Below are 60,369 nucleotides of genomic sequence, written 5' to 3'. Positions count from 1 at the left end.
TTTGCCTAGTGCACCACACATCTATATTTCCCTTTCTTGTGTTCTGGTCAGTTTCAGTATCTAACATTCCACCTCATGCAAAAGTCCTTTAAGCTTGAAGCATGTTCACATTGCACATGTCTGCCCAACCTTGTACTGAAATGTATCTTTAATTTAGAAAAATAAAGGCAACAAGGATTGAACTCTTGACCATGTGATTGTAGAGGCTTTGATACCATGCCATGAACCAACACAAAGCAAGTTACATTTTCCAAGCGTAAAAGGGGTTATTCAAAAAAGCATTGACGTTGTTGTGGCCAAATTTCTTCAAGCTTTTTTTCCCCTGGACACAAGCTTTTTTTCTTTTGGCCACCCAAGTATTGACGTTGTTGTGGCCAAATTTCTTCAACGAGCCTAAATCAAATGTTGCCAAACCAAATAATAGCCAAGGAAGTAGCTCATATAATGAAATTGGTGACATTGATGGACTAAATAAACAATTATCTAATAGACGGATAGCCCATCAATGTCACCAATTTCATTAGATGAGCTACTTCCTAGGACATTATTTTGGTTTCACAACATTTGATTTAGGCTCTTGTTGAAGAAATTTGGCTGCAACAACATCAATACTTGGGTGGCCAAAAGAAAAAAGCTTGTGTCCAGGGGAGAACACGGCAATAGCAATTTATACTCCTCATAAAATTGATAATTCATTTGCTTTTTTGAATAAACCCCTTTTACGCTTGGAAAATGTAACTTTCTTCGTGTTGGTTCATTGATCAAGTACCCATCATGATATTTGAAGTCTTTATAGATTACTACTTTGTATTTATTTTTAAGCTTACTTTTGTTCCAGGTTCTGGAGGCAAAAGTTCACCAAATAAACTTTGCTCTTGAGCGCATATTTTTATCATTGAAGGAGGTCATGGTAACTTATCTATGTTATTTACTTTTCCTTTCATTAGGGGAGAATTGTGATTATTTTGACCAAGTTCACTTAGATTAAGCGGTGTTTATACGCTTTGTGATTTAACAACTCATTATCTTCTTATGACAGCCTGATCCATTAATGAATCCCTTAGAGGCTATAGTTGGGGATCATGACCCCTTAGATGGAAGATTGGAAGCAGCTCAAACAGATGTAGAGGTAATCTTTATATGAGAAAGTAGAAGTCACTCTAAGTACCTACAAAAATTATAAAACATATACCCATTATGTTGATTGAATAATTGCATTGTTGTTAGACTTTATTTCTCAATATAGTTTAGAAGCCGACTTTACCCATACAATGAAGCATCAATAAATATTTATGTTTATTTTATTGTCCAGTTGGATTATTGGTTTGACATGACTAATCATCAAATTATGCTCATTTTTGGACAGTGGCCTGAAGTGGATTCCCTTGTCGAAGAATTGCAAAAGATTGAGGGAGTCCAGTCTGTTTCAAAAGGCCGTTTTTTTAGAAGCCCTGGTTTAGCTCCAACTTTTCAGGTACGGACACAGTGACGCATATTCAACCTCTGCATAATGTTCTTTATTGTTTGCTTGAATGAGTATTAGTTCAGTATTTGTTCTGTCAGAACTCATCATAAGTTACAATTTGCATTATGGATTTCGCATATTGTTTGTGAAAGGCCAATCAAGGTTCAAATTAATCAACTGACATAGAATTTTCTTATGGTTGCCTTATAACTTTTTTAGTTGAAAATATAATGATGTGGACTACTATTCAGCTAGAAGATTGTTCTGCCAAAAATAAACCCCACTCGGTTTCCTTTTTCATTTTCCTATGATAATGTGATTGCTTGTTCTTGTTTTGAGCAGCCACTGCCAGTTTACTAGACATTCCTGTATACACAGACAAACTCTAGTTCTCCTAAACCTCTTCTTTATCAACGTATTGTTTTTGTTTATCACTTGTTTCCAGGCACAATTTAATAATTGTTAGCAAACTCAAGTTCTTGATTTATCAGTATGGAAACCAAATTTTTTCCAGGTTTATATGGCATCCATCTTTGAGGATCAGTATAAGTTACTTGCTCGATCTGGAAACAAAATACAAGAGGTAATGTTATAGATTCTGTTTTAATTTCTAGCTAAACAGGTAATGTTGTATCATTCAAAAATGTCTTCCCTTCCACTAGTATTTTTTTTTTCTTCAGTTATTCAAGATGATTTTTCTTTTAGTTATGCATGTATACTTGATAAAATTGCTTTGGGACATGTCATTTTCCTCAGCGTCTACAAAAGCTTGCAAACAGTTGCTTTTGATTGTTCCATAGAATACACTATTGTATTCTAGTTTGCAAACCATGGTTTGACCCAATGGAAAACCAACCTAACCTTTCTTTTTCACTTCCATTCAAACCATGGTTTAAGAACCAAAATCTTGTTCAAATACAACTTATGGTTTTGTTGAATATGTTCAAATGCAACCTAACTATGGTCTCACACACTAATTTGCATATTTGTATTATTTATTTTTTTTGGTGGTCTATTTTTTTTCTTTCTTTTATCCATATTCTAGATGTAGGTGGAGTACTTATTGAAATCACTTATTGTCATACTCATTCATACTATAATCTATAACCCTAATAATAAATCATTTTGGGCAGGTGATAGTTCAGACTTCTTTAGATAAAGAAAGGATGAAGTCAGCTGTTATGACATGTGCCAACAGAGTAGAATAATTGTGGATGGTGACAGTAGTAAAGCCTATTGTTGCTTTCTTTTTTTGGTGATTGTGCATTCTTTCGGAGAGTGCAAGCTGCAATATAAGGAGCATTTCAAGCTAATTTATGCATGAGGATTGGTGGGAGGATCAATTTTTTCTTTCTTGTAAAAAAGTAGTAATAAAGGCATATTTTTCTAACTTTTGGGGAGACGTGTTGGGGGTGAGAGGAGGGGTTACATATAAAGGACAAGTAGAAAAAAGCTCGAATCCTTTCTCTTGGGTCAAGTGATGCCATTTCTTGTTTGCCTTGTGCACCGCGACCGCTTTGAGAAATTAGACAGATTGATACTGTTCCTGGACAACCATTGCATATAGTAAATCACTTTTGGTAATTTACAATTACATGTGTTAAAACTAAGGCTAGCTTGGTTCAAGCTTGAACTCAACAAAGAAATGTTCATTTTGTGGGCTTGAGTTCAGTTCACTATAAGTTCAACAAGCTACTAAATATAAGATAATGAATTGAACTTAAAAAAGTTGATGAGTTTCCAAAAGAGTTGTTTATCAAAATGGTCTCAATGTTAAATAACTTGACTCGATTTGACCCTATTTAAATGATGGATGCTGAGTATTGTAGTTTTGATTGCAATGGAGCCCCATTAAGGGTTATTTCTTGTAAATGGAGAGCAATGAGCAGCAAAATGGATCGAGGTGAGTTTAACTCTAGAAAAATGCTTATATATAATTCCTTATTATTAGCAAAATTATAATTATATTATATTTTGCTAAATTGTCTTTTACGTCAGAATTAAAATATGATTTTTTTTGTATAAAAAGGTGTTTGTTTCAAGCTATATTGTATTTTCAGAAATCACATTCTTAAATTTTTTATTAACATGAATGTTATTCTTGATTACATTTAAAAATATGTTTAATTAAAGTTTAATGCTTTTAGAAATACTTTTTAATATTCAAAATTATTTAGACTAAAAATAACAGTAGAGATTGAAGTTATAATTGAATTCATAAATTAACTTTAATTTAACCTAACCAATTCAACAACTTTGACAAACTACAAGAATCAAGTTATAATTTTTTTTTTCCTAATATAGAGACTAAAATATCTTTTTTCTTACAAAAATAAAAGTAAAAATTATCAAACATTTGAACAAATTAAGTTTTATCTTCCTTCCACTCAATTGATATCAAATCAAATTATCAATATGTGAAGCTTAACCCTTTAAACAAAATTTTGGGACCACAAAAAAGGATAAAAAGGTAATCTCTGACTTTAGAAACGATATTTTTTTTGGGTACAAATTTCTTATAACTAAGCATATTAAACAATTGTAAAAGTTATGTTATTGACGTAATTAAAATGTCAACATAATTTTTATTGTTATAAAAATATATATGAATCATATTAAATCATGTAAGTTTAATTTGATATACTTCACTTTTATTCCACGAATCTCAGCTAAATTTTATTAAATGATAAAATAGGTATAATCTTGATTATCATTTTCCGAGAGATAATAGATAAGAATAAAAATATATATCATTCGATATTATTAACATTTTTACTATAAGTTTCAAGAAAAATAAAAATATAGTTATATTTATTAAAGATGTGACCATGTTACATCATTTTAAAATAATTATTAATGTGACAATTAAATGTATGTTACATCATAATTAGAGTAATAATAGATATTTTTTAAAATCTTAATTAAATAACAAATTTAATGATGTGTTTGGTTGATGGAAAAATGAGAGAAATAAAAAAAAATTATGTAATCTCACATATTTCATTCTATTTTAATTCAAAAATTTATCTTTTATATTTATTTTTTCTATTTTTATTATCTAAATCATACATATCCTAAAAGACTAAAATTAAACTTAAAAAAAATGTGAATTTTCTTTTTTCGTTTTACAATAATTAAGGCAAGGACACCTAAGTTTAAGAAAAAGAAAGTCTATGGACATGAATTTTTTTATACAAAATTGTTATATTCATTTTAAGAAAACAAGTAGAAATTTAAATTTGTAACATGATTTATAATGTGATAGAATGTGTTTGTAAGATACTATAATACTAATTTATAAGTTACTTACTCGGACTTATAAGTTGGTTTAATCTCTTATGTTACTTAATCAACCCTTGAGATTTAAAAAATATTTTTTTAACAATTGTCCAATTTACAAAATTATCCTCGTTAGTCATAGAACAATGATTTTGTTACTAGTTAACAAAATTGGATTATGTCATAAAAAGAATAGATCAGATATGCACTTTGTTGATGTTCTGGGTTAAACAACAAATATTTCGAACAGCCTGGGCTTACGTTGTACTGGGAATGTGTGACCACAAGTTTGAATTCTCCATAATTAAAGACAGCTTTCATTTCTTTTCATTTTTATGTTTATTTTTTCATAAAAAAGAGACAGCTTTCTTTGTTTTGTGATACTGTTACGCTCGAGTGTGCGTAGCATCGGGTATCGTGTCGTAAGATGTTGGATTTCTTGGCGTACACCGTGCGGCGCATCTTCATCAAACATAATGCACCCGCTTCATGATCATGATGTGAAACTGAAACTGCTCCTTCCCTTCCTTAACCCCTGTATGAATCTTCTCTTCATTTTCTTTTGTTTCCAGAGCTGGTAGAAAACAAAACGAAATTCTTTTGAATAAAGTAAACCCAGAATATTCATTCATTCAGACACTTCAAGTTTTCCCTCCGCGGAACAAAATGGGAATGGGAACTAGCACCTTTGTTACTAGATGGATCAACTTTCTCACCATGGTAATGCTGCTGTTCCTGAGTTTCTGCTCTCTTTTTTCTTTCAATTTTTGAGTTTGCCAGTTCAAATCTTTCTTTTTTTTATATTTCAATTTTTGGGTTTGTTTGTTCCATTTTCCTCTGCCTTTCACTTTTATCTACTGTCTTGTGTTCATGTGCTTTTTTTGCATACCCCACTTCGGTTTTCACTTGAACATGTTCCAAAGTTACGATTTTTAGTAGCCAACCTTACTTGCTGTTATCAGTTACCACTTCCTTTCCCTAGCTGTTTATTTTGTGTGCTGAAGGTGAAAACAGAAAATAAGAACTGGGACTTAAGGGTGTTTGATTTCTATTTTACTGTATTTAGTTTTTAAAATGTAACTAAATGAGGTTGCTCAGACAACTGGTGGAGGGCGATGCAAGGTACAGACTAGAGTGTGGAATTGAGGGATAGGTTGAATAAGATGAAAACAGAAGAAAAGACGATGAGAAAACATTTCCAGCTGTTTCTGATTTTTGGTTTTTTAAAAATACTTGTTTTTTTAATTAATTTTAAAAAGTTAATGGATTTTATATGAGAATCTGATTGCTGAGTAGTATGGAAATGTTGTAGAAAACAGTTTTTAAAACCAGGAAGTGAGAAGGGAATCAAGCAGGCTGCAAATTTTTTTTATTTTATTTTTAGTTCTGTGACTGTTGATGCTGTTTTCATGTTCTCCTTGTGCAGCTTTTGGCCATTGCTGTGATAATATTTGGAGTGTGGATGAGCACTCATCATGATGGCTGCCGAAAGTCTCTCACCGTGCCTGTGATAGGCCTCGGAGCAGTTATTTTCTTAATGTCAGCCTTGCGTTGTTTATGATTTTGATGCATTTTTTCTTTCCTTTTGAATATTTTCTTCCAGTGTATTGTGTTCTATCACATTTCTGTGTTGTGCAGATCTGTAGTTGGCTTTTTGGGTGCCCTGAAAAACATCTCCATACTATTATGGATTGTATCCTTATTCCTTGTTAGATACATAATATATTATTTTTAAGATGGCTACATCAGATAAAGAAAGAAAGAAAATTTGGATTCTGGGTATCATCCTTGACATTGTACTTGCAGTATCTGATCACCCTGTTCTTTGTCTTGGTGGGAATTCTGGTCTTCACAGTATTGGTGTAAGTATGTGAGAGTCTGACCTCAGCATTTGCATTAACAAGCCTTAGCATATTCATATTTCAGTTTTCTTTGCTTTGTTGGTCGGGTCATTAAGCCAATTAGGAGTTTATGTGGCTGCTCTGATTATTGAAATTGCTACCTTTGTGTTCCATTGTACAAAATGAGTCCTCATATTATCTTTTTGCAGCAGGTAGTTACTATTTACTAGTAGTATCATTTGCAATTACTAATTTGGAATAAGAAATTGGTGAAAACATGTAAAGCTATGACAATAGCTTATCTGCTTATGATATTTTGATATTGAATAAGGTATGTTGAATGAATTTTTATAACTAAAACACATCAGAACATGCACTAAGAACATGGCAAGTTAAAAAGCTGATGCTCTAGCAGCTATGTTTCTGGATGATTTGATATTTTAAGATGGATATCCTTCTTGTTCTGTTCATCTTTAATATGCTTCACTGCCTCTTGTGGTGGATTGTGGAGGAACAGTAATGTCAATTGTCAAAACAGCTGAATTAATTAAACATTTTTTGGTACAGGAACTAATTAAACATTTAAACATACTTTTCTCTTAATCTTTTTTTTAATATCTATGTTATCATGTTAGTAAAAGAGGTGAATTTATGTTTTATCAGATTCATTCCTATTTTTTTATCATCCAACTAATAATCGGCTTATTTGATTTTGGATATTCATTTCAATCTTATGTAATCTTCTGCCATTGTTTCAGGTTCATCGTGACTAACAACGGATCAGGTCATAGTGTTACTGGTTTAAGGTTAGTAGTCTAGTATTTCATTTACGTAGACATTACTATGGTCCTTGATATTTGAAATCGTGACAATTCCATGATATATACACTGTGTATGACTGCTTGGCTATAAGAGGAATGAATGTCTGGTTAATGCTTTTTTCTTATTCTAGTTCTTGACAACATGGTGTGATCTGATGAATGACAGCTTTTTTGGCTGCTTAGGTATAAGGAATACCAACTTCAAGATTTTAGTTCTTGGTTTCTCAAAGAGGTAACACTTTTGTCAACATGGAGAACTGTTGGTGCACAAAAACATTTAACATTCAAAAGCTTGAAATTTTTCTTTGTTTTAGTTAAACAATTCTCGTAACTGGGAGAGGTTGAAGGTTTGTCTTGTCAAATCTGATGACTGCAATAACCTATCCAAAAAATATAAGGTATTCCATTGACTTTAATTATCTGTTATACACAAAAAATAAAAAACAACAACAACAACTGTGATTTATCCCTTTCAAATCTTCTTATGCAGACTCCTAAACAATATAAATCAGCTAAATTGTCACCAATTGAAGCTGGCTGCTGCCGACCGCCTTCCCAGTAGGTTCTATTCTCTGTTTTCTCGTTTATAACAGCTACCCAAATGCATTTCAATAGAGTATATTTTATGTTTTCAGATAAGAAAACCAGTGCACATGTCTGATATTGTTTGAGTTGGGGTTTTATGTAACTTAGATGTGGATATCCTGCTGTAAATGCATCCTACTATGACTTGACCTTTCATCCAGTTAGCCCAAACAATGACTGCAAGCGGTACAAGAATTATCGGGCCGTCAAATGCTATGATTGTGACTCTTGCAAGTAAGCATGCATGCCCATGCTCCATTTCTGTTTTTTCTAGATGAGTAAATTATTTCACTGCCATTGTTTGTTTTGTCCTCGATCTTGGTTCCAGGGCTGGTGTGGCACAATACATGAAAACCGAGTGGAGAGTTGTTGCAATATTTAATGTTGTTTTATTTGTTGTCTTGGTAAGACAAACAAACATTCTTGCCCTTTTTCAAGATTACAACAATCAGAGAACATTAATTCTTAAGGTCATTGGTGCCTTAATTCTATCTACCTTTGTTTTGTGCATTGCCAGTGTATTATATACTTCGTGGGATGCTGCGCGAGACGAAATGCTGCAAGGAGCCATTCTAAAGCTTGAAGGGAACCTCCTCTATCTATGAACCCATCATCAAATCAAATGCTTTTGAAATTCTTAAAGAAGAAATCAGTGTACTGGGCTAGAGATAAAAACTCCTCAAATTCAAGTTATTTATAGGAACCCTAGTGGTGGATTGTGTAATCTTTGTGAACACCATGACTTGATTTGTTTTATTATTTGATTTGATGTGAATAGAAAATCCAAAATCAGAAATCTCTACAAGCCAAAGATTAACGTCTGGTTTGTTCGCTAAGATAATATTTGAAGTTAAAAACCTTTTATCAGTGTAGCGTTTGTTAATGCAGCATAAAGTTAGTGTTAAGGAAATTATAAGTCAGTTTCATTTAATCCCACATCAAACTTGTTACTTTATACAAAATGTCGAATAAAGGTCCTGAGTAAGACTGGATTAAGATTTCATAGTGTTCGGCTTGGGGTATCATATGTTTTTAAACTCCATTCACTATGATGTCGATGACTGGATTAATAATTCTTTTACAAAACACGACTTGATCAATTTTAGTCACTACCACAATATATTTTGTTTTGTTACGGAATAAAAAAAATACTATATTCTGTTTGAAACAAATTGGAAATAAAAAAACATCACCCATAAAAATCGTAGACTTGCTCCTGCGCATTCTTCTTGTTTTTGACTTGGAAATGAATACTAGCGTGGATAAAAATTGCTGAATCAAACACGCATATTTATTTATTATATTATTTTGACTATTTATGAAAAATCCAGCTTGTTACAAAAGGATATATCGAATTACCTTATTACAGTAATAACATAATTACTCAATATATATATATATATATATATATATATATATATATATATATATATATAAATGTAAGAGTAGGAAAATTGTATAAATTTTTAAACTTGATTTAGGGTAAATAAATAAATAAATCTCTATCTCTAATAATTGACATTTTATGTTTAATCAGGTCACCCTGGGCAAAATTTTCTTGTAAGTCTCTGAATCGGTGGATTCGGAGGACACAGTGATTAGTTTATCCTAGTACAAAAGAAATAAGAACAGTTTGGTTTGGTTTTGGTTGGTGAAAAAACAAAAACCCTTTCCCTTTGTTGTTTCTTGTGGTTTTGGAGTCTGCAGCAATGTGGGGTTGGATGGTCGGGGAAGCGCGTAGGGCAGCGTGCAACTGGAACTGGGTTTCGCTCCGAAGCATGGGTGGCGGTCCCAGAACCTTTCCCGGCGGTGTGAACAAGTGGAAGTGGAAGCGCATGCACGAGAAGCTCGCCAGAGACAAACAGAACAGACTCATCCAACAAGAGAAGCAGCTCTACCCAGCTCGCATTCGCTCCCACATCCGCTCCTCCCTCTCCCCCGACCACCGCTCCGCCGCTGCCGCCACTCACCGCCCTCTCTCCCCCAACGACCACTTCAAAGCCCTCGCCGACCGCTTCGTCAAAGACGGCGCCGAAGACCTCTGGAACAACCACGACGGTCCTCTAACTCCAAACCCGACAACACCGAACCTTGATTTTTGCCCCAAGCACACCAGGGGTTACCGTGCTGTTCCCGAGGTTGGGAACAGTCGTGTTGGGGCCCACAAATATAGGTTTTGGAGAAAGGGTAGTGATGATTCTTCTTCTGGTGAGAGCGAGAGTGAGATTGAAGTTGAATTGAGTATGAAGAAGAGGGGTAGTAGTGCTTCTTTAGGGGAGTATGATGTCAAGAGAGAGCGGAGGGTTGTGCCCAAGACTTCTCCAGAGTTTGAGTTTATTAGTTATGAGCTTAATAAGAGGAAGTTGAGCCAAATTGAGGACCAACAGAGTGAGCAACAACAAAGCAATGAAAGCATTCTAAGCAACACAAGGTATTCCTTTGCTTGCTATCTTGGATTTTTTATATGATTGTAATAGAAAATGGTTTTTCTTTTTGAGTGTTTATGATTGATTAGCATTCACTTATAGGATGTGGGAGGGATGGTGATGAAAATCGAAAAGGGTATAATAGATAGATGGATACAAAGTTTTAAATCGCAATTTTGTTGTGATCCTTGATATTGTGGGAAATTACAGACTAAAGTGGTTGATGCAGCCTCAATTATGCTTGCAGAGCCTTGACGAGTGTGGCATATCGCCGCTGACGGTCAAGGCACTTTCTTCAGCTGGCTATGTTCATATGACCCGCATACGAGAGGCTAGCCTACCTATTTGCCTTGAGGGTATTGTTGAAAATAATCGAAGTCCCATATCGGCTAAAAGTAATCTCACATTAGAATATATAAGTGAGGGGCAACCCTCACCCCTTGAGCTAGCTTTTGGGGTTGAGTTAGACCTCTCACATTACACACTCTAAGATGGTATTAGAGTCAGTTCTGATCCTGGGACCACGCTTCTGTTAGCCCTCGCTTTGTGGTGACAAACATCAACCATTTGAGGGGCAACCCTCACCCCTTGAGCTAGCTTTTGGGGGTGAGTTAGGCTTCTCACATTATCCATTCTAAGAGGTATGTTGCCTTTTCTCTTTCAGATTGGATTTTCGCAACCCTGCCTGCCAATCCAATTTTTGTTTGTCATTTATTGTTGTTGTTGTTGTGATTATCTCTTGCTAATCTTACAAAAGATTTGTATTGTAAATGTTGCTGCATTATAGTACTTTATCTCAACCTGCATTTTTTAGGATCCAGTTTCAGTCTTTTGCTTGTTAGTATGTTTCTGCCATTTGTCTAAGATGACTATTGGATTTGATTTTGATGATTATATTGCACTGCAGGGATGGATGCTGTAGTCAAAGCTAAAACTGGCACTGGAAAAAATGTAGCTTTTTTGGTACACCCTACTTCTTTTATTTTTAACACACTGCATTCTGTTTTTTTTTTCCTTATCTATGATGTTGAGCGCAAACAGCTTCCTGCTATTGAAACAGTTCTGAAAGCTATGAGTAGCAATACGTCTCAACGGGTGCCCCCAATATATGTTCTAATTCTCTGCCCTACCAGAGAACTTGCTAATCAAGTTGCTGCTGTAGCAAAGGTTTTGCTGAAATATCATGATGCCATCAGGGTGCAGACTCTTGTTGGAGGCATACGATTTAAAGTTGACCAAAAACGCCTTGAATCAGATCCATGCCAGGTTCCTTGTTATATATAAAATAATTTATGTTTCCCACTATGTGGCTCCAGGCCAAGTGTAAGGCGTTTTTTTGGTGGGCAAGGGGAGGGGGGAAGAGAAAAGAAAAAGAGATGTTGCTGATTTTGTGTAATAAAATCATTACTCAAAGTAGAAACATAATGTTTTTTGTATTTCCTGGATCAATTTTTGCAGATACTTGTTGCTACACCTGGTAGGTTACTGGATCACATTGAGAATAAGTCTGGAATATCTCTGCGGTTAATGGGCTTGCGGACGCTTGTACTTGATGAAGCTGATCATTTACTGGACCTAGGATTCAGAAAGGATGTAGAAAAAATTGTTGATTGTTTGCCCCGTCAGCAGCAATCTTTGCTGTTTTCTGCAACCATACCAAAGGAGGTTAGGTTATTATTTTTATTTTATAATTAATTTTGAACCTCAGGTTCTTTATTCCATCAACAGTGTTACTGATTCTTAAAAAATATTCAGGTCCGTTGTGTATCTCAGCTTGTTTTGAAAAGGGAACACAAATATGTTGATACAGTTGGAATGGGTTGTGTAGAAACTCCTGTTAAGGCAAGTTATAGCAACTATTGTCATTGCCATACTCTAAAAATTGCAAAAGTAAAAGAAAATACATATTAGGTAGACTTCTAGGGCCTTAGGCTATACATTTTTTCTTGTATATATATTTTTTAAACTGTTTGTGTTTTAATGTTTGTATAAAAAAATTCCAGTGATATGTATTAATGGTTATTCTGTTTTGTTATCACAGGTGAAGCAATCTTATCTTATTGCTCCTCATGAGTCACATTTTCAGTTAGTGCACCATATTCTGAAGGAGCATATCTTGCAAACACCTGATTATAAGGTTAAACACAGATGCTGTTTCAGATTTCAAATTGCTTTGTTATATATTTTATGGTTTTGACCAGTAGATTGCTTGCAGGTTATTGTATTCTGTATAACTGGGATGGTGAAATGAAATTGCATGTCTGCTGGTACAGATGATTTTATTTGATTTGCTTGACTTCACTTTAAAAGTTAATGGCACCTAAACTCTTTAAACTAATTGGAAGAGTGACAAATAACTATAGGCTAGACCTAGTCTAGTAGTCTTAACAAAATTAAGGATTTCTTTGAATCGGATTCCGTTTGGTAAAGTGCATTGGGTCAAGCACGCAAATCACAGAGCATATTATCTTTAGCCTTTGGTGCACTCCACAATTGTGGACTATAAAGATTTGTCTTGTACATTAAAATTGCTTGTGACATTTAATGGCATTCAATAAATTTTGGGGGAACCTCTTGCTTAAAACATTATCGTATTTGAGTACTAACTATCTTAGTCATGTCTCTAATGGTGATCACTCATCATGAGTTCATGACGCCTGGCTTATGTGCTACCTTGTTTACGATGATGATAAACTGACAGAGGCATGAATAACAAGTGGCTAGTTAGCGATAAGATGAGAAGAGCTCTCTTGCGCATAAAACTGAAAATAGTGATAATATTATGAGTTTAATAGCATTATAGCAATGTCCTATGTACACCAGGGTAAAAAATTGTCTATTAATTAGAAATTATTTTTAGTATAGTTTTAAAGATTATTATAAAAGTAAACAAACTTATTTTATAAAAATTTGTGATTGAATGACTAAATAATTATACTATTGTTACATATATTATTTATTCTAATAAAATTCCAAGCATTTAATCCAAACTAATTAAGACTTTTTTCATACTTTTAATTTTATTTAAATGATAAATTGTCTTATATCTCTTTGAGTAATAATAAACTAATTATCATTACTTTTTCGTGGTATAAACTAATTAATAAATCTCTTAATTAATATAAGTGAATAAAGGTTATTTAACTTTATTCACACACAAAAAAAGTCACCGAAAAAAGGGCTAATTTTAAATTTTTTATTGAACATTCCTAATTTATATCAATGGAAAAACATCATACAAAAGAAATGAGATAGACACTGTTAACATCATGTGTAAGCTTTGACAAACTTATATTTTTAATAACATTTTATAAATGACTGGTTTCACCAATGCCAAATAATTTGTACAATAAACATAACATGCAAATTTTAAAATGAAACATTATTAATGCTCCCACATTAGTTTAAAGTCTAAAGAATTTATTTATTACTCTATTTATCATTATTAATTTAACAAAATCATAAATTTACACATAACAAGTGAGATCCATATCCAGCCACAGGTTTTCTCCAAGTGAGTAAATCACTTCAACTAGTGCCTTGTGGTTCCCTAGAAATTATAATTAAAAATTTGCCGCTGAGAATAAGTTAAATCTGTTTATATGCGCCCTTGTTATGATATAAACTTGAATCTCCGTAATTGACACGTCTTTTAAAGATTTTTTTGCATCAAATCAATATTTTCCTCAATTAATTATTCAAAGGAAACTTATTTTTCTTAATTTCTTTACTCTAAGGCTAAATATAATGAATCAAATAAGATACATAAATTATTATAAATTTTCTTATATTTATTTTTAATCCTAAATATAATGAAATGCTTGTAAGTCACTAGTAAACAATCATTTATCAATTATATCAAAATTTAAGATTATACAAAATTTAAATTTTTAACACATTTTTATAAATAAAAAAATGTAATACCACTTAAATTAAAATTTGAAGTATTTTTAAATTATATTTTATTTACATTTAAAAACATCGTGCAATTCATAAGATATTTGCTAGTTTCATTTCATACATTGCCAGGGTGTGAAGTAGTTTTCTTCTAAATAGAGATTGTCAACATCAACGACAGAAAAAGAATGTTAAATAATCTGTTTTGACGTGAGTACTGCATCCCCCACATACTGTTATGGGGCCATTATATTGTTCCACACGAAAACACTTTGACCTATATAACCGTGGCCATATTAAACCGATGTTGGGTCCACCTTGTTAATCAGAGTCAAATTGGTATCCCACTGGGATGCAACAAGAGACATGTAACAGCATAATATTAATCACAATCAAACTCAACCTGCAAGAATTAAAAAGCCTAAGATGTGATCATGGTGATTGAAGAAACATACGATGGCCTTTTGTGTATATTGAGTATTAAAGTCGTTCAAATCACGTAAATTAAGCAAGATATTGAAGCTGACTATTTAACACGAATTTAACGTAAGTGCCTACTTGCTTATCAAATAACCAAGAAAATGAGTTCAACTAGGCTCTGTTGAAATTTGAACCAATTGGACGAATATCTTCTTCTGTCCCTTTTTTTCAGGTTTTTTTATGCAATCGGTCTGTCCCATAAACGCGCATTATTAAACTAGAGCACTAAATATACTTGTTTTTTTTTAAAAAAAAAAACATAAGACTGAAATATTACATATTCAATGGTACAAAAATAGGAGAGAAACAACTACTAATTTGCATTGTTTGGATTTTCTTGACAATTTCGAAACTGCAATCAATTGATTTTAAATACATGCTTAAACTTGGTAATACTTTCAGCGCTTGACAAGAGATAAAAAGATGCTCTGAAAAAAAAAAAGATGCTTGATTAAACATACGATATATATCACCATGACCTTTATTTGAACATATTTTATACAAGAGTAACGTGTAACCACTGGTAGGCTTGATACTAACTAGTAACTTCTAAGTAATCGGTGCAGGTTTATACACCCATCAAAGAAAAGATGGTTGAGAATGACCTTAGTTTTATTTATTTATTTATTGAATGCAAATTGAAATTCCAGCACCAATAAGTCCAGTCAATTAGAACAGGCGCCAAACCGGGCCCTCATTCATGTAGTTAAAACCACAACCTTCGGTGCAAAACAGTTATCACGCTTGTAAGCATTAACATATGACACGAGGAAAATAATCCATGGACACCCATCACTAGATGACACCTATAGAGAGAAAAAGAGAAGTATAGATATAATAGATGATATAATATTGATGAGGATAAAAAAAATGAGATAATGAATTCAAATTTTTTTATTCCTTATCAGGGACCCCATTCTTCAACAGTTGTTCATAATTGAGGCTGTGAAGTGACTTTGAAGAGCAAGAGCAACCATACAGCTACTTTGGCTTCATTACTATACGATGATTTTGGCGTTGACTGAATGAGGTAACTAAGGAAACCTATCGAGGGTGTCACAAATTGAGAAATAGTTCAATATCGCATCTGAGTATCTAATTAATAACAGATTAGAGGCCAGAGCACATGAGGAAAGACAAAATTTGAATCGGAAAATAGGCACCAGCACTAGCTGTCATTCTAATCCAGGGACAGTGTATATGAAAGCCCTCACAAGTCTTCACAATTATTATCACACAATTAAATTATCAAAACTCTAAATGAGCGGCATAAGAGACCCAATTGATAGAGAAGTCAACGGTCTCATCCTTTTTTTAAGCAGTATTTTTAGTTGGCACTCCACCAGAGTAAAAGGACCAAAGAGGACTCTTGCTTTCTTGGACAACATAATTTAAAAGCTCAGTTTTTATCCATCTGAAGCTCAAGTTTAATACAGCAGTACCTAAATTGTATCGTCTCGGCAATTCTCAAAGCTATCTGATTCATCAGAATGAAATAATTCCAACAAGATGACCTGAATCAAAACATGTGAACACTAATGACTGCCAAAACAAGCACAATTGCATAATCCATATTCTGTTTTGTCAACTAGTTAGAACAATGGTTCACAGCAAATCCATTTATATCAATGGACAGTTTGGCCATTTCATTAAAATTAATTTAGTTTTGGCTCTATCTTCTCTACAGCTTCCCTGATCTCGTATAAAGGGACAATAAACCGTCCTGCATAAGGGAATAAACTAAATTCAGCCCCTTCTCTTTACTACTGTGTTAGTTAGTATTTTAAGTCTCTCACAACTCACAAGACTGCAGTGATGGCAGTTCGATATTCAAGGCTCTCATTTCTGATCTTAATGATTATATTGATGATTAGCCAGCTCTCAAGTTGCTGTGAAGCTGGCAGATGGATGAGTAAAGAAATCAAGCAAAAAGAAAAAAACACCCCTTCTCAGCAGTTCTCAATCTCATGGCATTTCTATACAAAGACACAACAGGTACCCAGCACAGAGGAGGTCCACCCAATTTATGGAGTTTCTCTACGAGATGTTCCAGGGGGTCCAAACCCGCTTCATAACTGATAAACTATCTAGCAATCTGCTGCCTATAGTGTTATACAAGTTTTTGCAGGCTTCTAGTGTAAAATATTTTAGTTTCCCGTTAAAGATGTAGAATAGATACGGATTGGGAGAATTGTCATCTAGTCTAGTCTTCTAAAGATAGAAATTGTACTTCGTTTCAATGAAAAAATAATGAAATATGCAGACATTTACCCAAAAAATGAAGTTTGTTCTTGACAATTGCCAACGTAAATTATTTTTAAAAGTCTATGACCTGTGTAATTCTCTGGTTGGGTATCTGAATATTTTCTAGGGAAAAGTATGCAAAACAGGAACTTCTGATTAAAATATGAAGGGAAGAAAGGAACATGAACATAATAAGGTGACTGTTAAAAAAATGGTGACTAAATGTGACTATTTTTCTTTCATTCAATTGCCTATTGAATAATATTAAAAACAATCTAGGTAATAAGCTTGCAAGTCTTTGATAACAAAGGTTAAAACATATGTGAGTGGTATATGTAAAAAAGCAACAAGAGTATTTTAATTATTTAGTCAACAGATAAAAGATAGTGCTTGTAAAAGAACTAATGGTCCTCAAAACAAGTCAAATTAAAGTATGTTTACAGATTACTGATGAAAGTTGGCTTAATTATGCCATTAGTGACAGGAAAAATGGTGCAGAATTTATGCTCTTATAAAGTTTACTAAAAACATATTTTAGTCAGTATGTTTGTTTGTTGATACTCAATTCAGATGGTCAGACTGTTTTTAAACAGCTACAAGATAGATGATACTCTGGTGGGAAATGCTAACAATGAAGGTAAACAGTAGACATATATGAATACTGACTCAATCTTTGTCAACAACAACAAATGATAGTGAGACAGGCTACATGGATTGCACGACGTCGTTGGACTCATAGTGGTTGATCTGATAACTATTAGTTTAGCATATGTCCACAAAATCAGTATTACAATTATGCAACAATTTTTACGGAAAAAGTATAGAACCTTGTAGGCCTAATTTTGACATAAACATAGCAATATTTAACCATAGCAATATACAGATAGCAGGTCCAGGCAAACACATACAATTTTACATGTATACAATTACAATAAACAAAAAAAAAATCCTGAGGCAATCAAGTTTCCGAATGTCACAAAAACAAGTGGACACTTATACTGTATAATAATTTATGGCAAAAGAACAGGTAAGTGAAAATAAAAAGCAGGAAATAACCTTCATTCTTGTTTCTAAAAAGTGGAAACCAAGCCGCATCTATTCTTGAAAACCTGCAAACATTTTGGCATAAAATATGGAAATATGTATGTCACTTCAACATATGCCTAGTAAGTAAATAGTAAAAACTTACCACAAACCATCCTCACTACATAATTTCAGTTCCCACTGGATCAACAGAGAAGTGAAGAGAAAAAGATTTGTGGACAATAGGCTGGAACTTATAATGCCATGCCTGTTTTTCAAATTCAAAGATAACTTAGAATCTTGCTGTGCATGTTCCCAAGATATGGTTACAGTGTTAATATTTCAGTTTTGTAAAGATAATATCTATGAAATCATATTTAAATTTTGCTCATTAAAAGTTCATCTTAATAAGTTGATATGATCAAAAAGGAAAATCTCAAATGGGCATGTTAGGGAGCGGGGTTTTGGAAGGAAGAGGAGAAGGCAAATTTTTTCATTTTTGAATTAAGAAAATTATATAATCTTTATTAAATAAACAAAAGATTAGGACATTACATTTATACTAATCTATCATTTTACGTCTTTTATTTTTTTTAAAAATATTAAATTGAAGAATATTTATTAGAAATGAAAAGTATACCCTCTCAAACATACCTAAAAATGACCTTGTCAAACAACAAATTAGAATTGTCATTTACCAAGAGAAAATGACAGCATGAACCCAAACAAAATTTAGAATGATATTGTTTATTGTTTACTAAAAAGGGGTACATTCAGAAACATTTTCCATTTAAAATGTGGAATGAAGATGAAATTATAATCGGTTGCTAAAGTACAATTCACACTAGTTTAGATCAAAAGCTAGATGACAAATAACAGCCTGAGTGCAGAAATCTAAATGTGTAAGAAACAATAGAAGGTTTCTTACATTTTTGTACTCTTTGCTGTTTATAAATATCTCAAATGCCTCAACTGCAAAAGAAATGCCATCAGGAACCAGTATCAGTCAACAAGACCTTGGTGAAAGAAAATCAGATGCTACAGATCATGAGACTGAGATCACCTGATCGAAATCGAATCACAACTCCATGAGTATATTCCTTAGAGCTTGGACTAAAATTCAAACCTGGCAATATAGTAATAACCCAGTTAGGCAGTTACAAAATCAAAATTCAGTGAAAAGGATATTCTTCATACTATTCTAAAGGGCAACCCAGTGCATGAGACTCCCATTTAGTGGGGTCCAGCACAGAGGCTGTTTTCAAGATTTGAACTCGTGACCTCCTAGTTATAGGCAGCAACCTTTCCATTGTGTCAAAGCTCAGACTCATTTTTATACTATTCTCGTGAAAATTTTGAACTTTTGAAGAGCCAACGAACTAAGTTAAGTAACAAGGGAACAATTGTATAAGTGATGGTGGAACTGTAAGCATACCATGTGTAAATTGGACTATCAAGGAAGGAGATTCCAACATCATTGATGCCAGAGAGGCTAATGCATGCTCTGCCTGGTTACCCAGTGCATCCTCATTAAATGATATCAGAAGCACAAACTCCACTCCATGGTTGAACTCCTGGTATATTGGTAGAATCAGAAACAGGACATACCAGATATATGAACAAAAAAGAGGCACATGAACCTAAAATACATAAGTACAGATATCCAGAACATAAATACATTTATATCTACTTCCATTCACAATTTGTAATGAGCATAGAATTTGTAGCCCCAGGTTACAGTCAAATATGGATAGGAACATCAATATTTAATGAACAACCCTTTAATTTATAGATCCAGAAGAGGAAAGTAATTTAGCCCAACCTCTCCTTTGCGAAATATGGAAAGCATTTCGTCTGCCACTTCCGATTCATAATCCACATTAGTCAATCCCTGAAATAGAAATCAAATGGGGGGCCAAGTTAAACTGTTCACACAGGAAGGTTCACTCAGCAGTAAGCGAAAAATAAAGAAACAGAGAATCGGTGTTTACATGTTGGTGCATACATGGCAGTAAGTCATTACATGGTCCTTGAGAACCTTCAAGTAAAAGGGATTATCATAAAACTTTTCAAGGTTTTCCTTCTTCTGAAACCGCATAAAGAGAGCATGCGTGTAGCGCTCAGGATTTGGAGCAGAAATGCGCCCTACAGTATCAATAAGGTCATTCATTTGCCACAAAAACCTAACACTAGATTACATATTTACAAGTATGGAGATGGAATTAAGGGAATGTATAACATGGTGTATGCGGATCCACCTAATGAAATTGCAACAACACCACCCATTTGGTACTGCGTTGTGTACAAGTAATCAAGCATGTCGTTCTCTTCGTCTTCAGATAAATCCTGCTTTGCTTTGAGGAGACAAACGTGTTCCACAATTTTTCTACATGAAATTAAAACAGTCATGGAAAGGGGGAATTCGGAAGATGAAAGATGAAAAATTGAAAGTGCAACAGCAATGAGCGACAGAAACCTTTTCCTCTGGGAACCTAGGTTGTTGCTCCGGTCGTCCACGCTACAAAGAACCATCATCCTCTGATTCTTTCGCGCACTCTTGAATCGGTTCCAGTGATAAGCTGGAACTGGAAAAGAAATTCGAATTAAGGGTAATGTTCCGTTAATTGAATTGAAAGAGTTGAGAATTGAAGGAGCAAAGTGACTCACCGTGAAAAGATAGAGGGGTTTGGGGGAATCGATGAGGGACACAAATAGAAATACAAGTGCCATAGCTTGAGCATTGCATCGCGAAACCCATTTTCTGCTGCTTCTTCGATAAGAGCGAGAGACAGAGAAAGGTTTATCACAAAAGCAACATATTCGCACGACAAAAATGGGTGGACTGGGAAAAACCAACGCCTTTCATTTAAATACCACGCAAAATTTGGCGCCTTACATTTTAAGTGTACTACGCAACGCTTTCTCTTGCTGACCTTCACTTCCATCTCTCATTCTTACAACTAGTTTACATTACACAACATTCAAATTTACATATTTTTTTTCTTTCTATGATATGCAATAGTTATAGTTTTCTTTTTCACTAAGTTTTACTTATGATTAATCTCCGAAAAAAAAATCTGATTAATCATCTTTAATAAAGTCTTCCTCTTAAATCTAAATCACAAGACTCGCATATAAGACATTATTTGACTGATATAATACCAGTTGAAATGATTCTACCACCGGTTCATCCTTTTTATTTTTTTACCTTGAACCAACGGCTGATTTCATTTTTGCGCTCCACATACACGAGCATCCACTGTCTATTTTTTCCTTTCATTTTTTCTCTAACCAACTTTCTTTTCAAAAAGAAAAAAGAAAATTCAAAATCAACTAATTGGAATTTGGATGATTTACTTGTTCGTTCGGCTGACAAAAAAAAATGTATTAGCAGTATTTCAATTCAAAAATAATAGAGTAGGCACTTTTTTGTTTGTTTGTTTTTATATCGGTAGTTTGTAAGTTTTCTTATTAGTGCTTCAGCTTTGTTACTAATCTATTTACCAAATTATATTGCAGCTGTGCATGGCCATAGTTAAGAACTTAAGATCCACAACTACGTACATAAACAAAGCTTAATAGGACTATTACCGAGTTACGTTGAATTCGGGGTATTTTTAACCAAGTCCACTTTTGAAACATTGGGTAGGTTACTATCCCATGTTAAACATACAGCTGCTTAAGCTCATTAGATAAGTTGAAGAAAAAAATTGAACTTCCAATCTAATAATTTATGTATAAAAAGTTACAAGACTAGAAAACTAAATGCAACATGATTTTAATATACAGGGATTCACAAGACGAGTTGTTATAGACCACAATAGTCCATTAGCTGCAGCCTTGATGTATAGAAATTAAAAGTAGGGCACAGCAGCAAGAACCTCCTGAATATTTCACTCTGCTAATCTAGTTTATAGACTGGCTGATAAAGTATCTATTTGAACTACACCAACACTTGCTGAGAGTTAATCAGGAACTGTTTAAAGTCTGAAAGAGCTCTGGAAGATGGGCATTGGTAAGCTTCGTTCTCTTGCTGATTTCACTCTTCTTCTTCTTAGGCTTGGGCTTGGAAGAAATGCCTTGAATTTGAGCTGCACTCCTCCTCTGTGCAGTGTTGGTAGCAGGCTTCATTCCATTCTTTTGAAGATCCTTTTCTATATCAATCATATCACGAGGCAATTCAATACTGCGGAAAAGCTGTTTCAGGTCATCATCCACCTTAATGTGCACTTTGGGGTCGTTAGGGTAGGCAATGTCTTCCTGTGAATCGAAGTTGGATAGCAGCCAAATCTGCCCTGCAGCTTTCAAAGCCTAGAAACCAAAAGCTTTATAAGGTCCTATTCCGTGACAAACCAATTTTTTGCAAGATTTTAACTCTTTGCCACTTCTACAAAAACATTGACTAGCACTACAACTACAAATCATCTGATTAAAGTCATTTTAGATCAACTTCATCAAATAGTTATATTCTTATTTACGTATCTTGATAAAAACAAACTAAATATTCCTGCTTCCATTTATATCTCAGCATCATGTAAGCTCTCAACAAACAAGAAAAGAAGCAAAATGAGAAGTTTTTTTAAAAAAATAGAAAAGAAAAGATACAACAAATGCAGAGAAGTGAATGGAGGACAATTTCAATGGCTTTTCCCTACTACTAGGTGGAATGTCCCTTCAGACTGAACTCCAGCACAACTAACAACATTTGAAATTCTGCAAATGTTAACACAGCCCCAAAGTCCAAACCCAATATGTGAGAAAATAGCAAGAAAGATTGAACTGCATTAAAGCTAGCAGCACCTTTAACAGCAAGATTTTGTAATGACTAATTAAAAAAAATGATTTTATTTCCTCAGTACTTACCCTAATGCTATAATTACAAATGTTAGGAGAAAGTGGCAAAATACATTTATAAAACCCACTAATGTGCATTCATGTTTGTCCAAAATACATAATGTAGACGGGAGTCCAATCTGTAAGAAATAAGAATAGACATAATCTATGGACGAAACAACCAATGTTGCTGAAAATCAATGCCAAGAAATGTTCCATTGATCGGGGGGCCTAATAAAAGTGATTTTACCTGCAAATCTTCCATCACGGTGGGGTAAGCATCCTTTAGGTCAATAACAGCGAGGCCCTCAGGATACTTTCGTATCAGTTGAAGAAGCTCTGTTTTGTCCTTAAGACCATACTTTGACTATAGACCAAAAGCAAACAACAAATGAAGAAGAATAAGTTATTTTCAAAAGGAAGATCTGAATAAATGTTCAGATATATGCATGAATAGAAGTAACCTTGTAAGAGAATCGTTGCCCATCATAGTTCACTTTTGGGTTTTTCCTCAGATTCTCAAAGACATCTTTGTTAGCCTTCATGTCGACATAGCATGCCCCATTTATCTGCTCTGGTGTAAAAGCTTGTCGTGTCTGTCAGCAAACATGTGCACCAAATCAATATGATTTCAATGAATCAACTACTAATGGTGGATTTTCTCATCAGTAAATGCTACAGTCGGTGGCGGAGATATGTTTGTTTGAGGTAGGCAAATGCAACCCCTCGTTTTAATAAAGCTGCATGTATTTTTCTTAAAATTTAATATTTTGCACCCCCTAATTTTATGTTTTCATGTGCTAGATTTATTTTTCAAAATAGTTTGCCCCCATTGACCTTGGGTCTTAGATCGACCACTGGCTACAGCTACAGCTCCTTGATGCTTATGCCATGCCCTAAACCTCAGAATGAGGCAGTCCCCTAAACTAGTACGCGGCTGGGTGTTTTATTTCAAACAGAAGATAAGAATAAGATAAAACATATCCATCAACCTTAAGAGAAGGCAAAAAAGGTGTATCAATCACCATTTCAGATTCATTAGCCACAAATTAACTTCAAGCAGGCTGAAACAAAAAGCATAATTATCCAAATCGGTGGGAATATATTATTAGTGAAAAAGGAATAGGTACAACCTCTAGAAGGAGATCAATAACACGCTTCATCTGAGCACCCACAGGGGCCTTGCGAATGCTATTAATATGCTGAAGCCTCTCTGTGTCGTTCGAAAACTTAACCGCAGGGGCCGCGTTTCTTCCATTGGCCGAGCCATGAGCGGCGGATTTTTGGGTTGCCGCGGCCTTACTAGCTGCAATGCTCGAAAGTGTCGTTTGGCACTTCTCTTGCTGCTTCTTGAACTTGTCTAGCTTCTCCTGCAACGCCATCTGAAAAAAAAACACGCGCACGGCTCAGTTTGAAATTCAAGTTGTGCGTGCAAATCAATCAACGATAGAGAAAGCGCGGGAATTGGGAATAGAACAAAACCCTAATCACGTAGCTAGCAAAGAAGCGTAGTGAGATTTAGGAGGATGAGTGAGTATTGAGTAATGAATGCCCTAGTCTTGCAAGGGAAGGGAAGGCATGGCATAGTGTAACCAAGTCCCAAAGAGAAAGAGGAGCTAACCGTGAATGGAAGCAAGGACAAGGACTTTGCCGTTACTGTCTTGTCTTGTGTTCTGGATAGACTTTAAGCTTTTACTTTCCAATGGGATAAGAAAATTAAAATAAATTGAGTTTTTTTTTAGAAACTAAAATCATTTTATATATTTCTTTTTTTTAAAATAAAATATTTAAATTTTCTAAAAATTAATTTCATTTAATAAGAAAATTATTTATTTAAAATTTTAATTTACTTGATTTATAATAAAAAAATATATTCAAACAATTCTTTATACTCTTTTGCTGACTACTTGGTGTTTAAGGAAAAACTTTTCCATCTACCTCCTTCTTTCCTTTTTAAAATAACACAGTTGTTATATAGATGATGATTTTCTCTTTATTTTTTTAAATAAAATAAGAAGAAATAAATATGGTTAGATCATTCAGTGAGTCCATTATTTACAATTTTTTAAATAAATCTCTAAACTATTATTTGAAAAAAATGGTTATGCATTGATAATGTAAATTTATTTACACAACCTATTATGTAGGATAAGTTTATTAACTTTTAAAATAATTATTTTAAAGTAAGTCAAATGATAATTTGTGTTTAGGCATTAAATTCTTTCTCTAATTATATTTATGGACTAAAAAGATAAATTCTTAAGATTAGGTTTTTTGCAGCTTAAAGTTGCCAAAAAAATGATCATGTGTGATAATTTCAAAAGTGTTACAAACTCATTTAAAAAAATACATGCTCAAAAGAACTAACTAAACAATATAGTTTAGGCACATATTTGAAAAATCACAAATAGTTTAAGGACTCAGTGAGCAATTTAGTTAATAAATACAATAAAAATATCAAAAAATCCCTAATTAAAAGTATTAAATATAATTTATAAATTACTTTTAAATTTTTTAAAAATATATTAAATATTTTTTTATTTTATATAATCAATACTTTTTTAATATTTTTTACTTTGAATGCTCTTGAGAGTCATGACCATATATTTTTTTTTTATTTGGAGTAAAAAAAAAGACTATTTGTTTTTTATAACAATACATACATCAAAAGGATCGAATTGGGCTGAATTGTTAATTAAATGGACCGCATTTTGTATAATTTACGTCTAACTTGTCTAGCTCACGGGCTAATAGACAGGTTTGCGAGTCCAATAATAATTAAAAATTAAAAATTTAAGATTTGTAGGAAAAAAAACTTAAAATAGAATCCTCATTTTCGTCTCCCATTTGTCTCATTGCGATTAATCCGGAGCATAATTGTTATGAATCAAACTATTTGGCAATAGGAGTTCTTCACTTTTTACTTGCCCGTGTCAATAAGAACTAGCCATATCGTTTCTTATTTGGTGCCTGCTTTTTCTTTCCCTTTCTTATTGCTGTTCATTAACTCAGCTGATTCAAAATTATCTTAGATATAATTTTTAAACAAAAAAGTTTACAATTGAGAGTATAAAATACTTTGACTTTCATTCAATCATAATTCTTATATAATATACCTTTTAAAATAATTATCATAAAAACCAATAACTTATTATACATGATCAATTATGATTTAATGAAGATATAAATTTTTTTATACTCTTAATATATAATTTTTTTCTTAAACTAATTATATTTTTTAACAATCTTACTATATTATAATTTATATAGATAACTGTATAAAAATCATTATACTATTCTGTGATTAAATTGAATTCTAAAAAATATATTGAATATTGTAAAAAAAAAAGTGTATTACAAACTTGGGATGCTTAACATAGCTAAATTATTGTAGGATTCGTTTGATTCTCAAAATTCCAACCATTTGCGTGAATGCTTATAATCAAGAGATTCTCAATCATCCTAGCCATATACGTACCTAAATTTTTTTTATCAATCATTATTTTACCCCAATCGGGTCGTAATCGTAATATAAAATAACTTTAATTTAGTTGATTTTTTTATGACGAATTTATTTGATTGAAGTAGTGATCATCAGAGTGTACTTTGATATTCAACGGTGACGGTTTTGCAGTGTATGCCTGCAGCATACACTATACTTTTCTAAAAATAAATATACTAGATTAGATTAAAGAAGTAATCATTACGTAGTGTGGTTTTTCGTTGTAGGAATTCCAATGTGTTTGAGCCTGGCTCTTGAAGAAATATTTATATAATTTTCAAGAAAATAATGAAATGATATTAAGACAATTTTTTTATAAACTTCAACTTGTGTGGGTGTGTGCAGTACAAAAAAAAGTGTGCGGGTGTGCGTATAAATAAATAATGTGTGTGCGCCTAATCAAAAGTTGATAAATTGTCGGGTGATGATAATAAAAAGTTTTTTTTATTCTTGGCGGATAATTTTCTTTTACCTATTTTAAGGAAATAATTATGCCTCAACTGGTTTGATGAATTAGAGGAACTATCCTATTGACTGGAGGGAGACAAAAAAACACACTATTTGATCTCAATCATCATAAAATAAAATCAGTATACTAATGTGAAAAAAAATCAATCACAATGTACATCATTTAATTTTAATTTTCATACTCTTCAACACTTGAAAAAAAACAATAGATTTATTTTGACAACATTTTTTTATGAATCTTTTTTATTATTAAATAAAATTAAATACAGTTACTTTTTTCATTTAACACTTACTTTATAAGACAGTATCGTTGCATTAATAAGATTAACAAGAAAACATAATAAGGGGATTTCATTTAATTTGTTATTACTTAAAAAGTTAATTTGCGTGAACTAGAAAGAAAAAAAGGACAAATGGCCGATTTAATCGGAACAAGAATAACTTATTACAAATTATCCAAATGCTTTATTAACTCGATCTTCTATCAGTTCTATGTTACAGTCCTATTAAATTTATATAAATGTCTCCCCTTTCTCTTCTCTCCATTTTTTTTCAAATGACACGTACTATTACAGTAGTACAGTACCTACCTGTTACAAAAACTATTTGATTTATATTTAACACTTTTACAAACTTAAAAGCAAATAAAAGAAAAACAAACAGAAAAGCACGATAAAATGAACAGTAAAATAATAAGAAGTCACATTTAACTTTAATTAAAAAAAATATTTTAATTTATTTTCTAACAAACAGATCCTACAAATGTTAAATTTCTTTTGACTGTATCGATTATCGAATGGATGCTAACAGAGTGCAAGTCTAATAATGTAGTTTGAAAGTAAGCAAGTGCTGGTTGGTGTGTGTTTGTGAGCGTGAGAGAGAGAGAGAGAGAAGCGATATGCGTGAGGGAGCGAGTAACTGACCTACACACAGACACAGTGTCTCTCTCTGGTCTTCGACTTAGTATTTTTATTTAATTTTGGGGAGAAACAAAAAGTGTGTTGCATTTCAATCTTTCATTGAATAGAGCACGTGGGCTGGGAGGCCGATTCGTGGACTCAGATTAAATATTCGTATACTCATAAAATCATCGAAACAAAACCAATCCTCAAAAACTCTCTCTTATCAGACCATACCCTCACAAACCCGCAATTTCACTTCCCATCTTCCAAGAACCACCGGATCCTGCAATTCCTCTCTCTATTAGGGTAACTACTAACTAATCTACCAATTAATTTTATTATTATTACCTTTTTTTATAGTTTTTCTTTGTTTTGTATTTTCATCATTTTTACTTAGCCTGTGTGTGTGTAAATAATTGTAATCTTTAGTTATTATTACTATTATTTATTATTGCTATTTTTAGTTTCTTCGTGTATGCTAATGATTTGTTTGGGGAATGGGGTGAGGAGGTGGAGGCGGATGAGTTTTTAGTCAAAATCAATGCATTTGTTGTGTCTAGATTCATTTCTATTATTTTTTGTGTCCTTTCCCTTTGTGTTTCCCAACCTGGGTTCAAAGATTATGCTTTGCTCAATTATGTTTCTTCTTTCGTTTTTCTGTTTATAAGAACGAATTTGATCTTCAATTTGGTCGGGGAATACTTCCTGATCAGGTCACCCACCCTAATTGTTCCCGGTTGTTGAGGTGTTTGTGCCTCTTGATTGTATTATATCCAATGAAGCTGTTTCTTTTTTATGATTTATGAGAGTTTTGTGTTTCAGGTGGTCCAGCAGTGATGGGGAAATTCCAGCTTAGTGTATATTGGAGGGCAAGTTGTGGTTCCTAATATGTGTCTTGCATGTTATTTCTGCCTGTTGGTGTAATGAACCGAGTCAGAATGCAAGTTTTTTGGCAGAGGGAGTAGATTATTGGAATAAGGGAGACACATGCTGCTTTGATAGCTTTTTGCAAATTTGTTTTTATCTTTGACTGCGTTCTGAAAATGGAAAATCCTGAAGTTGAAAAGTCTGAAGAAACCAATAGACAAATTGACAACACAAAATCTAATTCTAAACAGCAGGTGGGTATGAATTTTGAAGATGTTTTTTTCTTTGGATATTTCCTTCCCCTACTTTGCTAAAATCCTTTATCACTTGTCACTTGGTTCATTTGTGACAATTTCAGAGCGTAGATAAAGCTAATGAACACCCTGATTGGTTACCTGATGGCTGGAACGTGGAAGTCAGAACCCGTAAAAGTGGTGTACACATGGGATCTGGATATAAGGTGGTAGATAGATTCTCTTAATTTGGTTGTTATTGTTGTAGACCATTAGCGACTTTAGTTAGATTGTCGTCTTTGGTTTAGTTTCCGTTATTCCTGTAGTAAGTTATTATTATTCCTTAAACACCGCCTTGTGGTTTGTCAGCTAGTAACTGCTGCTACTAATGTATGGTAGACATTATTAGTCTATAACTTGCACTGTTTTCAATTTTCTTGCCTTGAATCATGAATGATTTGTTTGGAGAATTGTCTGTAGCTGAAGTTTACTTTGAAAATCTTAAATCTGATTCTTAATAGCATTCATGACTTAAATGTATGATAGATACAACATTATATTGTTTTCCCCATTTTTCTGGCCTGTGACAGTTGTCCTAAATTGATGAGCTGGATTTTGAGTTGCATCTTTCGAGACCATGTTCAAATTATTTTTGCAATGGTTATTATATTCATTGGTAAAAGGCTAAAATCTACACTCTTCAATTTATGTAAACATGTGTTTCTGTACTCCTTGGTGCTATTTTACTTTCTCTTGCTTTGTTGTCAGACTGTTAATTTTCAGACATAATAATTACAATGTTGCTCTTTGTTGTTTTACTTATTTTATTCCGTTATCCACTATTAATTACTGTTTAAAAGGGTAAAGTAAGCATTACTTGTAAAACTTCTGGATGCATTTATTGTCATTAGTAATGCAACTTATCCCTCACTACAAAGATGTTTTCATGTCGCAGTGTTACATTGAGCCATTGAAAAGATACAAATTCTTCTCCAAACCAGAGGTATTACGATATCTCGAAACTGTAAAGGACAACAGTTGCACTTCCAAGAAGGGGAAGAAATGCAGTAACATGCATTCTCCAAAACACAACAGTTGCTCTTCCAAGAAGGAGAAGAAATGCAGTAACATGCATTCTCCAAACGACAACAATAGCACTTCCAAGAAGGAGAAGAAATCCACTAACATGGATTCTCCAAACGACAACAGTTGCACTCTCAAGAAGGAGAAGAATTGCAGTAACGTGGATTCTCCCAACGACAACAGTTTCACTCCCAAGAAGGAGAAGAATTGCAGTAACATGGATTGTCCAAACGACAACAGTTGCACTCCCAAGAAGGAGAAGAATTGCAGTAACATGGATTCTCCAAATGACAACAGTTGCACTCCCAAGAAGGAGAAGAATTGCAGTAACATGGATTCTCCAACTGATGTTTGTATTTCTGTATCCCTTGCATCTTGAATTTTGTTTTCTTTTCTGTTCGTTATTAATGAATGTTATCATCAGATTGAAGATTCTTTCTTTTTATCACCCATTACTCTGTCCAATGATGTACATGATTGATGTTTTTCATAATTATTTAGGACTGTTTATGTCATATGAAACCATATTCAACTAAATGGCAGGACTTTTGTTTATTTATTGTGCAGAAAGGACCATGGTATGAAAATTAACTTGAAAATACAACCACAATGAGGAAAAAGTTATGATTAAACAACGAAAGAATGTGAACCACATAACAAAAGGGCAATTCAGAAAATTAAAATGGCTGCCTCAGCTTAAGGCCTTGTGTTTATGTATTTGTTTCTTTGCACATCTACTTCACCAATTTGGTTTATGTTTCTTTTGTTAGTCCTAATTTGTATCTGTCTTCCAGGTTGCATAAATTCTTTCATATGTTTTGTGACTTTTGTCTATTTGGTTGTGTGCTAACACACGTACACTTTTACAAACAAAAGATGTAGAAAGTTTACAAATAAAATGTAATAGGTTTTGTAAAATTGATTATTGGATGAGTCTTTATGTAGTCCATTGAATATTTTTATAAATTATGAGTTATCTTTGTCATATTTAATTTCCAAAGTTTTTCTGTGTTTTAGGTTGTGGTTGAGAAGTCTACTGTGGAGGATTTACCACCTGGATGGGTAAAAGAATTAAAGATTAGGAAGAACAGCAAGGGCATTCGAAAAGATCCGGTATGAAAATTTTTCACTTGATCTTTGGGTAGGGTTTCATGCTTTGAAGACCCCGTCCATCCAAAAGGATCTCTTTTCTATGTATTATAAAAGAAGATGGATATTTATGTAATGTTTTTTTTTTTTTGCTTCAAATAAGTTTTACTCTTTTAAAAAAAAATTATTGTCCTTTCCCATTTGGAGAAGTGGGTTGCTAATAATCTGTGGTGTGTCTTATTAAGTAATATACTACATTTACACTTTTCCAAAAGTTGATGCTTATACAAGTTGTGATTGGGTTACACTTCCAACAGTTTTATATAGATCCAGCGAGTGGATATGTATTCCGTTCTAAGAAGGATGTACTGCGGTATCTTGAATCTGGTGATATACGTTCATGTGCATTTAGGCCAAGTAGAAGACAAATTCAAGATGAAGACAATTTAACTGTAAGATATTTTTGCATGACTACTATCTTACTATTGTTTCCTTTATTGAGTATTCTCCTTACCTATTAGTTCTTACTCCAAACTGTTGATAATTAAATGAATCTAGGGACTATTTAATCACATCAGATTTGAGGCTCACTGAAAATTCAAGCATATTAAGAATCTTTCTTTCTAATGACAACAATGCATATGCAGCAGTAGTTGATAATGACTTTCTTTATTAAGATTTGCCTATGTGCATGGTATCCTTTATAGATTTCGGTTGGCATTAGTTGTCTAAAATCCTAGAATGCGATATGATGGGTAGTCAAAACTCCGAATAATTAATAAAGAATAATGTTAAAGTGACTCTCCCAATCATTAATTTTTCATGTTTGCATCTAAAAATTCAAACTGAATAATTTCATAATTCTTATGCTTTTGTTCAATGTAGCCACCACCTGTTGCCAAGAGACAGAAACTGAAGCAGTCTGCATCTGAACAACAGCTTTCTTCAGGTAAGAAATCATGACTGAAATATATTTTGGTAGGACTAGTTTATTCAATTTTGCTACAAGTTCATCCAACTCTGTGGGATATTCCCATTCCTGCTTATTTTAAACTTTTTACTGCAGCCACAGAAATACTTGATAAAAGCAGCTTAGAATTGCTAGATGCTAACAGCTCAAGGAAATGGAAAAATGCAAATGTGTCATCTGGAACGATGGTTGCTTCTGTTCCCATGGGTGAATCTGTTGTAAAGATGCATTCACTAGAGGATGGAGCTGCAAACTCTTCTGAAGTGAAGAAAACATCTGACCCAGGTAGCTCAGCACTTTTGAATGAATCCTTGAAAGAATCAGAAGAAGTACTTTCTGCAGATGATGTGCAAGAAAAGGAGCATGTTTTGAATGTGATGGAGAATGCTAATGAAAAGAATCACGGTAACCATAGCATATCCAAAAACAGGAAGGAGTTCAATGTACCTCACCGGTCATCACCAAGACTTGCTGGAAGTAAACCTGTCCAGTTGGCCAACAATCTGATCAATGAACGGACTCTTCAGGTTCCTAAAAGAAACTTGAGGAAAAGTAGAAACACTCTAGATGTTGATATTTCTGAAGACCAAACAGTTTCTAAAGATCAACCACATCAGCAAGAAGCAGATAAAATAGAAGACAATAATAAGCCAGAAATTCAAATTAGCCCAAACAAATCAAGTAAAAAGAAAGAGTACCACCTTCCTCGTCGGGCTTCAAAACGATTAGCTGCAATTGAACATGAGACAATGAACTCCAAAGCAAAATTGCAGCAAAGTGAGTGTGGGCCAGTTACAGTGCTTGCAGATCAAGCGCCAATAAATGGAAAGTCAGCAAATAAAAGGAAAAAATCAGCACCTCAGCTGGAGAAACGCGAAAATGAAGAAATGGATGATGAGAAATCAGAATCTCAGCTGTCCTTTGCATTTCACTACTCTTGGTCTGACCCAAGCTTGGAATATGCAATCAATACCCTCACTGGTGTGTTACCACCAGCTGAAACTGATATTCCAAAAACTTTGGTTGACAATGTTACGGGAAAAGGCGCCACTACAGTCCCTGAAATCGATATTCCAAAAACTGTGGTTGACAATGTTACGGGAAAAGGTGCCACTACAGTCCCTGAAATCGATATTCCAAAAACTGTGGTTGACAATGTTATGGGAAAAGGCGCCACTTCAGTCCCTGAAACTGATATTCAGAAAACTTTGGTTGACAATGTTACAGTAAGAAACACTGCTACAGTCCCTGAAACTGATATTCAAAAAACTTTGGTTGACAATGTTACAGGAAGAAATGCCACTACATTCCCTGAAACTGATACTCAAAAAACTTTGGTCGACAATTTTGTGGGAAGAAGTGCCTCTACAATCCCCGAAACTGATGATAAAAAAACTCTGGCTGACAATGATATGGGAAGAAGTGCCACTACAGTTCCTGAAACTGATATCCAAAAAACTTTGCTTGATAATGTTACAGGAAGCAGAGACAGTGAAAACAATTTGCTTGACACTGTTACAGGAGGCAGCGACAGAAAATCTCAAGTACGATCAAATAAACCCCAGAGAAAGAAAGAGGTCAAAGTACCTATGCGGTTATCAAAGCGACTTGCTGGCCTTGAACCTGAGGTAGCGCCTGCTGAAAGAGCTATTGAATATTCGACTAGAAAATCATGCAAAGAAGAACCAACTGCGACTGCTACTTTAACTAATGGAGTGTCTGACCATCATGATGCTGGGGAAGAAACTAAGCTTACTCCGCAAGCTTCTGACAGTTTGAAAACAGAAGTACTAGGAGAATCATTAAACCAGAGTGGGAAGTCATGTGATGCCCAAACTGGTGACAAGGAACAATTGCAGAAAGTTGAAGCTGAAAATATTGGTGATGCAAGATCAGAGCCACAGCTCCCCTTACTGTTTGGGGACTCTTGGTCAGATCCATGCCTAGAATTTGCGATCAAGACTCTCACTGGTGCTTTGCCTGTTGATGCGGGTGACATTATGCCCGCTTTGCCTCCTGGCTTTGATAATCCACCATATAAGCAATTGCATGGGAGTCTGGCGACAAGCATTAATCAAGAAGCTCACGATAACTCAAACCAATCCCAGAACAAGAAAGAGCTTAATATGGTTAGCCAACCTGTGTTGAGGACCAGCTCCACCTCTTATGAGAATGCTCCCAAATTTACAACTAGAGTCTCTTATCTTGATCAAGGCAACATAATAAGGAATTTGAATGAAGAACCTCGTCACACTGGAAACACAACACCACCTGTGCATCATTCTAGGAATATAAACTCACTAACACATGAAGAGCCATTAAAGCAAAATGGACAGTTTGTCGAGGGTGGATTTGTTACAATGGGGCAACAACTATTTGAAACTGGAACTGTAAACCATGATAATTCTGAATCACAGTATAGTGCTCCGTTTATGAATTCTTGGTCAGACCCATGCCTAGAATTTGCATTTAAGACTCTTACAGGCGTGATACCAGTAGAGGAAAATTTAACACTTCAAGGATGTTTCCAGGAACCTGTTAACTATCATGAACGAAGGGATGGTGGCTCAATGTTGCCAGATTTAGGATCTTCCAGCTTTTCTCAAAGTGATTTCTCATTTCTCCATGATACAGGGGTTAAGTCCATGCCGGGGAAGCAGTCATCAATGAGCTCTTCATTCCTACCGTTGGAAAAAACAAGCCTGCAGGGTTTCACTGGAGTTGATCCTCAAACACACTTTTCTCAGTGCAACAATAACTTTCAAAGAAGGTAAGCTAGTTAAATATTTGTAGCTACCTCCAGGATAACTGCTATTAGTATCTAGTTATACTTTTGTAGACTGCAAAATGGTTGTCAGTAAGTATCCTTTTATTTTCCTGGTGACATTTGTAAATACATTGTGAACAAAAGGTCTCACTTAGTGTTTTGCTTTGTTCGTTGAGAAGATTTAGGTAAGCAAAGTAAGGAGGTACAGGAGTCCAACTGTTGTTGTGACAATGCTATCTAACTACTGTAGTTTGTATCTTAGTTATTATTTGGTTCAAGTAGTACTGTTTCTTATTTTCTTTCCCCTTCAGAAAATGCTGTAAGAGGCTTAAGCTCACAATTGCGTTTGAAGTAGCTTACTCTGAGAAAATAATTTTTTTTTGTTAAGCTTCTTGATTTTAAAAATATATTATACCGGTTCATAAATAAACTACTGTAAAAAACGATTATTTCTCTTAAACTGTTTCTAACCATGAAGAAATGATTTTACCCCTCATTTGAATATTTTATTAGGAATTGGGACTACTATTTGCATTTTTAGGATTGATTCAGTGTTATAAAATAAGAGGGTGGTTCTAACTCCTATTTTTCCGTCCATCAACAAAATGTGGGCGTTTCATACACATAACGGTTATAATAATTTTTTATACCTAATTTTTGTTTTTCGCATTTTACAAAATCATGGTAGAATTTTACGTTCTAATTCTCCAGGCTAAAGTCATTAGTATGGTTTAGTAGCAGTAGTAGTAATCGGGTTTGTATTGTTTAAATTTCAAAGCTATGCTGTTATTATGCCCCAAAAAAATTGCACTATCAAGTGTGATGATTGACGTCCTCAATTTCAAAATTCACCGCTGTTTTCTTCTATAGTTTCCCTTTCTAGCTTAAAAAAATTGCAGTGCCTAGCAATTACTCATTCAGTAGGTTGGCTTACGACACAAGAGGGAGTTAGAGTAACAATTAATACAGATTTTATAAACTAAGAAAGCTGTCACTGTCAGGCTCAATCGCCATTCTTTTCCAAATTCCAACAGTATTTATATTTGAAAAATTGTATGCAAAAGAATGTAATAATCTTTTTGCAAACAAAATTGAAAAAATTATATATAGACTTTTATTGATACTTAAGAAAATAGAAATTATTAAAACAATATTTATATTTCTTAATAAATAAACAAACTATTCATACAAATATATTTTTCTTAATAAATAAACATGAGAAGAAAAAGATTTTTTTACGTGGATAAAAAGAAATTAATGTTATAAAAAAATGTTTATGTCCATGGACCCTTGGGAGGCAAACATTGTGAGTTTAATTGAAGGTTATTGCATGCATCCTACTATTGTATCATGTATTTCTTATTGTATTTCAGAATGAATTTTTTGAAATGCAATGTAAGGTACAGTATACTGTAATAGTAGAAGGAAACAAATGCCTTAATTAAAGCTTTGACTGTGGATTTTAATACTAGAGAGAATGAAATTGTGGAGAGGTAAGAGTGTTGTACGACTACGAGAATATGATATTACTCTTTTAGTTTTAGGTTTCAATATCGCCTTAGGTAATCTACTTACCGTGTAATTTAATTTAAATGTAAATATAATCGATCGTTAGCATGCCCTGATGGAATATCATATTTGTTTAATGGCAATCGATAGTCAATATTGTTCATACTATATGTATATTATGCAAATCAAAAGAAAATGGTGCTGTATATGCTTCAAGATTTCGTATTCATATTGTTTTCAACGTCCAGGCAATGAATATGCATCAAAAGAATGGCAATTGATATGCATCAAGATTTCATATTGCTTTTTTTTTAGTACTGTATATGCAAATCAAAATAAAAAACTCTTTTTTTTTTTCTGTTTCTTCAACTTGTTTTTTTACAACGTCCATTATTATTATTATTATTTTCTTGTGTTATTATTAAAATGTTAATTATTAATGTGTTATTATTATTTTTTTGACAGCGTGTTATTATTATTATTATTGTGTTAATAATTTTTTAATTGTTATTGTGTTATTATTATTGTTATTTTGTTAATAGTTTTTTTTTAAATGATTTTATGATATATGAGTATTATTTTTATGGAAAATGCTAACATGTGTCCTTAAGACACTTGTTAGTGTATTATGTATAGAAATTTTGTATTGAAAGTTGTGCAATTTACTTTTTTAAAAGTCAAAAATTGTTGTTTTTAAGACATAATTACTATTGGAAGTATCCTTAACATGTGCCCTAAGTGCGCATGTTAGCATGACCCTTATTTTATTATTAGGTAGTTTTTTATTGGTTTTTCTATTGAATTGTATATTATTCGGGATATAGTCACTATACTTTTCACAATTAGGAAACAATAACTATTTTTGTCAAATAACTAGTTTCTTATATATATATATTAGCGATCAAATGGGGGATTCACAAGAAAATAACAAAGGAAAGAGTAGAGACAAAGATAATTATGTATCTTGGACTATGGAGGATACCAATGAGTTGTTGCACCTCTTGGTGGATGCCCCATTTGATATTTGTAGTATATTAACAATGATTTTTTTTTTAGTCCCACCCAAGTCACAGCAAACTTCGAGGAAAAAGTATGGTTGATTATGAGTATTTGAAGATCGTTGTTGGGGGTGGAGTTTCTAGCGGGAATAATTCTATATCAGTCGATCCAGATGATACTGATGCAACAACTTTTGAGCCAGAAAATAGAACTGTTGGGATAGAAGAATTTTCATATGATCCTAATAGTGATACATTCATAACACCAAATAACTATGAACCAGCATATCAGCCTCCATCACCAAACCAACCAAGTCCACCATCCCACCCCCCTTTAGATTCAGAGGTTCCCATAGAAAAACAAAATTGTCACAAGCGAAGGAGATCCGAGTATGGAGGGAGTTCAAGCGCTGTTGGGATCAACAATCAAGGCAACGTTCTGGAAAATCTTTCTGTTGGCATTGGGACTATTGTTGTGAATTTTGAAAAAATATCCAACATGATGGAGAAAAGAGAAAAAGATAGAGATAGAGATAGAGAGCTCGAGGGTATTATTTGGGATGTTATAAAAGAAATTCCAAATTTGGATGACATAACGCGTTTCAAGACAGCTGAATTGTTAAATACTAAAGCAAAAAAGAATTTTTTTCTTGAAGATGTCACCGGAAGAACGCTCATCTTGGATAAACTTTAAGTTAGGGAATAATTAATATTTTGATCATCTATTATTAACATATTATTTTAAACATCGTGAGTTTGTTGAACTATATCTTTTGGGTCTCTATTTTGGTTGAAGTATTTGGTTTGTTTTTTGGTCGAACTATTATGGTTGTATTTTGGTTGAAATATTTGGTTTGTTTTTTGGTCGAACTATTATGGTTGAAGTATTTAGGTTATATATTTTGTGAAATTGTTGTGGTTAAACTTTAGTTATACTTATTTTATATATGAATTTGTATTAACTTTGATATTATGGTTGAATCACTTTGTTATTATTTTTTTAGGCAATAATAACTTTGTTATTAAAAGGTTTAAAATTTCTATCGTTTTTATTTTCTTTATTCAAACATTATAATTTATTTATCATCTTTTTCATTCACTTTTGTAACTTCCGTTATTTTTTTATTTAAAATGTATTAATCTTTCAAAATCTTAAAAATCCATAAAGTACTTTGAAATCTTAAAAATCTGTGTTAGAAATTCATTAAAATCTTGGGTTAAGAATCCTGATTGTAAAAAGTCTTTTAAAAAAAATCTTTTAAAATCCCACAAAATCAATACAATCCCACATAATCTTTTAAAATCTTTAAGATTGTTTTTGTCAAAATATTCTCTCAAAATCCCAATCCAATACACCCCCTAAGTTTTATGGAGAGAGAGGGAGAACTTTTAACATGACTTTTTTTTAATGCAATTTTTAATATGACTTTATCACATCTAATGCTGATGTCTCCCAAGACAATGGATATAGAAATCTTGGAACAAAGATTTCTTCGAAGCAAATGATGTTAATTAGTTAATAATAAATTGCATATCTTCAGGGAGGTAAAGAACATGAAGAAAGCAAAGGAACTTCATTTAATTTGACTTTATTTTATTTTAAATTTACTCCTTCTCAATTCACGTGTTTGTTCAAATTGACAAGAAATTCTTAGAATGCTTCTTATAATTCATTTTTTAACATCCTCCATCACATGACCCATCTTATGTCCCTTTTCTTTTTTTTTTTATCTTTTATTTAGTTATTTATAAAAAGAATAATACACAAAATGAATGTAGAAAATAAAAATAATATATATATATGTAAATGGTGCGTGTGTGTGACCTAATAATTATTTAGAGTTTGTGGTATTAATTTTAATCAATTGACGATAAAGCAATTTAAAAAGTGAAGATCCTCTTGTAAGTTAATACTCCAGTACTCGAGACTCAGAAATGCTATATGAACACAATCAGTCTCTGTAGCCTGACTCCTTCCATCCTCCAAAATTTTCCTCTAGGCAGCGTTCGCTGCGATCCTGCATTAAGAAATAAAAAATACTTTCGATGATTTTCACTACTAGTCTGGAATGACAAAAGGTGAAATAATTTAATATTATTCTACCATTAACAAACATGATTTTGATGAATTGAAGTGTCTATACATAAACAAATATTATAAAAGTAAAAAGACAAGAAAAACTAATTAACACAATACCATACCTGAGGCGTAAAAGTTAGGCCAATTTTAATCTCTCCACAATAGTGGCCATCCTTGACAACATTGTATGAAGTTGGAGGGATACTTCCTTCAATATACAATGCATCCAGTGGAATGCTGTAATAATAGATATATAAATTAAGAGTTTTGTTAATCAGTATACTTAGAATACTCATTAAAGAATAAAATGAAAAAATATCTAGTGTAAGAATCATATGGGCATGTAAAAAAAGTTATTGACAATGCAATTGTACATATTTTAATAAAGATCTTTCTCTTATTATTTTTTTAACCAATGATCTACGGATGCTAATTAATATTTATTATAAATTAATACGACAATTAGAAAGCGGGGGTCATAAATGATTAAGAGTTTGTTTGGTTTCTATTTTTATTTTTCATTTTCATTCTTTCAAAACTATTTTCATAAATTAAAATTCTGAAAACATGTTTGGTTTAATTTCTTGTTTTCTACTTTCAAGAAATAAAAATAATTTGTTTTAAAAAAAATGTATTTTTAGATTTGCTTAAAATTATATTTATTATCATCGCGTTTTCATTTTATCCAAAATGAGATGTCTAGTTTCAATTGAAAACACTCAAAACGAGACTTCATTATTTTTAATTTTTGATCTGTTTGAGAAAATATTTTTATTGAAAAATATTCTATTTTTAGTGAAAATAAAAAAAAAATAGTCAAACTAAATATTTCAAAAAAAATGATGACGAAGGAGAAAGACTGACGTACGTAGCTTCTCCGACGAGATCATGAGCCGTCGTGGAATCACTGTCCATGATCTTCAATCTCAGATCGGAAACGCCTTCAGACACGTTGAATACAAAATTCTCGTTCCATTCTGGCTCACTTCCGTGACCTGCATTATTAATTTAATTAATACGCACCAACGTTTTATTGTTTCGTGGTGCATGCACCACTTAAATAAATGAAACGAATATAATTACGTACAGTAACGCTTTTATTATCGGGAACTGAATATTCAACATGTTTTGTGCAGAAACCTAGCCAGGAATTGAATTAAATTAAATTATGTCTGATCAATTCATCATGATGATCTGATTTCCAGATAATGATAACTGGTTAAGAATCACATCGGAAAGTTTCTAATACACTTTCTTCATATTTTCAATGTTAAAAACTTAACTATAAACATTATATATAGTAACATAGATCCCTTGATATCGTGGTTAATTATTATAAGTGAAAAGAGGTGACTAATGTTTTGAGATCCGGGAAGAGAAGAGATGAAGATATATATGTACCTGTTGCAACACTGCTCTTTTGCTCCTGAGTGCGACATATGAGGATCACATAAGGGTCCATGTTACCTGCTCCATCAGATCAGATAGTGTATGTGTAAAAAAAAAAAAGCGAACAAATTAAGATTTCAGATCAATATATAATAACTGAATGGTCAAATTGGATCCTTTCATATTATATGTGTGTATGTAAATCAATAACAACTTACAAAGATAATCAGTGTTGTCGAGGCCTTTGGCATTAACAAGAAAAACTTCAAGGCTTCCCTGAGGCATCTTGATGATGAGATAGAGGAGAATCTGAAAGAGCTCTAAGAGAGGCACAAATGGTTTTTATTGTGTGATAATTAATTAGAGGAGTGAAACAACACAATCACCGGTTTCCGAGAGAAATTTAAACCAGAACTATTTTTTTTTTTTTACTATATTTTCATTATCTTCCTTTTCTAATAACTTTTTCATTATTTTAAAATTTATTTTTAATATTTATTAAAACTATTAAAAGTCTTGTTGTTTTTTAAATATATATATATATATATGTTTAGATTTCTTTCTTTCTTTTCTCAAATCTGATCCCTGGCCCTTTCAAATTAACTACCTTTAAATTTAGATAATATTAAGAAATATTTTATGATTTTTTAAAAATATTTTCATAAAAAAATTAACATAATCTTACCATATTTTTTAATAATTTTTTATTTATTAGTTTCCTAATTTGTATCCTGACTATCCTCGGTATATTCATCAACAGAATCCTTTGAATTTTTAATATTAAATTTTTTCATCTCAAATTTTAACTATATATAATCTCAAAAAGTACTTTCTTTTCATTTTTTAAAATTTACTATTTTCTCCTAGTTATAAACTTTTATAGTTTTATATAATATTTATGTAAATAACTTTGCACCGACTGATAAAAAAAATTAACTATTCATATTTTTTATAATTTCAAATACTTTTGAATTTTATTTAAATCAAACAAAATTTGTACAATATATAGAATATTTATAAGAAGTAAGCAGGCCCTTTATTTTCATTTCCAAATTTACTTTTTGTATTAATATTATTATTCATTAATTACTTATTATTGGATGGATTTTTGCACACTTATCTTTTTTCCCTTCATTAATTAGTATACGAGGAAATTAAGGTAATAGTACTACTATAAGAATCTTGTTAGGAAGAGGCAAAAGTTGGGGAACGGGTTGCATATAAGAATCTGCAAACCAAGTTCTTCGATCCAGAAAGAGCTATGCATGTTTAAGGTAGCATATCTGTTTGCTTAACCAACGAATGAATAATACTAACCATATCCTTTTGGTTGAGCAAGTTGCAATTTATCTAACCAGAGCAAATTAAATCAATGATTTGGTCACAACTCACAACCCATGGCACAAAATGATAACCGAATTTAGAATAAAGTTCAATTACATTTTATGGTAAGCATGCTTACCATATTGGATTAGGTTCTTTAAAGTATATTTCCTCAATGTAAAAAAAATAAAATGTTTCCTTAAGAGTGTAAAGAAAAGTGAGATAATCTTCATTGTTAAATATTTAAATGATTAAAATTATAATTTATTTTTTATATATTATTAGTGTGAATTTATTATATTATTAATTATTAACATAAAGGTGTCTTGTTTTTGCCCATTGATGGAAGTGGTTCCATGAAAAATATCAAATTAAGAGACTAAAGAGCTTTTTTTATTTTTTTAAAAAATATTTTTTAATCAATGCTTATTAACTTTAAAATTATCATACACTCACTTATTATTGAAAAAAAATACATTTTAATAAGTTATAATTGTAATTTTTTTAAAATACTTCTATAATGTAGTTTGCTAAAATAATCATTTAAAAAAAGTCGGTATGCATCAGCAAATTTCTATTGTAAATATTTTATTATTATTTTCATTTCTTTAATTATTTATTTTATTATTATTATTATTGAGACTAAAATTCCATTGTGCGTTTGGATAAGAAATAGTATTGGTCAAGTGACAGCACTAGCCACTAAACTGTTGTAGGTTTTTGTCTTGGGGTAATTATGGTGAGGGTCTAGATGCCATGATTGTTTGAAGTTGAGGGGCTAATTTTCAGAAATCACTTTAGTGAGATATAACGAGGAGAGTGATATCTTAGGTATATATGTTAAGAAAACATATTTGGTTAATAACTAATTAAAGTTGTGTGCAAACCAGTTTAACGACCTCTCCTCTGTTAATCTAAGTCCTCCCTCCGGTCCACACTACATGTACCACAAAATAAGGTGTATTTTCTGAGGACGTCAACGTAAACAAATTCCCACAGAAGCAACAAATTGCTCAGTCGTGTAAGATCATGACTATAGTTATTTACAACACACACTCACTAGCCACTACACCAAATTAAAGTGATTTTTAGTGGCAATTGTTTTGCCTTTTAGCGACAATTAAATACCCACCTTTAAGTACAAACCAGCGTATTCTGGGTCGGTAAACGAGTTACCGGCAATTGCGACGAATGATGGTAAAAGCCTTCTTTATTGCCAGCAAAGGTTATACACCTATACCGGTTATAGTAGTGGCAACTAAATGGCCATATTTTTCCACCTTATCCATTATAAACCAATTTCAGCAATTGCTAACCAACATAAAAAGGCACTAATGTATGTATAAATGGGATCACATCTTATGGATTTGTTGAGAATAATTCTGATCTAGTTCATATCCTATAAGAAGTAGAAGGCGCTTTGGTGGGATCTCACGTATAAAAAAGATTGCAATTAGTTTGATAAGGATCAAGATCAAGTGGCATTACTTCTTCAGTCTTAACTAAGGAATTCCTTAAATATGATTCAAAATGAATCTTATTCTATCATTGAAGAGAGATTTTTCTATGAAAAATATGATCCCATGGACTTTAGTCCAACATCGAATGGGTGCACACGTGGCCTAAGGTGCACTGCGGACATTAGAGGACTCAAGGGGGCTGCCACAACCCCTGCACTGTCTTCAGATCCGATAACTATTGTTGCAACTCCGGTAACTGTGTGCCCACTGATCATTCCAGATTCTTCAAGCAAAGGTGCCCCGATGCTTATAGTTACCCCAAGGATGATACAAGCACCCATGCATGCAGGGGTGGAACCAACTATAGGGTTATCTTTTTCCCTTGAACCCAATTTCCTCTTCCTTCTAAAGAAAAGAATAATGGTGTTCCTTCTTTAACCAAATTTTTGTATTAATCCTTTTAAAGCGTGTTTGGAAATCCATCCTCAACTGGTTTTTTACACATATGACTAAGTCCATGTTTGGTTTATCATCGGAAACAAACATTATTAGCAAAAGGACTTTTATAAAAACATTTATATCCTTTCTTTTGCGTTTGACTTTTGTGGGACAGTTTGAATTTTATATCGGAATTCTTGCACAACGAATTCGTTCGGTTTTCACATTTGAAACGTTAATAATGGGATCAAAATGTGTTTCCAAACAGCGGTTAATATTTTATAAAATGATTAAATAAAAAAATATTTGATATCTTTAAATTAAATATGAAAATACTTATTTTTTTAATTTAATAAATAAAAATACTGTAAGCAAATTTAGAATTATCTTAAAGATAATATATGTTATGTGCAAGTTCTATATATGTCTATCTGGTACGTGCACTTCTATTATAAATGGAGGGTGAAATATCAAAAGGATATAACTCGATTATTGAGCAAATTTGGAGTTACATTTATCATCTATTCGTATAAATAAAAAAAATTAAGTGTGAAATTGAAAATAAATTCATGTATAACTAATAGTATATGATGAATTTGATTGTTCCACTTAAGAGGATATATGTGATCCAGATGGGGAAAAAAATATGACAATAACTAATTATTCGCATTAATGCACTACTTTCCTTGATTTTAATTTTTAAGTGGTCAATTTAAATTTTACAAAAGGAAGTTTGAATTTTTTTTTTCTTTGTTAGCTTACTCAAGGTTAACCATACAATTTTCGTCAAAAAAATCTAACTAGTCATTTAGTGAAATCTTTCTTTTTAGTTGTTTTCATGCAAATATTTTTAGCAAAATGGTAACCAAATAATAAGACTCAAAACCTGTTCAGAAAAATATTTGAATTTATGTGCAGATGATATTTTTATAACCATTTAATTAAAGTATTTGGTTAGCTCTCCCGTAGAATCTCCTTCAATATTTGGTCAACTCATTTACACTTCTAGTTAACATATATGAAACACCCATGAGCAGTCACCTCCCAAATGATTTCGCTCAGCTGCACGTCCTCGTAACTTTTGAGCTTGTAACAAATTCCCCGTCCATTTATTTTTAGGGAATTACTTTGGAAATCCAGTAAATTTTTTATGCATCCAATATTTTTTTTTAAATTATCCCTGACCAACTTACAAATTCATGATCCGAAAACTTACATATTCATAATTCTTAACAAAATTAATTATTATAAAAGTTATTATATAAATTTACGTGCGTTATAATAATATTAATTATTTTATATTATAATTAACCTATTAGCTTAATTGATTAAAATTATATTTTAATAACTGAAAGTTACATATTTAAATCTGTATAAACCATTAATTTGTAAAACATTCTTATCATTGTCGGGGATAGTTTAAAAAAACACGAAAAAGTGATGTGGGCAAAAACAATTCCCTCATTTACGTTAGGACCCACCCTCAGATATGGATCGAAATTTTGCACTGGACAAGACAAAATGTCACCGCACACATTGTACGGTCCAACATGTTGACGCCATCTACCATGTTCCTATAAATAGTTTTGGGCTCGTATAGAATTGCCCTTTAAATAATCACCCATATATATATATATATATATATATATATATATATATATATATATATATATATATATATATATATATATATATATATATATATGTTGGGAACCATGCGTGAAACAAAAGATAAGGGTGTTTGATTTGGTTATTTTTTGTTTTTATTTTTACTGAAAATAGAAAATGGTGATAAAGATGTGTTTGACTGAATTTTTGTTTTCATTTTCAGTAAAGATATTTTTCCAAACGAATCAGAAACTGAAAATAATAAAATCTAGTTTTTAGTGTTTTCAGTTGAAATCAGAAATCTCATTTTAAGTAAAATGAAAACGTGATGACAAAAAGTGTAATTTTAAGCAAATCTAAAAATACATTTCTTTTTTAAAACCCATTTTCCGTGTTTTTATTTTTTAAAAGCAGAAAGTAAGATGTCAAATCAAACATATTTTCAGAATTTTAATCTTTTGAAAATGAAAACAGGACATGAAAACAAAAATAAAAATGCAAACCAAACACACCCTAATTTGTCCAAGTCTATTCCTATAAAACCTACTTTAATCTATTTTGTTGTTTAAAAGAAATATGATACACATACACGTCATACAACCATTTATACAATATTATTCCCCGTCTATCTCTCTTCATCACTTTATTGTTTTAGGTAAAATTGTAAATTTGGTCCCCCGGTTTATCTTCACATTTAGATTTAGTCCCTCAGTAATTTAATTCGCAAATTTGGTTCCCCTATTTTATAAAATCGTGCAATATTGGTCCTCAAGTCACAATTGGACATTGACCGTTAACAAGTGATGTTGACTCTCACGTTTCACATTCTTATTGGATGATGAATGACACATGTCATATTCTGATAGGATGTCAACTCCATGAAAGATGAAATGAATTGTTGTTTTCATTGACCAATCAGAACATGACACGTGACAATCATCGTTTAATAAGAACGTGACACGTGACACAGTCAACATTACTTGTTAACGATCAACGTTCAATTGTGGCCTGAGGGACCAACATTGCACGATTTTATAAAATATGGGGATTAAATTTGTGAATTAAATTACTGAGAGACCAAATCTAAAACTGGAGATAAACTGGAACCAAATTTGCAATTTTACAATTATTTTATTACATGTAAAATTCGATTTTTCTCGTATCTTAAGTTTACTACTTGTTCATAGGTATGTTCATAGAATGGGGTAGCATGTGGACGTCCTCCTAACTTTTGAGTAGAATCCAACCTAACATATTGAAAATTGATGTCCTTCAACTTGGATAACATTCTTTTAAAAAAATTTAAACTTGCAAACTGGATTATCCCGACCCATTTTACGTGACACTTTATTTTTTAATTATTATTATTATTTATATATCTTATAAAATAAAAATTATTAAATTTTATGATAATTATCTTAAAAATTATATCAATAATATTTTTTTTATTGATTGATGTTTAAAAGTTTTACCGTGACAGTATATAGTCACTAACTCTTATTTTAAAACTCATTATTTTATAATAACTATTTTGAAATGAGAAAATATTTTACATAATGACTGTGTAAAATAAATTACACTAACAGTTAATCACAAATTAATATATTTATATATATAATAAAATTACTCACTTTTATTATAATATATTAAAAATATATCAATGATAATTTTATTGATTTACCATGTATAAGTTTATGTCACGTTTCATAGCATATGACCATTAAATTCTTTGTTAATTTTTCTAATGACCTATGATTTAAATGATATTCTTTGCTAATTCTTCTAACAACCTATGATTTAAATGATAGTGAAAAATATTTTACATTAAAATTACATCCAATTAAACTTTATTTTAAAAAGGTACACCATTATTCTTTATTTTTATTCAGTGTCCGTAATAGAAGAGGTTATTGGGTTCAAGGGCAAAAGACAACCCTATAGTTAGTCCCACCCTTACAAGTGAAGGTGCTAGTTGGATCATCCTTGGGGTAACTATAAGCATCGGGGCACCTTTGCTTGAAGAATCTGGAATAATCAGTGGGCACACAGCTACCGGAATTGCAACAGTACTGGTCGGTTTTGAAGACAGTGCAAGGGTTGTTGCAGCCTCCTTGAGTCTTTAGCTGACTAGGGCACTGTCCGTTAATGTCCGCAGTGCACCTTATGCCACGTGTGCACCCATTCGAGGTTGGACTAAAGTCCATGGGCACGTTAAAACCGTCCACGAGGGAGATGTCGAAGAAGTCCAAATTGCTGAACTGGTTCAGCGCGTATTCCGCTAGGGTGTTGGGAGGCGTGCCGTAAGCTTTGCAGTCGAGGACACCCCCGCAGTCACCGGTCTGGCATCCACCGCGGCCCGAGCCGTCGAAGTTGCAGCCGGTTCGGGCCCAAACGCGGGCCCCTTTCGTTCCTGCAGGCACGTCTAAAGCCCATGACTGGCCCGAGTTCAGCCTCCTGCCACCGCCAGGCACAGCCGCGGCCCAAACAGGGTATGAGCATCGGTTTGTGATGTCAAACCTTGCAGCATATGCGGCAGAGGTGCAGCATAGAGCGGTCACAAAGAACAAGGCCTTTGTGAGAGTCATTTTAATTAGTTAACAAGAGAAAGATAAGAGAGTAGTGTTTGTGTGTAGAAATAACGATAGTAGCACCTGGTTTATATAGGCTACTTCTCCACGAACACAAACTTGATTGTCAAATTGACAATGATGTTTTACATAGACCATGGACTGTGATTTCATCATTCACATCATTTTTTATATTTGTGTGTTGAAAATTGAAATATACAAATAACATTATTATTTTCTATTGCTGTCCTTCTATTTCTATTTCTTTTTTCTTTTAATCAAATATTACTTCTATTTCATCTTAATTTGTCTTCTATTTTTAAATCATATAATAATTTTATTCAAGTAGTATTTTTCTATATTTCCATATCACTTGATTCAGGTAAAAAAAATAAAAATACGTATCTTCTAAAAGTATGAATATTTATTTTTCCAAACGTAAAAAATTATAAAAGAAAATGCTGGCGATTTATTTAAAAATAATCAACAACGATTTTCAAAAGCACTGTGAGAAGTTAAATACCTAAGCACTCTCAAGATAGATAAACTCCTTGTTAACAAATTGACAAGTGTATCAATTTTATCACAAATAATAAAGATTAAAATGAAAGTCTAAGTATTAAATTCACATGAACTTTGATTGTACTTAAGTGATACAAACTCAATTATTTAATAATAAGAAGAAACAAAAGAAGAAAGGGATAAGGAATTGTAAGTGTGAAATTTGAGGATAAAAGGAAAAAGAAAAAGATAACAAAAGAAATAAATAATAATTCAAATGCAAAAAGATGAAATAATAAACAAGAAGAAAACAAAGATGATTAAAAGATGATATTAAAATGCAATTATGTTGGGGTCTAGTATGCCTAACTACCCTTGATGTAATATTAATATTTTTCTCTATTAATTTGATAAATTTTTCCTACCCGCATCTATTAGAATACTTGCCCTTAATGTCTCACGATGTCAAATCTATCTTACCTATCTATCTTACAGGTGTCTTTGTAAAGACTCGATAATATATAAAATGCATGAAGTTCTCATTCTAGATGTTTGCTTTGATGCATGAGCATAATGCAATCATTTTATGTCTAACAATGATTTTATTAAGATACCACTTCCTTTGAGTTCTATTAGAAATTATCCTCTCCCGAGCGACTAATTTCTAAAACTAATGCATGTAAGACATTTCTTGTGTTTCTATTAAGGATTACCCTTTCCCGAGCAACTAATTCTTAAAGATGGTGCAAGAATAAATGATACATGAAATTAAAACAAAAAAAGGTAATAGGAAAAAAATACCTGATTGCATTGATAGATATGAAGTATTACAATACATCTTTTGATTTTTTAGGTCTGTCAGGCCCTAGCTAAAGGGGATTAAGGAGGAGACTTTTACACTTTAGGAGGTTAACGTGGATGGAAGAAGATGATGAATGACTAATAACAAAAAATGGGGAATCACTAAAGAGAGAGGGTTTTCCCTAAGGGATAGACCCACTGTGTGAGTTGTGTCTTTCCCTTTTGTTTCATACTCATTTTATAAGTCTAAGGTAGTTTAACTTTCACGCGAACTCACGCTTAACGCGGGTTTTTTGCGCTAAACTCGTCTTTGGACTTCTTCGTGGGTCTTTTTTGCGCGCTAAGTGTGTGTTGCGTGCTAAGCGAGAATACACACTAGACTTGTCTTGCACACTAAGCGAATTTTCTAATTCTTCCAATTTTTCTTCAAGGCTTTTTCTTTCAATTTTTATATCTATTTTTCTCCAAAACACTTGAAATCTTATTCTTTTAACTTATGTTAATCAAAAACTGCAAATATATTGATTTCTTTATTATTTCATTAAAAACAACAGTAAGATAAATAAATTATAATTATTCTTAACTAAAATTGACTATCAAATTAACTCAAATTTTACGGTTATCACTCTTAGTCCTAGGTGCCTCGGATCTTGAAGAATCCATGAGATGTGTCTCAACCAAAAACCACAAACAACGAGTTATAAACTCATTGATCTCAAAGCACACCCCGAAGATAATCAATTTATTTTTGACAATAATTATAACAACGCTTCTTCAATGACAAATTAATGGTGTGTTGGCACTTGATCCAATTTTAGAGTGAGCAATTTGTGACATTTAATGTGCAGTAGTGAACAACTTGTATACTACAATATTTTTATTTGAGAAATGTTGATATGTATTTGAGGGTATTGGTCAAGTAACTTAAAGTATAAATAATTTTATTGAGAAGTAAAAAATTGTGTTGTTGATGTTTTTTTTAAACACTCCTATAATTTACATAATAAATTGTGTAGATGAATTGGACCAAGTTAACTAAAGTACTTTAAGTTTAGGCTAGCTTGAGTAGCCGACTCAACATCTTTCTCCCGTATAAGTTTAAATGAATTGAGGCTAGACAAGTCAAGAAGTTCCAAATTAATATTACTAGATAATAAGTATGTAAATGAGTTAAAATATTTTAAACCTTTCAATCTCAACTCATTAAATATTTCACCGAAACTTGTTTGTTTAATTAAACAACCTCGAACTTGAGATCTATGATATACGTTGAAATGTCATGTGTTTGGAAAAATATCTTGATGATGCCATGTGTTTGTTGTCGCATGGACTCAAAGTCCGGACAATTATTTGGAAATTAATAATATTGGTGCATGGGTTTCAACTAAAATTATTCAGAAAAAAAAAACTAAGTTAGTTGAAAAATTATGAGTCGGCTAAAAGCTTACAAGCTAAAAGATAAAAAAAATGAAAATTTATAAATTAACTTATTGAATTGAAAATATTTGATGAGATTAACTAATAATACGATATAAAACAACATATATTTAATTATTAGTTATAACTTGATATTTTATTTGAGTTTATTTATAATAATTTAGCATTTTAAAATTATTTTTTAATTTTCATATTTTAAACAAATGGTGAAGATTCGATGGTTTTACTTAATCCTCCTTATGAATACAGTATTTGTTAGTTTTGAAAGTAATGAACAGTGTCATACTTTTTTTATTATGTTTTTCTTTATTTTTTTTTCAAAATTTATAATTTAACTAGATAAACTTATATTTTAAATTTTAAATTTTTGAACAACTTTTAAAAAATATTATTTAAGAAAGAATAATTATTTTTCTTTATAATTTGAATTTTATCAGGTTTTGTTTTGTTACCAAATATTTTAATTAAAATAAAAAATAAACAATTCAATATCTAATAAAGGAAAAATATTACAAAATCATATAAACTAATAAGATAAAAATAGCCAATAGTTTATAAAATAAAAGCTGGTTAAAATATCTTATAAATAAACTCAAAGTTACTAAAATAAATACACGTATCAACTAATTTTATTTTGATTAAACTAATTTTTAATTTGATTAAACTAACTAATAAATTATTATAAGCTATAACCTTAGGAAAATAAGTTAAGGTTCAAAAGCGTTTTGGCCCGTGACTGTAGCTGCTATTGACTAGGGGCGAGAAATTTCCTGCTTCCTTCAGGAAAAAAAAAGCCTCTCTTATCGTCATTCTCCAAGTTCATATAAATTATTGTTATCTTATTGATAAATGTAACAAGAAAATTCAACACCCATATCATGGACTTATGTTGAAAAAAACAAAAACAAGAAAATTCAACTAAGAAGAAAAGAAAAATCAACCAAGTGTTACTGCGTTGTTAATAATCCACTATACGCGACCAAAGGTCCAAAGCAAGCAAGTTTCAACAACACTTGTAAAAATAATCCAAAAACAACACGTAATAAGTAATATTTTTATTCAAAGTGTGTGCAATTTACGTAAGTGACCTGGAAAGTAATACGAACATTAATGATGAGAGTTTTTTTGGTACATAAATAGTGTTAGATCTTCGTTTTAAATGTTTTAAATTTATTTTAAAAATTGTTAAAAATGTTTCGTTTATCGAGTCCAAAGAGGTTAAAAATATTATTAATGGAAAAAATAATAATTTATTTCTTTATATACTGCTGTTCTTAATAAAAAAATTACTTTTATTTTTAATACCAATATTAAAAAGAAAATATTGTGAGAGAACAAGTCCCGTGGAAACTTGTTTCTACTGTATAAAAATAACGGAAAGTCTAAATAATTCTTAGGCTTTGAAATTTGTTCATCCTAACTCTTGTAGAATTGGTGAGTAGCTGCTTCGAAGTTTCATTCGTTTGGAACTGATTGTCTGACGGCTTGGTCAGTAGTATTCGCTGTCCTCAAAACGAAATATTAGAAAAGTCTCAATTTTCAATTTCATTTAGTAGCCAATGCCCGAGGGACAAGGTAAGTGTTAAGTGAGCAAAAATAAATTTTTAGAATTGTGAATTTGTGATGTTTAGATATTTTTCATAAAAATTTTACAAAAAATTAAGAATATAAAAATATTAAACTTCTTTATAAGCTGAATTAATTAATGAACCGTAATTTTTGTAGAAATTAAAAAAAAAACAAGAAGAAATTTTATAAAATTAAGTGCATAAGGCCTTATTTATATATTTTTTTTCCTATAATCACTTGTAAGAAAAAAAATGAGAAAATAAAATAAATTAAGTTTCTTTTATAAGCTAAAACTAACTTATGCATTTAATTTTTATAAAAGTTCTTTTATTTAACTTCTGTATAAGTTAAGATACATAAATAATTGATTTTCGCTTGTAGGGAAACTTAATGCTTCTGTTTTTTTTTTTTTTTTTTATAAGTTCTTATGGTAAAAACTATTCAAACAAGAACCAAATTAACTCATAGGTTAGAACTCATTTTAACAACTTACATGTTACCTTTTTTTATTGGGACACCAAACCAAACAAAACTCAATATCATGGCACACGAGAGAGTAGTCATAATTTAGTATTGCCTTTTAGAAATCATGGTGCTATTTCTTCAATTTTTCTCTCTATATGTTTAGTTTTGTAGGAGAACATTATTTTTACATATCAACACATCTAAAATATTAAGACGATATTAATTACCATCATTTTAATTATATTTTTATTTAATTTTTAAATATTTTACTCATTATATTTAAATAAACGAGAGAAAAACAATAATAATTATAATATTAAAAAAATAATATATATAAAAATACTCATTACATTTCATAATCAACATATTATTGTTTTAAGTGGACATATTTAGTTATTCCATCAATAAGTTATTTATTCGACTAGAATTGAATTTGATCTCTTTAAGTAAGATGGTAAATTGAAGACTCATGAATAAAAAAAAACAATTAAGAGAAAAGAATCGCTAAAAATTATTAGTTAAATTTATTAAATAAATTAATCATTAATAAAATTAATGACCCTCCACAGCAATTCATAAAGAAAAAATAAAAATCAGTTATTCCTTTTACAAGCCCATCAAATCTTCACGATCCAAAACTTCTTCCGAGTAATCATGGACCATAACATGTGGACTTCTAATCTTTCACAAAATAAAAATTGGCCACTACTTCCCGCACCTCATAATTACTTGCTGCAGCCTCCTATTTTTAAAATTCCTGCATTACCCTTCCCGAAATTGCATCACAGATAAGCACAAACCCACTGTACAAGTACAAGTACAAGTCCATGGATGGATCCAAGATCGTATCAAAGAGCTGTCGATTTTTTTTATACATGATTATTTAAATATTTAAGTTATAATAGATAATTATTTAATAAATAATAAAATTTTATTATTAATTTTATGAATAAGATTAGAGATATAATTTACTACTAAAAAAATTAAGTAAATATCAATTAAAAAACATATTTTTCATCATTACTAATTTTTTTCTCACATACCCAAAGGGTGCTAAGGGTGTTAATTTTTTAATCTGGAGCCTGATAGAATGAAAAAATTATATTCCAGATTACCTAATCCATAACACTAAAAATCTATTCATGGATTATCCATCTAACTTACCGATTGGAGCAAGCGTGTTAAGATCAAATAATTTTGAAGTTTAGTCCATTTAATTTGGGACTAACCGAGCTGGATTGAGTTTAGTTACATTGTAGATAAAAGCAAAACTAATAGTAACTCTGTTCTTATTAAGTTCTAAAGTGTTATGCAAATCGTTTCAAGTAAGTAGATGAATGATTAGAATAACATGTAATTGAAAGATGAATTACTTAATTATAGTATACATTTTTTTATTTATAATGGTACTGTATTGTATAAGGATTAGTAGGATAAGTAGTTACTTATCAGTTATAAGTTTATGGGATATAAATAGACTGTTACTTATGCTGGTCACCAATTATATTTTAGATAACTTATACTAATAGTTGCATCCAGTGAAGTACTATTGCCCACTCGTTTCCTCCAGACAAACACAACTCATTTATACATGGGCTTTCCTATCAATATTCTTTTCAAATTGTCGGTTCGGTACATTCTGTTCAACCATTTTTTTCACCATCAGTATCATCAATTCACTATACTAGCGTCCTTCAATTAATTTTACGTTGTACCCAACTCAGAGATATCATTATCATAATGAATTATAGCCTTATAGGGAAATTAAAGCACAATCAAATGACTCATCCCTGCTTTTAATTGTAGATATCAAACAAACTGTTATTCCATTCGACTTCACGATTCTACAAGTCTGAATTCTGAAGTTCTGAACATGTAAACAAATGATTTTGCTTATCTAAGTTGTTTTACACGGCTGGGAGAGGCTTGCGTTCACGGAACAATATCTAAGGATGTTACTGTACCGTTCAGCTATTACTCACTCATGAGCATATTTACAAATCCAAATTCATGTTTAGTCAATAGTAATAATTTATGAATAATATTAATCGGTCTCTTTAGAATATTGACTAAAAAATTACAAATTATATTATCTATTGATTTTTTTAATAATTTATACAATAATTATTTTTTTTTTTAATTTTTTAACTAATAACACTAGTTAACCAGATCCATAATTTATATGGATCTATAGTTTGGCATTTTGATTACGTGACCTAGTACGTGCCCGCATATCCAAAAAGGATCTCTGCCGTGTCAATCAATTGCTCCACACCGTTAACACGTGACCACATTGTGCTGCTATTCTTTCCTCATTTCAAGCAGCTAAACAAATAAATAAAAAACTTAAATATATGATTTTACTTATTTAAGCCTATATTAATTTGTATTTTTTCAATCTTCATTATTTGAAAATTTTTTAAGTTCAATTTTTGGTCTTTAGTTTCGTTTGAGGTTACAATTAGGTAGTTTTAGTTTTAGTTGAGAGGTAAAACAATAAATGGAATGGATAACCAAATTTTGTATTTCTCATTTGCAGATAGTTATTGTTATTTTTTATTAAATCATGCAAAGACGATGGGTGTTTATTAGGAATAAAATGGTTTTAAAAAAGTGGAAACCAAAAACAATTGTTGAGATGAATATCCCTTTTATCTATTCTTGGTGAGAGGTAAAACAATAAATGAAATGGGTAATTCAAATTTTGTGTTACTCATTTATACATAGTTATTGTTATTTTTGGTTAAATGATGCAAAAAATTATTAGTGTTTATTAAAGATAAAATGGTCTAGAAAAAGTAAAAGTCAGTTAGTTATTACTTTACGTCCTACTTATAAAAACAAATTGTAGTGTAAAATATAATACAACTTATTTTTATTATAAATAGAATCAGAGATAATAATATTTTTAGAAATTAATTAATTTATTAATATTTATTTGGATATATTTAATAAAACTAGGGAAAATGATAAACTAAGACCTGAAAAGTTGAAAAATTATAAGTTAATTAGCTGAAATGTAAGTATTTACCAAACTATCTAATAAGCTAAGTGATAAATATAAAATTATATTAGAAAGAGTATTTCGTTATTTGAAGTAAAAAAATTAATAACTTATAAACTATCTTATTTATTTTTCAAGTCATTTGAATATAATATCACATTGAATATGTTTTATTTTTTATTTTTTCGATGAGAAAGAAATTGAGTGTATAAGTTTTTTTTAAAAAAAAAGGCACAATAAAATGAAAAATGGTGAGATACAGGGAGTGAACAAAAGTACCCGAAAAGAAGTGAGGGTCTCGGGCGAGGAGATGAAAACTGGAAAGATTCGGTGATGAGGCTGCGTGGCGAACCAATCCAAAGGCAGAAGCCTGTGTGGGACCCACGCGCAAACGATAACAAAGAGCACAGGAATGGGAAATAATTAATCAGTTAAATAAAAAAGAGAAAGGCGCGCGCGAAACTAAGAAAGCGAAAGGGAAAGCAAGTAAACATTCCCCCGATACTAATGCATAATTATCCCAAAATCAAATTATAAATAACTCCATTATCTCTCACTCCTTAAATTCTCAACGCCGCTCCCACTTCTCTCCCTCTCTATTGCAGCATGGTGTCTTCCTCCCAACACATTCTGGTCACCGGTGGTGCCGGTTTCATTGGCACCCACACCGTCGTTCAGCTTCTCAAAGCTGGCTTCAGCGTTTCAATAATCGACAATTTCGATAACTCCGTCATGGAAGCAGTGGACCGCGTCCGCCAAGTGGTTGGCCCTCTGCTTTCTCAGAACCTCCAATTCACCCAGGTCTCTACTTTTCTTTTTCTTCTTTTCTTTTCCATATTTCAAATTCACCCCTCCTTCGTAACCTCTTGCTTCCGTAGGGCGATCTCCGGAATAGGGATGACTTGGAGAAACTCTTCTCCAAAACAACGTACGCTCAATCTTTTGCGTCTTCTTCTTCTTCTTCTTCTTCTTTTTTGTGTTTTCTCATTTTTCAGTTAATACTTTTTGGTTATGTAATACTGAAACAGATTTGATGCCGTGATCCACTTTGCTGGCTTGAAAGCGGTTGCTGAAAGCGTTGCGAAGCCCCGTCGCTATTTTGATTTTAATTTGGTTGGCACCATCAACCTCTACGAATTTATGGCAAAGTATAATTGCAAAAAGGTTCGCACCTGACCAACATTTTTATCACGCCCTAATTTTTTAACTATTCTATCACAAATTATTATAATGGTAAACCTTATATTGACTTCAATGGTTATTTAAAATTACATGTCCATAGTTTTGTATATTAATTGCATTTCGCTTTTATTTCATTTTTGGGAGAGTGCTTTATTACTTTTACGTTGTGTTCCAAACAAGTAAACAGAATCAGATTCTTGCCTTTCCTTCTTTTTTTCTTGTGATCTTATAGAATATTGCTTAACAGCATGATTGTTCTCCTGCATAGATGGTTTTCTCATCATCTGCAACCGTTTATGGCCAACCTGAAAAGATACCGTGTGAGGAGGATTTCAAGTTACAAGCTATGAATCCCTATGGACGGACCAAGGTAACCTTCACACTTTGTTCTAAGTTGCTTTTTTCCCTTTTTGTTGTTCGCAGCTTGTGGTTTCTAAGGTCGGATAAACTTATCCATAATTACTTATCGGTAAAATGAATTAGACTTTTTTCATGTAAGTTAATTTATAGAAACTATCTTAGTTGGCTTTTCTAAAAAGCTAATTTAAACTTATAGGAGAAGCTTAATTTATTTGACCTTCATATTTTCTTTTGTAAGTGGTTATTGGGAAATTTTACCCAAACAAGGCCTAATTCAATAATTTATCATCACTGTTTGGGCTGTTGTGTAAACTTGCTGAGTTGTAAAGCTTGTAATGCCTATTTTTTGGGATCTAATGACCTGTCTCTCTCTGACACTTCAATTTATTGAAGCTTTTCCTGGAAGAAATTGCCCGAGATATTCAGAAAGCTGAACCAGAATGGAAGATCATATTACTGAGATACTTCAATCCAGTTGGGGCTCATGAAAGTGGCAAACTCGGTGAAGATCCCAAGGGCATCCCAAATAACCTCATGCCTTACATTCAGCAAGTAGCTGTTGGAAGATTGACTGAACTCAATGTATACGGTCATGATTATCCAACGAGGGATGGCTCTGCGGTTCGTAAAATTCAACCATATTCTACAATGTATTTGTTCCTTTTTTTACATCATATACACCTACAGGCGACAGGACAGGACATTAGGGGAAAATGTGACACTGGACAAAGTAAATAACAGCATAGCATATACATAGTTTTTACCACTGTAGAAATGCTAATCCTCCCTTCTTTTTCCTTATTCACAATAAGATCCGGGACTATATCCATGTGATGGACTTGGCAGATGGCCATATTGCTGCCCTGCGAAAGCTCTTCACAACGGAGAACATAGGTGAATTGTTCTTTTTCTTCCCTTGCATATCTATATGGACAAATTTGTGTCTTTGTCTGAGTGTTTTGATATTTATATGTTGATTGTTTTTCTCTGCATGCTAAAGTAAAATGTGATGTATTGTTGTTCAGGTTGTACTGCTTACAACCTGGGAACTGGTCGTGGAACATCTGTGCTTGAAATGGTTGCAGCATTTGAAAAGGCTTCTGGCAAGGTAAATATGTCTTCCTGATATACTCGCGAAATGAAATTTTTTGAATGATGTAAAAATGTTGAGTTTTATAGCAATATAAACCAATCCCTTTATATATCTAAACACACAAATGAATGAAATAGTGTCATCTGAAGGCTTATCTTTTTCCACTGGATATCAAATCTTCAGAAAATTCCAGTAAAATTATGTCCAAGAAGACCGGGAGATGCGACTGAGGTTTATGCATCTACAGAGAGAGCTGAGAAAGAACTTGGTTGGAAGTAAGTACTTTAGTTCTTTGTGTGCGATAAGCATGGTTAAATGATTAAATCGGTAATCATTTGGGTTTTTCGGCGAGCAGATTTTGTTGACTGAAAAATCCAAGATTCTCAATTTTCAAATACTAGCATGCTATGCTTCATTAAACTTGTATATTTGATAAATAAGATGTACTGATGTAGGGATCTTTCATTTTACCTTGCATTTTATGTTTCTTGTTGGTTATTACTAATTTGCCTCTTCTCTTCAGGGCAAACTATGGTGTGGAGGAGATGTGCAGGGACCAATGGAATTGGGCAAAGAACAATCCCTGGGGTTACGCGGGGAAGCCTTGAATTAGCTTGAGAAATATACTGCTCATCTACGAATGCTTTTCACATAAATAGGCATCTCTTATATAGAATACTTTCATGTTGGATGATTTGTTTAGGCAGTTCGTTGTATAATCTTGACAATAAAAATTTGGCAGCATTTCAAGAAGTTAAAGCTATGTATTTAAACAATATCTTTAAATTAGACTGGCCATTGATTTGATATTGAGAAAAGTTTATCCAGTCGGCCATCATTTTTAAAAGGAAGTTGGTGTTCAAATTGAATCTTAAATGTTACATTCATAAAATATGGACATAGATTAAATTGTTAGTCGAAAATATTGAAAATATAAAGTTTTATTTATTTATTAAGTTTGGGTTTTTAAAAACTGAACTAAATTTTATTTTATTATTATTACTTTTCTTATCGAGTCACTTTTGTGTCTTTAACATTATAGTCGGTAATCGTTAAGAAGAATGTAGTAGTTAAGAAAAATATTTATGGTTTATCCATCTTGTCTTTAAATTTTTTAATAAAAAATAGCATAAGTTGTAGTTTTGTATTATGGAATTGTTAGTGTGAGTATTGAGTAGTTCATTAATTGATAAATTAATAATAAATAAATTGTCACGTATGAATGAAAACACTGAGAATACAATATTTTAAATTAGCATCGGAAAACTAAAAAAAAAGAATTGTATAACTTAGTTGAATTAATTGGAGTAGTAGATTTGATTTTATTTTTTATTCATGAGAATTGAAGTTTACACATTTTATTCGATCAATTAATCTTTAGAAATATAGCCTTTAAATATAGTTTTACATATTGTTTGGGCTTTCTCAAATGCAATAGGGTGCTGGAATTAATTTTTGGAGGTAGAGGAAGTTTTAGCTGTGCACTCAGCATAGCCCAATTCTAATTTTGTCCTTGTGTAAAGAAGATATGAATAGCCCAAACGATTTTTTTTTTAATTTTTAAAAAATGTTTTAACGAATTTTTTCGAAATCTAAGTCTCAAAGTTATTAACATAATACTAAAAAAATTGAATATATAACTTTTAGGTTATTAACTAACTAATTTAATAAGTAAATTATAATATAAAATAATTAATGTCATTATATATAATGCTAAAATTTTTAATATATATCACAATTAATTTTGATGGATGAGACAGAGGACAAAGCTTTTAAAGGTGTCAAATAATTAATCCTTTTATTCTTGCAT

The 60,369-nt window shown here is 32.0% G+C and overlaps 8 protein-coding genes and 1 pseudogene across 16 annotated transcripts in view; 5 read left to right on the top strand and 4 right to left on the bottom strand.

The window, feature by feature from the left end:
* The window catches only part of LOC100781351 (uncharacterized), a 6,446-nt pseudogene extending 3,390 nt beyond the window's left edge, over window positions 1–3,056 (top strand). The window contains exons 10-14 of the transcript XR_136532.5: window positions 839–910; window positions 1,040–1,129; window positions 1,367–1,474; window positions 1,980–2,048; window positions 2,599–3,056. The product of XR_136532.5 is annotated as an uncharacterized protein (transcript). The remainder of the gene's footprint in view (window positions 1–838; window positions 911–1,039; window positions 1,130–1,366; window positions 1,475–1,979; window positions 2,049–2,598) is intronic.
* A 1,900-nt stretch (window positions 3,057–4,956) lies between these two features.
* LOC100801365 (tetraspanin-10) lies at window positions 4,957–8,827 on the top strand. Its single transcript, XM_006580535.4, has 12 exons — window positions 4,957–5,281; window positions 5,381–5,464; window positions 6,171–6,283; window positions 6,383–6,437; window positions 6,551–6,606; window positions 7,344–7,391; window positions 7,590–7,638; window positions 7,721–7,804; window positions 7,897–7,964; window positions 8,100–8,225; window positions 8,320–8,395; window positions 8,509–8,827. Exons 2-12 carry the CDS (start codon window positions 5,411–5,413, stop codon window positions 8,572–8,574), a joined length of 795 nt encoding a protein of 264 aa, XP_006580598.1. The 5' UTR covers window positions 4,957–5,281; window positions 5,381–5,410; the 3' UTR covers window positions 8,575–8,827.
* A 711-nt stretch (window positions 8,828–9,538) lies between these two features.
* Window positions 9,539–12,704, top strand: LOC100781898 (probable DEAD-box ATP-dependent RNA helicase 48). The gene is made up of 8 exons (XM_041015305.1): window positions 9,539–10,422; window positions 10,628–10,896; window positions 11,325–11,380; window positions 11,459–11,683; window positions 11,876–12,082; window positions 12,173–12,259; window positions 12,459–12,554; window positions 12,633–12,704. The coding sequence occupies exons 1-8, from the start codon at window positions 9,701–9,703 to the stop codon at window positions 12,666–12,668; spliced, it is 1,698 nt and encodes a 565-aa protein (XP_040871239.1). The 5' UTR covers window positions 9,539–9,700; the 3' UTR covers window positions 12,669–12,704.
* A 2,427-nt stretch (window positions 12,705–15,131) lies between these two features.
* LOC100801905 (uncharacterized) lies at window positions 15,132–21,023 on the bottom strand. 7 transcript variants are annotated; one of them, XR_001388478.3, is made up of 12 exons: window positions 20,729–21,022; window positions 20,538–20,646; window positions 20,320–20,447; window positions 20,067–20,206; window positions 19,884–19,952; window positions 19,497–19,635; window positions 19,125–19,187; window positions 18,990–19,033; window positions 18,228–18,329; window positions 18,095–18,147; window positions 16,237–16,308; window positions 15,389–15,838 (listed from the first exon to the last, which is right to left on the bottom strand). XR_001388478.3 is itself a non-coding variant. In XM_014775824.3 (10 exons), the coding sequence occupies exons 1-9, from the start codon at window positions 20,817–20,819 to the stop codon at window positions 18,243–18,245; spliced, it is 870 nt and encodes a 289-aa protein (XP_014631310.1). In that variant the 5' UTR covers window positions 20,820–21,022; the 3' UTR covers window positions 17,676–18,147; window positions 18,228–18,242. The 7 variants fall into 7 exon arrangements, 1 of the variants encoding a protein (XP_014631310.1); XR_001388479.3 differs by having other exon boundaries at window positions 15,389–15,600; XR_005891606.1 differs by lacking the exons at window positions 15,389–15,838; window positions 16,237–16,308 and adding an exon at window positions 15,132–15,222 and having other exon boundaries at window positions 20,729–21,023.
* Window positions 21,024–21,771: 748 nt separating this feature from the next.
* On the bottom strand, window positions 21,772–24,589 carry LOC100802433 (general transcription factor IIE subunit 2). 2 transcript variants are annotated; one of them, XM_003525360.4, is made up of 5 exons: window positions 24,516–24,589; window positions 24,028–24,276; window positions 23,359–23,490; window positions 23,145–23,261; window positions 21,772–22,372 (listed from the first exon to the last, which is right to left on the bottom strand). In XM_003525360.4, the coding sequence occupies exons 2-5, from the start codon at window positions 24,274–24,276 to the stop codon at window positions 22,031–22,033; spliced, it is 840 nt and encodes a 279-aa protein (XP_003525408.1). In that variant the 5' UTR covers window positions 24,516–24,589; the 3' UTR covers window positions 21,772–22,030. The 2 variants fall into 2 exon arrangements, with proteins under 2 accessions (XP_003525408.1, XP_006580604.1); XM_006580541.2 differs by having other exon boundaries at window positions 24,377–24,557.
* Window positions 24,590–27,672: 3,083 nt separating this feature from the next.
* LOC100782433 (uncharacterized) lies at window positions 27,673–35,053 on the top strand. The gene is made up of 8 exons (XM_006580542.4): window positions 27,673–28,072; window positions 28,589–28,887; window positions 28,992–29,093; window positions 29,822–30,298; window positions 30,967–31,062; window positions 31,356–31,490; window positions 31,924–31,987; window positions 32,105–35,053. The coding sequence occupies exons 2-8, from the start codon at window positions 28,810–28,812 to the stop codon at window positions 34,780–34,782; spliced, it is 3,630 nt and encodes a 1,209-aa protein (XP_006580605.1). The 5' UTR covers window positions 27,673–28,072; window positions 28,589–28,809; the 3' UTR covers window positions 34,783–35,053.
* A 4,181-nt stretch (window positions 35,054–39,234) lies between these two features.
* On the bottom strand, window positions 39,235–41,036 carry LOC100782974 (elicitor-responsive protein 3). The gene is made up of 5 exons (XM_014776098.2): window positions 40,970–41,036; window positions 40,764–40,829; window positions 40,231–40,357; window positions 39,485–39,599; window positions 39,235–39,300 (listed from the first exon to the last, which is right to left on the bottom strand). The coding sequence occupies exons 1-5, from the start codon at window positions 41,034–41,036 to the stop codon at window positions 39,235–39,237; spliced, it is 441 nt and encodes a 146-aa protein (XP_014631584.2).
* A 6,361-nt stretch (window positions 41,037–47,397) lies between these two features.
* Window positions 47,398–48,380, bottom strand: LOC100301882 (protein P21-like). The gene has a single exon (XM_003525363.5). It carries the CDS (start codon window positions 48,163–48,165, stop codon window positions 47,497–47,499), a length of 669 nt encoding a protein of 222 aa, XP_003525411.1. The 5' UTR covers window positions 48,166–48,380; the 3' UTR covers window positions 47,398–47,496.
* An 8,114-nt stretch (window positions 48,381–56,494) lies between these two features.
* LOC100803483 (UDP-glucose 4-epimerase-like) lies at window positions 56,495–59,314 on the top strand. The gene is made up of 9 exons (NM_001254146.2): window positions 56,495–56,725; window positions 56,803–56,852; window positions 56,953–57,088; window positions 57,375–57,476; window positions 57,860–58,087; window positions 58,279–58,360; window positions 58,492–58,574; window positions 58,743–58,834; window positions 59,083–59,314. The coding sequence occupies exons 1-9, from the start codon at window positions 56,531–56,533 to the stop codon at window positions 59,165–59,167; spliced, it is 1,053 nt and encodes a 350-aa protein (NP_001241075.1). The 5' UTR covers window positions 56,495–56,530; the 3' UTR covers window positions 59,168–59,314.
* Window positions 59,315–60,369: the final 1,055 nt, after the last annotated feature.

The sequence above is a fragment of the Glycine max genome, chromosome 5 (assembly GCF_000004515.6).
Source record: "Glycine max cultivar Williams 82 chromosome 5, Glycine_max_v4.0, whole genome shotgun sequence".
Lineage (NCBI taxonomy): Eukaryota > Viridiplantae > Streptophyta > Magnoliopsida > Fabales > Fabaceae > Glycine > Glycine max.
Note: the sequence above shows the minus strand (reverse complement) of the source record. Positions and strands in the feature narration are given on the sequence as shown.

Bases quoted from the DNA above. Each gene is read 5' to 3' on its own strand.
- LOC100301882 (XM_003525363.5), bottom strand. From the start codon at position 48,165: ATGACTCTCACAAAGGCCTTGTTCTTTGTGACCGCTCTATGCTGCACC.
- LOC100782974 (XM_014776098.2), bottom strand. From the start codon at position 41,036: ATGCCTCAGGGAAGCCTTGAAGTTTTTCTTGTTAATGCCAAAGGCCTC. The intron at 39,600-40,230 runs GTACGTCAGTCT...CTATTATTACAG, and splicing joins GATCTCGTCGGAGAAGCTAC to CATTCCACTGGATGCATTGT. The intron at 39,301-39,484 runs GTATGGTATTGT...TTCTTAATGCAG, and splicing joins GCCTAACTTTTACGCCTCAG to GATCGCAGCGAACGCTGCCT.
- LOC100782433 (XM_006580542.4), top strand. From the start codon at position 28,810: ATGGAAAATCCTGAAGTTGAAAAGTCTGAAGAAACCAATAGACAAATT. The intron at 31,491-31,923 runs GTAAGATATTTT...TGTTCAATGTAG, and splicing joins AAGATGAAGACAATTTAACT to CCACCACCTGTTGCCAAGAG. The intron at 31,988-32,104 runs GTAAGAAATCAT...TTTTTACTGCAG, and splicing joins TGAACAACAGCTTTCTTCAG to CCACAGAAATACTTGATAAA.
- LOC100803483 (NM_001254146.2), top strand. From the start codon at position 56,531: ATGGTGTCTTCCTCCCAACACATTCTGGTCACCGGTGGTGCCGGTTTC. The intron at 56,726-56,802 runs GTCTCTACTTTT...TTGCTTCCGTAG, and splicing joins AGAACCTCCAATTCACCCAG to GGCGATCTCCGGAATAGGGA. The intron at 58,835-59,082 runs GTAAGTACTTTA...TCTTCTCTTCAG, and splicing joins GAGAAAGAACTTGGTTGGAA to GGCAAACTATGGTGTGGAGG.
- LOC100781898 (XM_041015305.1), top strand. From the start codon at position 9,701: ATGTGGGGTTGGATGGTCGGGGAAGCGCGTAGGGCAGCGTGCAACTGG. The intron at 11,381-11,458 runs GTACACCCTACT...GAGCGCAAACAG, and splicing joins GAAAAAATGTAGCTTTTTTG to CTTCCTGCTATTGAAACAGT. The intron at 12,083-12,172 runs GTTAGGTTATTA...AAAAATATTCAG, and splicing joins CTGCAACCATACCAAAGGAG to GTCCGTTGTGTATCTCAGCT.
- LOC100801365 (XM_006580535.4), top strand. From the start codon at position 5,411: ATGGGAATGGGAACTAGCACCTTTGTTACTAGATGGATCAACTTTCTC. The intron at 7,805-7,896 runs GTATTCCATTGA...CTTCTTATGCAG, and splicing joins ACCTATCCAAAAAATATAAG to ACTCCTAAACAATATAAATC. The intron at 8,396-8,508 runs GTAAGACAAACA...GTGCATTGCCAG, and splicing joins TTGTTTTATTTGTTGTCTTG to TGTATTATATACTTCGTGGG.
- LOC100801905 (XM_014775824.3), bottom strand. From the start codon at position 20,819: ATGGGTTTCGCGATGCAATGCTCAAGCTATGGCACTTGTATTTCTATT. The intron at 20,207-20,319 runs GTGGATCCGCAT...TTGATACTGTAG, and splicing joins TGTTGTTGCAATTTCATTAG to GGCGCATTTCTGCTCCAAAT. The intron at 19,034-19,124 runs GTGATCTCAGTC...TTTCTTTTGCAG, and splicing joins TGTGATTCGATTTCGATCAG to TTGAGGCATTTGAGATATTT.
- LOC100802433 (XM_003525360.4), bottom strand. From the start codon at position 24,276: ATGGCGTTGCAGGAGAAGCTAGACAAGTTCAAGAAGCAGCAAGAGAAG. The intron at 23,491-24,027 runs GTTGTACCTATT...GTTTGCTGACAG, and splicing joins TTATTGATCTCCTTCTAGAG to ACACGACAAGCTTTTACACC. The intron at 23,262-23,358 runs GTTACTTCTATT...TTTGGTCTATAG, and splicing joins GGCAACGATTCTCTTACAAG to TCAAAGTATGGTCTTAAGGA.